Source organism: Gorilla gorilla, chromosome 1 (genome assembly GCF_029281585.2).
Source record: "Gorilla gorilla gorilla isolate KB3781 chromosome 1, NHGRI_mGorGor1-v2.1_pri, whole genome shotgun sequence".
Taxonomy (NCBI): Eukaryota; Metazoa; Chordata; class Mammalia; order Primates; family Hominidae; genus Gorilla; species Gorilla gorilla.
Genome location: NC_073224.2, coordinates 5,940,597 through 6,012,685, shown reverse-complemented (window position 1 = coordinate 6,012,685; position 72,089 = coordinate 5,940,597). Strand labels below are relative to the sequence as shown.

General features: G+C 37.5%; 2 protein-coding genes across 2 annotated transcripts; both read right to left on the bottom strand.

Annotated features, from left to right (window-relative positions):
- Positions 1–36,703: 36,703 nt before the first annotated feature.
- On the bottom strand, positions 36,704–37,719 carry LOC101140436 (olfactory receptor 2T10). The gene has a single exon (XM_004028743.4). The coding sequence runs from the start codon at positions 37,640–37,642 to the stop codon at positions 36,704–36,706; it is 939 nt and encodes a 312-aa protein (XP_004028792.2). The 5' UTR covers positions 37,643–37,719.
- A 32,881-nt stretch (positions 37,720–70,600) lies between these two features.
- Positions 70,601–71,551, bottom strand: LOC101140827 (olfactory receptor 2T11). The gene has a single exon (XM_019032973.4). It carries the CDS (start codon positions 71,549–71,551, stop codon positions 70,601–70,603), a length of 951 nt encoding a protein of 316 aa, XP_018888518.4.
- Positions 71,552–72,089: the final 538 nt, after the last annotated feature.

Below are 72,089 nucleotides of genomic sequence, written 5' to 3'. Positions count from 1 at the left end.
AGAAAACCTAAAGACTTCAACAAAACCTATTCCCTAATTCAGGAAAGTTTCAGGATATAAAATCAATGTACACAAATTGCAGTTTCTATACTCTAACAGCAAACTGTATTTTTAAAAAGTCAAGAAAGACTCAGAGGAGTTGCAGCAACAAGATAGATGAATAGAAGATCCTCCAGCATCATTCATCCACACCCACAAAAGTACAACTAGAAACTATTCAAAAACAAGAATAACATCCTGAATTTCCATGAATTCAGGAGAGAAAGAAGCTGTGTCTGGTCTTAGAGCAATTAGGTAAAAGAAAGAAACAAAAGCCTCCAAATTAGAAAGAAGGAAGTCAAATTTTCCCTGTTTACAGATGACATGGTCATATATAAAAAAATCCTAAAGACACCAGCAAAAACTGTTAGAATTGATAAATGAATTCAGTAAATTTGCAAGATACAAAGTCAACATACAAAATAAGTAGTATTTATATATGCCTATGTATTTATATATGCCAGTGTACAATCTGAAAGAGAAGTCAATCCCATTTACAAAACTAAAGTAAATATAAAATAATTAGGAATAAATTTAGCCAAAGAAGTGAAAGATCTCTACAAGAAAAACTGTAGAACTCTATTGAAAGAAATTGAAGAGATCGCAAACAAATGGAAAGATTCCCCATGTTCATAGATTAGAAGAACTGATATCTTTAAAATGTCCATCTACCAAAAGACAGCTACAGAATTCAAGCAATCACTATCCAAATACAAAAGACATTCTTCCCAGAAATAGAATAAAACAATCTTAAAGTTCATATGGAAGCAAAAAAGACTCCAAATATCCAAAGCAATTCTGAGAAAAATGAATGGATCTGTAGGCATCATACTACCTGATACACTACAAAGCTATTAAACATGGAAACAGGATGGTACTGGCATAAAACAAAAAAGTTCAGAGCTTGAAAACAAAGCAATTGAATTAACCCAATCAGTGGGGAATGGTGGCTCACGGCTGTAATCCCAACACTTTGGGAGGACATGGCAGGCAGATCACTTGAGGTCAGGAGTTCCACAACAGCCTGGCCAACATGGTGAAACCCTGTCTCTACTAAAAATACAAAAATTAACAGGGCGTGGAGGTGCGCATCTGTAGTCCCAGCTACTCGGGAGGCTGAGGCAGGAGAATCGCTTGAACCAGGGAGGTGGAGGTTGCAATGAGATCGTTCCACTGCACTCCAGCCTGGACGGCAGTGAGACTCAGTCTTAAAAAACAAAAACAAAAAAAAAGCCTTTAACTGTTTCCTTGTACTTTGGGTTTTTGTAGATTAGCGACTTGCCTTCATTCCTAAGTACCATCTGAGTAATTAATAATATGGTTATAAAGAATATTAAATGTCAGACTTAATTCTTTTCGAGCTTCCCTCAGCAACTTAAAGTTAAAATTTTTCATTTCTTCTATAATCTTGCGGGTTTGAAATGGGTATTCTCCCACTTGAACATTGGCAAAATCTAATTTCTCATCTCTACCATATGGAATCTTGTTTAGTAATTATTTCTGAATTTATCCTGATGCCATGCATCATTGGATTGTTATAAATATATCTAAAGAAGTACACACATTTTTGCATTTTTCTCAGCATGTTGTTGATTTCCAGAAGTTGTGATTGTGTTTTATTTATTTTATTTCTCTGGAGATTTTTCCATCCATGTCTTGTGACATTTTTTAAATTTTCTTTAAGTTGATATTCATCTTTCTCGGGTGCTTCTTTGAACAGTTTAATAACTGACCTTATGAATCCCTTCTCTGGCAATTCAGGGATTTCTCCTTGGTTTGAATCCATTGCTGGTGAGCTAGTGTGATCTTTTGGGGGTGTCAGAAAACCTTGTTTTGTCATATTTTCAGAATGGTTTTTCTGGGTCTTTCTCATTTGCGTAGACTATGTTAGAGGGAAGTTCTGGGGCTAAAGGGCTGCTGTTGAGATTCTTTTGTCCCATGGGGTGCTCCTTTGATGTGGTGCTCTACCCCTTCTTCCAGGGATGGAGCTTCCTGAGAACCAAAGTGCAGAGATTGTTATTTTTCTTCCGCATCTAACCATGCAGCAAAGCTATTGTGCTCTGGGCTGGTACTGGAGAGTGTCTGCAAAGAGCCTTATGGTGTTATCTGTCTTCCAGTCTCTCAGCCATGGATACCAGCACATGCTGTGGTGGAGGGAGCAGGGGAGTGAAGTGGACTCTGTGAGGGTCCTTGGCTGTATTTTTGATAAGTGTGCTGGTTGGTCTCCAGCCAGCAGTTGATTCTTTCAAGAGTGCATCAGCTGCAGTAGTGTAGGGAAGATACAAGCTTGCCTTAGGGTTACCTGGATAAGTGTCCAGATTTCTCAGGCAATGGGCCGGATCTCAGAGCTCCCATGAGATTACGTCCTTTGTCTTTGGCTCCCATGGTGGGTAGAGAAAGGCCAGGAGGTGGGGGCAGAGTTAGGCGTGTCTGAGTTCAGACTCTCCTTGGGCAGGGCTTGCTGTATGGCTGCTGTGCGGAATTGGGGTGTCTGAGCTGAGATTCTCATTGATCAGGGCTTGCTGTGGCTGCTGTGTGGATTTGGAGTGTGGTCCTCACACTGATGGAGTTATGTTTCCAGGGGGATTATGAGTGCTTCTGCTGTGTCATGCAGGTCACCAGGGAAGTGGGGGAAACCGGCAGTTACAGGCTTCACCCAGCTCCCACGCAGCCCAAAAAGCTGGTCTCACTCCCACCTTGCACCCCCAGTAGCACTGAGTTTATTTCCAGGCAGCTGGTGAGCAGGGCTGAAAACTTGCCCCAGGCTACAAGCCCTTTATGAAGAAAGCAAGCAGGGCTTTTCGGTTTCATGCCTCTCTGTCTGCCTCAGCTTCTGAGCTTGTATCTGCACTCCCAGTTTGCCCCCTCCCCTAGGTTCTGTCCAGGAAGCTTCACATTAGTCAAGATTATCACAAAATTGATCTGAAAGCTTCCTTCTCCTTGTGGTCTTTCCCCAATTCCACTGGCAGCCCTCCCAAAGGACCCCTGCAAGACAAAGTCAGAAATGGCTTCCCACAGGGCTCTTCTTGTTGCTTCCTCTACTTGTATATTTTGCTCAGCTCTCTAAATCCGTCTCAGCTCCACGTAAGATTAAATCGTTTTCCCACCATGTGGACCTTCAGGTTCCCCAGTGAGGATGTGTGTTTGGGGGTGGAGCATCCCCCTTTTACACTTTCACACATTTTGGCACTCAGTTTTTGGCACGGAGCCTACAGTGGCCGCCGCCTCCTTCAAAGGGTCTTTGGATTCTCTTGGCTTTCTTGGTACGTCCTATGGTAGTTCTTGGAGCAAAAGTTCAGTGTGAATCTCCACATGCTGCTCTGTCCATCCAAGTGGGAGCTGCAAGTTAGTCCTGCCTCCTATCTGCCATCTTCCTCTTCTGGAGTCCACAAGAGGGATTATAAACAAACTATTTTGTTGGGACTAATAATCTGGTCCTGGCTTAGTGTGAAGTGAAGCTCACTCCAGGCCACTTATGTCAAGCTGTGTTCATTTGTACCCTTCAGCAGTTTATGAGAGACTCATTTCCACAGGCCCCGAAATCTACAACTAGGGGATTTCATATATCTAATCTGAGCAGGGACACTGGTTCTACACGGAGACAGTGCGGAGCTGAGCTGTGCTGGAGGTCTCACCTGTAGGTAGGGTCTAGACTGGGAGACAGGCATTGGCCCACAGAAAGTAAAGGACACAAAGTGATGTCCTTCTCCACTCCAGCTTTTCTTCAACACTATTTCAGATGCTTCCTTCCTGGCTTAGCTCTTCATTCAGGGTGAGATATGGGAACAGGATTGTGGGGGCAGGTGACCCCAGGTGTGGAGACTAAGGGGAGGTGTACATGGCAAGAGAGAAGCCAGAATATGGGGATTAGAAAGGAACAAGTTGTCTGTGGTAGTCATCCATGATTGAGATGATGTGTGGACCCTGAGTCAGACTACCTGGTTCAAATGCAGGCTGCTACTTTTTACCCATTTGATCTTGGCCTCTGGCTCTCTACTTCTTATCCATTTCATCTTGGACTTGTGGCCTCTCATACCTCATCTTCCTTACAGTCCTTCATATGAAATCCCCCTAAAGTAGGAACAAAGCTTTGGCCAACTGCTCCTCCCATCTTTCCGTGGTCTTTATTTAGGAACTGTGTGTTTAATATACATGATGACACAGGGTTTCTCCCACATCCCTGAGCAGAAACAAGCTGTGTCTGTATTTTGCACTGTACTCACCCCCATGCTAAACCCCCTCATCTACATCCTGAGAAACAACAAGCATATGAAAATAATAAACTATAAAGGAATAAAGAAAATAGATGTAGAAAAAAAGAAAGTGTTCAAGGAAATTAAAAAGCATACTGAATCAGAATTTTATACTTTAAATTGTTTTATCTGTGAATAAAACATTTATTTCATCCAAGTACATAAAATGACTTTAGAAGTCCTTTTAAAGTCAGAATAAGTATGTATTTATGAAAGTATTTGTGCGTCTATTAATGTCATTATTTCTTTGAATAATGTAAACGATCATAGAGTCTTCTTTGAAAAGGGAGTGAACAATGATGCAGTTTTGGAGCCAGGGATTACTACAGATTAAGTCATCTAAGTGAGGACCTTCGATTTACACATGAGGAACTCGACCTTCAGAGGAGCTTCACAAATTACAAAATCTCATGGCAAACAGAGCAGCACCAGTGCCTACACTTCAACTCAGATATCGAAATTTGCATGTCTAGATACAGGGCCAAAGAGATACAAAGCTGAATAGCAAACAAAGAACGGTGCACAAATGAGTGGTACAATTATGACAGAAGATGCTTGAATGAAGGAATGATTGAGTTTAACTGAGAAGACACACATGGCTTTGTTAAATGAAAGAAAGATCAGTGGGAAGGATTGCCTTATTTATTGATATTATCCAAAATATATCTTCAGCTTATCTTTATAAATGTTCATTAACAAAAATGAATGCTTTAGTTCCACTGTTCTAGTTAAATAATATTACATAACTATCTTTGGGCATGGTTATAAAATGATGCATTATATTATTAGTAAATTGTTAAATTTAGTAAATGATCAATATTAAATATCATTGCAGCAGTACTTTCCAAATGTAAACACATTCATTGAAGTTTTTTTGAGCATTCACCATCTGCCAAGTTAAGATGAAATGCTCACAACACAGACAGACTCTGTTTCATAGAATTTACCATCTGATGTATATACCTGCATCAAAATGTCACATTACCTTAAAAATATATATATTTCCCATAATCATTAAAATTTAAATTTACAAAAAAAAATGTGGTACACACACAATGGAAAACTATTCATTTATAAAATATAGAATTTTATTATTTGTGGCAACACAGATGAACCTGGAAAATGTTCTGTTAAGTTACATAAGCCAAGCACTGATCTCATAGAGGTACAGAGTAAAATAGTGGTTACCAGAAGCTGGGGAGAGTAGGCATGAGAAGGAGATGAGAAGACATTGCTAGGAGGACAGAAAATTAGTTTGATGGAAGAATAGGTTCTGGAGTTCCATTTCACAGCAGGATGAGTATAGTTAACAATATTGTATTTTACCTTTCTAAATTAACTGGAAAAGGAGATTTGGGATGTTTTCATCACATGGAAATGATAAGTTTGAAGTGATGTATAGGCTAAATACACTTATTTATCATTATACATGTATGATCAATGTATACACCACATTGTATACCTTAAGTATGCACAATTATGCATCATTAATAAAATACAACTTTAAAAATATAACAGCTTTTCCTTCTGTTTAGGTAGAGACAAATAATTCTGGATAAGGTTGCAAATTTTGACAAATTTGTTACGTAGAGTTTTTTAGTAATACAATCTCTTACTATCTGGAATTAATAAATAAGTTCAGAAACATTTGGAGAGAGAACAATGACACACAGTTTCGGAGAATGGGTGAAAAACTCATAATCCAACTATATGTTATCTAAAAGAGACATTATTTTCAAAGAGAAATATAGGTAAAAAGTGAAAAGAAAAAAGATAAAAAGATACTTCATGCAGTTGATAACCGAAAGATAGCTAGAGTGGCTATGTTAATGTGAGACAAAGTGAGTTTATGACAAGAATTTTTATAAGTAAAAAAAAAATTGTATACCATTCAGGATCATTTGTGTATCTTCCTTGGAGAATGTAATATAGATCTTTAGATATAAAAACTGTAAATATAAATGAACGTAACAGAGACCCAAAATATATGAAGCAAAGATGGACAGAATTAAAGGAAGAAATAAACAGTTCTATACTTAGAGTTCAATACTTAAATGTCCATTTTCAATAATGCATAGTGCACTTAGAATGTTAATATAGTAGTAAGTGACTAGAACAGCACTATAAACCACCGTGACCTAATATATATGTGGAGAATACTGAAATAGCAGAATATAGACGCTTCTCAAGTACTAATAACACATTCTCCAGGATAAATTGCCACAAAACAAATGGGACTAAATTTTAAAAGATTTAATTCAAAGTATCTTTTCCAATCAATGAAATAAAACTGGAAATCTGAAATAGAGGGAGAACTACAAAAGTTACACGTATGTGGGGATGAAACACCACACTGTGAAGCACCGGTGGGTCAAAAAAGAAATTGTAAACGAAGTTAGAAAATATATTCAGATGACTTAAACACCACATACAGGATGCAGCTGAAGCAATTCTTAGAAGGAAAATTTTAGCTAGATTGCCTGTACTCAAAAAAAGAAGAAACCTCTAAAAACAATAATATATTTTTACACCTTAAGGAACCAGAAAAAGAAGAGCAGACTCAATACAAAGCAAACAGAAGAAAAAAAAGTATTGGAATAGAGATTAATAACATGCAGAATAGAAAAAACAATTTGACTATTTCAAGCTTTCAAAAGATCAACAAAATATACAAAACTTTAGGTAAACTTACCAAAGAAAAGAGAGAAAGAGAAGTCTTACATCATGAAAACATAAATATGAATATAACATGGGTACATAACAACTAGCCTTTCAGAAATACAAGCAATTATAAGAGAATATTACAAATAATTGAATACTAACTAGATACCTTCAATGAGATAAAACCAAATCCTGGAAACACAGAAACTACCAACACTTACTCAAGAAGAAACTTAAAGTAGTGTTAAACAACTAACACATTGAAAATTACAAAGCACTGCTAATGGCAAATAAAACATAAATTGATGAAACAACATTGCACGTTAATGGATTGGGAGACTTGTGGTTAAGATAATACAACCAAAATATATCCACAGGTTCAATACAACGCCTATAAAAATTCCATACCTTTTTTTTTTTGCAAGAGTAGAAAACACTAAAAATCATATGAAATTACGAGCGACTGCAAAAAGCCAAAACAACCTTGAATAGAAAAACAAAGTTGGAGGATTTACACTTCCTGAGCACAAAATGTGCCAAAAAGATACACTAATTTTAGAAGCCTGATAATAGAATAAGGATATATGCATAAATAAATAGAATACAATTGAGAATCTAATGAGAAATACACCCATGTGTCTATGGTCAATAATCATCTGACAAGTGTGCCACGTCCATTCAATGGGAAAAGAATACTCACGTTAACAAATTGTGCTCAGACAAGAAGATATCCACAAACAAAAGAATGAAGTGGGATTACAAATCATACTTAAACTCAAATTGATCAGGGACCTAAACATAAGTAAAATTACAAAAATATGAGAAAAGATAAGGTTAAATATTCAAGACCTTAAGTTTAGCATTTTTTTTAGCATGATACCAAAAGCATGAGCAACAAGAAAATAAATAATTGGAACTCATCTAACTTCAAAATTTTTGTGCTTCAAAAGTCTCAATCAAAAAAGTAAAAAGAGAGGAGAGTGGGAAAGCTGGCAGAACAGAACTCATTAACAATTGTATCCCCATAGAAACATCAATTTTAATAACTATTCTTACACAACATACCTTAACAAAAGCTAGTAAAGCCATGTGAGAGATCATTGTACCTGGTTATACTATTTTCTTCTTGTTATAAAATAATAAGAAACATTGAAGAGGGCAGGAAGGAGCGTTTTGATTACCTGCATTTCTTATCCCCAACCTCAGACAGCACAGTGCAGGGAGAGATACCAAACACCTGGGGAATAAAAAGGGAAGTAAGTGTGGGGCTTGGTCTTGGTGCCCAACACTAGGCCCACTACAGAAAAACTGAAAACCAGGCAGCCCCCACAACCACAGACTCCAGGCCAGTCCACAAAGACCGAGCCTCCAGATCTACACCAACACTAGGCAGAAACCATGCAAAGCAGAATTAATTTGCAGTCATCATCACTGCCACCCACCCAGAGTGGCCTTAAGCTCTGGAAAGTATCCACTGGCAGGCAGGCCTCAGTGAACATGGACTTCAGACATGCATCAGTGCTGCACCAGCCCCAGTGGCCACAGGATATCATCTGGGACCCACACCAGTTCCAGTGGCCATGGGATTACAGCACTGCACTGCACCAGTCGTGGCAGTCCCAGGCTTAGGGCACCACCTAGGGCTGCCCCCACCACAGCAAACTAGAGCTTAGGGACCACACCAGACAACCTGCTCAGAATCTCTAGACAGGCTTACTATTGAAGAATGTTTCAGGATAAAACAAGTCTGCAAAGACTGGAATAAGTACCTATTATATTAGATGCACGACTGCAGACGCAAGAAAAATCAAGAAAGCATACATCACCAAGCAAACAAATGGAGACGCAGAAACTACCTGACAAAGAATTTGAAATAACAGTTTTAGGGAAGCTCAGCAAACTTCAAGAAAATACACAGAAACTATTCAAACAAATGACGAAAACAATATGACCACAATGATAAACTTAGCAAATATTGGAATAACTTAAAAATCAAACAAATTGTAAAGCTGCAAAATATAATGAACAAAATGTAAACTGCAGTTGAGACCATCAACAGCAGAATGGATCAAGCCAATGAATCTGTGAACTCAAATACAGGTTATATGAAAATAGAGAAGAGAAAAGAATGAAAAATAATAAAGGAAACTTATGAGATTTATGGGATAACAACAAAACAGCAAATTTTTGAGTCATTGGAGATAAGCGAGATGAAATGATAAAGGAGTAGAAAGCTTATATAAAGAAATAAAAGAAAACTTTTCAAACCTGGACAAAGATATAAATAACCAGGTACAGTGAGGTAAAAAGTAACCAAGCAGATTCAATCCAAACAAAACTACCCCTAAGACATATTATAATCAAACCTCCAAAAATTTAAGGGAAGCTTCTCTGTATTGGTGGCAGGTAGGTAAGGCTTTTCTAGCCCCTACTTCCACTCTATCCCCTGAGTTCCACCTGCACTGACTCAAGGAAGAGTAAGCATCTAGAGCTACTGAGAATGGGAGGAGCTTACAAAGTCAAGAGAGAAGCCTATTGTTCCTTGCTCACCCACAGATTACGTACTATTACTCAAGTGTTGCTGTATTTATTACAGAAGAGAAAGTCTTCTTGTATTATAAATGAGCTGAGTTATTGCTTATCTGAGAATCACCAGAAGTTTCCACCAGAGACAGGATAAGAGAATAGAGCCAACATGTTGGGATTTCCAGAGCAATCAAGAGAAAAAATCTATTGTGTTATTATTGCCCCTGAGAAATCATACTTTTGTCTTTCCTAGGAAGCTGATGCTTACAACAATGGAGATTAGCAATACCTGGACAGAGTTGAGCTTCAAAGGATACTGAGAAATGGCTAAAGCAGGTAAAAAGAGAGAAGACTGGAACTTTGTCTATGCTTATCATCTAGCTTCAAGGAGAAACACAGTTGAGTTCAGCCATTTTGAAACAATGGTTAGAAACTAAATAAAAAGTTCTTAAGCTTTTCATTATTTATTTATTTATTTATTTATTTATTTATTTATTTATTTATTTATTTTTGAGACAGAGTTTGCTCTGTGTCCCAGGCTGGAGTGCAGTGGTGAGATCTCTGCTCACTGCAACCTCCGCCTCCTGGGCTCAAGTGATTCTCCCACATCAGCCTCCCAAGTAGCTGGGATTACAAGTACCTACCACCGTGCCTGGCTAAGTTTTGTATTTTTAGTAGAGAAAGGGCTTCACCATGTTGGCCAGGCTGGTTTCAAACTCCTGGCCTCAAATGATCCACCAGCCTAGGCCTCTCAAAGTGCTGGGATTACAGGCATGAGCCACCGCACCCAGCCCTTAAGCTTTTTATGAGCAAATTAATATTTCAAATTAAATGGAACCAAATGGTTTTCTCATACGATGGAGCAACATTCCTCATGCTGGAAAATGAGATGCTCCTGAAGTCTTTGCGTCTTAGCCCTCTACTGTTGTTTTCCACATTGATATTATGTGTTCTGTTTAGAGACTTGACGCGTTCCCAGAACTTTCTGAAGAGCCCCACCACATCCTTGTTTCTCAGGATGTAGATGAGGGGGTTTAGCATGGGGGTGAGTACGGTGCAAAATACAGACACAGCTTGTTTCTGCTCAGGGGTGTGGGAGAAACCCTGTTTCACGTATATTAAACACACAGTTCCTAAGTAAAGACCACTGAAAGATGGGAGGAGCAGTTGGCCAAAGCTTTGTTCCTACTTTAGGGGGATTTCATATGAAGGACTGTAAGGAAGATGAGGTATGAGAGGCCACAAGTCCAAGATGAAATGGATAAGAAGTAGAGAGCCAGAGGCCAAGATCAAATGGGTAAAAAGCAGAGAGCCTGCATTTGAACCAGGTAGTCTGACTCAGGGTCCACGCATCATCTCAATCATGGATGACTACCACAGACAGCTTGTTCCTTTCTTATCCCCATATTCTGGCTTCTCTCTTGCCATGTACACCTCCCCTTAGTCTCCACACCTGGGGTCACCTGCCCCCACAATCCTGTTCCCATATCTCACCCTGAATGAAGAGCTAAGCCAGGAAGAAAGCATCTGAAATAGTGTTGAAGAAAAGCTGGAGTGGAGAAGGACATCACTTTGTGTCCTTTACTTTCTGTGGGCCAATGCCTGTCTCCCAGTCTAGACCCTACCTACAGGTGAGACCTCCAGCACAGCTCAGCTCCGCACTGTCTCCGTGTAGAACCAGTGTCCCTGCTCAGATTAGATATATGAAATCCCCTAGTTGTAGATTTCGGGGCCTGTGGAAATGAGTCTCTCATAAACTGCTGAAGGGTACAAATGAACACAGCTTGACATAAGTGGCCTGGAGTGAGCTTCACTTCACACTAAGCCAGGACCAGATTATTAGTCCCAACAAAATAGTTTGTTTATAATCCCTCTTGTGGACTCCAGAAGAGGAAGATGGCAGATAGGAGGCAGGACTAACTTGCAGCTCCCACTTGGATGGACAGAGCAGCATGTGGAGATTCACACTGAACTTTTGCTCCAAGAACTACCATAGGACGTACCAAGAAAGCCAAGAGAATCCAAAGACCCTTTGAAGGAGGCGGCGGCCACTGTAGGCTCCGTGCCAAAAACTGAGTGCCAAAATGTGTGAAAGTGTAAAAGGGGGATGCTCCACCCCCAAACACAGATCCTCACTGGGGAACCTGAAGGTCCACATAGTGGGAAAAGGATTTAATCTTACGTGGAGCTGAGATGGATTTAGAGAGCTGAGCAAAATATACGAGTAGAGAAAGCAACAAGAAGAGCCCTGTGGGAAGCCATTTCTGACTTTGTCTTGCAGGGGTCCTTTGGGAGGGCTGCCAGTGGAATTGGGGAAAGACCACAAGGAGAAGCAAGCTTTCAGATCAATTTTGTAATAATCTTGACTAACGTGAAGCTTCCTGGACAGAACCTAGGGGAGGGGGCAAACTGGGAGTGCAGATACAAGCTCAGAAGCTGAGGCAGACAGAGAGGCATGGAACCTAAAAGCCCTGCTTGCTTTCTTCATAAAGGGCTTGTAGCCTGGGGCAATTTTCAGCCCTGCTCATCAGCTGCCTGGAAATAAATTCAGTGCTACTGGGGGTGCAAGGTGGGAGTGAGACCAGCTTTTTGGGCTGCGTGGGAGCTGGGTGAAGCCTGTAACTGCCGGTTTCCCCCACTTCCCTGGTGACCTGCATGACACAGCAGAAGCACTCATAATCTCCCTGGAAACATAACTCCATCAGTGTGAGGACCACACTCCAAATCCACACAGCAGCCACAGCAAGCCCTGATCAATGAGAATCTCAGCTCAGACACCCCAATTCCGCACAGCAGCCATACAGCAAGCCCTGCCCAAGGAGAGTCTGAACTCAGACACGCCTAACTCTGCCCCCACCTCCTGGCCTTTCTCTACCCACCCTGGGAGCCAAAGACAAAGGACATAATCTCATGGGAGCTCTGAGATCTGGCCCATTGCCTGAGAAATCTGGATACTTATCCAGGTAACCCTAAAGCAAGCTTGTATCTTCCCTACACTACTGCAGCTGATGCTGGCTGGAGACCAACCAGCACACTTATCAAAAATACAGCCAAGGACACTCAGAGTCCACTTTACTCCCCTGCTCCCTCCACCACAGCATGTGCTGGTATCCATGGCTGAGAGACTGGAAGACAGATAACACGATAAGGCTCTTTGCAGACACTCTCCAGTACCAGCCCAGAGCACAATGGCTTTGCTGCATGGTTAGATGCGGAAGAAAAATAACAATCTCTGCACTTTGGTTCTCAGGAAGCCCCATCCCTGGAAGAAGGGGTAGAGCACCACATCAAAGGAGCACCCCATGGGACAAAAGAATCTCAACAGCAGCCCTTTAGCCCCAGAACTTCCCTCTCACATAGTCTACCCAAATGAGAAAGACCCAGAAAAACCATTCTGAAAATATGACAAAACAAGGTTTTCTGACACCCCCAAAAGATCACACTAGCTCACCAGCAATGGATTCAAACCAAGGAGAAATCCCTGAATTGCCAGAGAAGGGATTCATAAGGTCAGTTATTAAACTGTTCAAAGAAGCACCCGAGAAAGATGAATATCAACTTAAAGAAAATTTAAAAAATGTCACAAGACATGGATGGAAAAATCTCCAGAGAAATAAAATAAATAAAACACAATCACAACTTCTGGAAATCAACAACATGCTGAGAAAAATGCAAAAATGTGTGTACTTCTTTAGATATATTTATAACAATCCAATGATGCATGGCATCAGGATAAATTCAGAAATAATTACTAAACAAGATTCCATATGGTAGAGATGAGAAATTAGATTTTGCCAATGTTCAAGTGGGAGAATACCCATTTCAAACCCGCAAGATTATAGAAGAAATGAAAAATTTTAACTTTAAGTTGCTGAGGGAAGCTCGAAAAGAATTAAGTCTGACATTTAATATTCTTTATAACCATATTATTAATTACTCAGATGGTACTTAGGAATGAAGGCAAGTCACTAATCTACAAAACCCGAAGTACAAGGAAACAGTTAAAGGCTTTTTTTTTGTTTTTGTTTTTTAAGACTGAGTCTCACTGTCGTCCAGGCTGGAGTGCAGTGGAACGATCTCATTGCAACCTCCACCTCCCTGGTTCAAGCGATTCTCCTGCCTCAGCCTCCCGAGTAGCTGGGACTACAGATGCGCCCCTCCACGCCCTGTTAATTTTTGTATTTTTAGTAGAGACAGGGTTTCACCATGTTGGCCAGGCTGGTGTGGAACTCCTGACCTCAAGTGATCTGCCTGCCATGTCCTCCCAAAGTGTTGGGATTACAGCCGTGAGCCACCGTTCCCCACTGATTGGGTTAATTCAATTGCTTTGTTTTCAAGCTCTGAACTTTTTTGTTTTATGCCAGTACCATCCTGTTTCCATGTTTAATAGCTTTGTAGTGTATCAGGTAGTATGATGCCTACAGATCCATTCATTTTTCTCAGAATTGCTTTGGATATTTGGAGTCTTTTTTGCTTCCATATGAACTTTAGGATTGTTTTATTCTATTTCTGGGAAGAATGTCTTTTGTATTTGGATAGTGATTGCTTGAATTCTGTAGCTGTCTTTTGGTAGATGGACATTTTAAAGATATCAGTTCTTCTAATCTATGAACATGGGGAATCTTTCCATTTGTTTGCGATCTCTTCAATTTCTTTCAATAGAGTTCTACAGTTTTTCTTGTAGAGATCTTTCACTTCTTTGGCTAAATTTATTCCTAATTTTATATTTACTTTAGTTTTGTAAATGGGATTGACTTCTCTTTCAGATTGTACACTGGCATATATAAATACATAGGCATATATAAATACTACTTATTTTGTATGTTGATTTTGTATCTTGCAAAGTTACTGAATTCATTTATCAATTCTAACAGTTTTTGCTGGTGTCTTTAGGATTTTTTTATATATGACCATGTCATCTGTAAACAGGGAAAATTTGACTTCCTTCTTTCTAATTTGGAGGCTTTTGTTTCTTTCTTTTACCTAATTGCTCTAAGACCAGACACAGCTTCTTTCTCTCCTGAATTCATGGGAATTCAGGATGTTATTCTTGTTTTTGAATAGTTTCTAGTTGTACTTTTGTGGGTGTGGATGAATGATGCTGGAGGATCTTCTATTCATCTATCTTGTTGCTGCAACTCCTCTGAGTCTTTCTTGACTTTTTAAAAATACAGTTTGCTGTTAGAGTATAGAAACTGCAATTTGTGTACATTGATTTTATATCCTGAAACTTTCCTGAATTAGGGAATAGGTTTTGTTGAAGTCTTTAGGTTTTCTATATGTAATATTACTTTATTAGCAAACAGAAACCATGTCACTTCTTCCTTTCCTATTTACATTTTTATTTATTTTTCTTCCCTAATTGCTTTAGCTGGGACTTTCGGTGCTATGTTACGTAAAAGTGGTGAGAGTGACCGTTCTGGTCTTTTGCTGGATCTTAGAGAAAAAGCTTTCAACCTTTCATCGTTAAGTATTATGTCAACTGTAGGTTTATCATATATGGCCTTTATTATGTTGAGATACATTTCTTGTATACCTAATTTGTTGAGAGTTTTGGAATTTTGTCAAATGCTTTTCTTCATCTACTTAAATAATCATACAATTGTATCATTCTGTTAATGTGCTATGTGATGTTTATTAATTTGCCTCTGTTGAAGCATCCTTGCATCCCTGGGGTGAATCCCATTTTATCATGGTGAATGCTTTTTGAAATGTGCTTTTAAATTCAGTTTGCTAGCATTTTTTAGGAATTTTAGATTCATGTTCCCAAAGGATATTGACCTGCAGTTCCTTTTTTGTTCCCATGTCCTTCTCTGGCTTTGGTATTAGGGTAATTCTAGCCTTGTAAAATGAATTTGGAAGTATTCCCACTTCGATTTTTTGGAAGTGTTTGAGGAGAATTGGTATTAGTTCTTTAAATTTTTAATAGAATTTTGCAGTGAGTCCATACTGTCCTGGGCTGCTTTTTATCTTTTTGGCGGGAGACTTTTATTACTACTTCATTGCATTATTCATTATTATTGGTTTGCTTATATTTACTATTTATAATTCAATCTTGATAGGTTTCACATATCAACGAATTTATATCTTCCAGTTTATCTAATTTTTGGCATGCAATTATTCATTATACTTTCATAATCTTTTGTATTTCTGTAGCGTCAGTTGTAATGTTTCCTTTTAAAATTTCTAATTTACTTGAAACTTCTCTTAGTCTAGTTAATTTTGTTTTTTCACAACACAACTCTTATCTGATGTTTCACATTGTTTTTATCATTTATTTTGTTTCTTCTCTGATCATTATTATCTGCTAATTTTGGGTTTATTCTTTTTTTCTAGTTAATTGAGGTACAATATTACACCTTTTCTTATTTGAGGTCTTTACTGATGTAGCCCTTCATTGCTATAAACTTCCTCTTTGAACTGCTTTTGCCGTGTCCTGTAGGTTTTTCTATGTTGAGTTTTCCATTTTCATTTGTCTCAAGCAACTTTTTATTTTCCCTTTTAATTTTTTCATTGACCCACCTATTGTTTAGGAGCATATTGTTTAATCACCGTTTATTTGTAAACTATCAGAGAATTCTTTCATTCATTTACAGCTTAAACTGCTGTGGTCAGAAAAGATGCTTGATATTTTGATCTTAAGTCTTTTCTACAGTCAAACATGTGATCTAACCTAGAAAATGTTTCATGTGCAATCGAGTATAATGTGTATTCTCCAGCTACTGAATAAAATGTTTTGCGTATGCTTTTTAGGTCCATTGCCCTAGAGTGCAATTTCAAGCTGTTATTTCATTGTTGACTTCCTGTCTGGATAATCTTTCCATTGCTGAAAGTGGGGTGTTGAAGTTTCTTAGTATTATTTTGTTGCTATCTCTCCCCTTAGATCTATTAATAGTTACTTTATATATTTAGGTGCTCTAATGTTTAGTGCATATATAGTCACAATTATTATACACTTTTGGTTGAATTTTTTTAAATCATTATATATGATCTTCTTTGTTTCTTTCTACAGTTCTGGACTTAAGTCTATTTTATCTGATACAAGCATAGCTACTCTTGCTCTTTTCTGGTTACGACTTGCATGGAATATCCTTTTCAACCACTTCACTTTGTCTGCATATGTCCTTGCAGGTTAAAGTAACCTGTTGTGGGTGGCATTTTTATTCATTCTGCCACCAGATGTCTCTTGACTGGATAATTTAATACATTCACATTCAAGATAATTTTTGATACATAGGGACTTAATACTACAATTTTGTTAATTGTATTCCAGTTGTTTTATAGAGTTCGTTCTTTTCTTCCATTCTTACTATCTTCTTTTATGGTTAAGTGATGTTTTTTCTAGTGGTATGTGTTGATTCTTTTTTAAAAATTTTGTATATCTACTATAGGTTTTTGCTTTGCAGTTACCATGAGACTTACCAAAAATATTATAACAAGTTATTTTAGGTGGCTAACAACTTAGAGCACAATAAAACTATATAAAAATCATTTTTCATGAAATTTTGCTATATTTTATTTCCTGTTACAAAGATGTTTTAAAGATAACCATCAAATATGTCTAATTATAATCCAGCAAACTGAGAGTTGACACATGCTTTTTAATTCATACAAAGTTAGAGTATGCATTTTATATTGTCTGAGTTCATAAAAAATATTAAAAACTAGTTATCTCATGTTTTTTTCCAAAACACTACAGAATCTTTATGTTAGAGTCATAAAATAATTGGGTGTGATGAGAGAAAAGAGAAATCTGGACTTTTGAAACCACCCGGTTATTCACAAGTTGGACATAGCCAATTAGGAAATTATAGGCAAGCAGCTACCACGTTTGTGCTTTTATGTAACAGGTTCAGCAGGCACCACCTCAAATGTCCTCCTAATCAGCCTATTCTGGGGTAAAGGCATGTTTGACTCCACTTAGATCAATATCATTTAGGCACCATTCTCATTTACCTGGTCTCTATGTTTTTGGTCTTGCACATCTCCAACTGCTTACCACACAAATAACATTTCTAAAATACAAATCTGATCATTTCACTATTGTTTGTAAAACCCTGGGCCACACAATTACAAGAAATAAGCCTAAGATGAAATAAGAAAGAAGGGTCTACTGGGCATTGATCTCTCTTGCTTGGTCAGCCTTGTCTTTGCTCATGCTGTGCCTTTTCTCTTGCAGCGTGTCTCTGAGCAAGTTCCCCTGGCTCCACTATCACACACTCATCTGAGGGTAACTTTTCATCACTATTCAGCACTGAGCCCCAGAGTCTCCTCTCAGCTCCTTGTTTGAACTCAGATGTCACAGATAGAATTAGTGTGTCCTTATGAGCTGTATCCTTCATACGTGAGTATCAAAACAATTTATTTTGTTACATTTGTTTGCATAAACAACTACATGTATTTTTCAAATTCCTTGGAAAAAGTAGCCATGTGCTATTCCAAATTTAATCTTATTCAGCTATTTTTAATATTACAATATAGCACAAAATGTTTGTTGAATAAATGAAGGATTGAATGATATCATCCCTCTGCTTGTTTGTTTAAGTTACATGTTTGAAATGTCAGCTCAGGAATCACCCTGGGCAGGTAACCTTCCTTAAAACTCCTTCCACTCAGGTGTAATATTTTTTCTGCAGTCCCTTATGTGGTCCGACATCCTCAATACACCACATGGCACTAATTATTTCAGAAAGGTAAATCCACTAGATGCCATCAGAATTGGCCCATGCAGAAAAAGGTATCCCTCAATAAAGAAGGGGCGATGACTGGATTTTCTCACTAATGATTAGACATAATGAAATAAGCATGATTTCTAAGATGTCACACTGCCACCAAGCAGAAAGGAGAACATTTTCAAAAAGGGAGAAAAGCCTGGTATTTAATTATTTGTAAATGATTTCAACTTCAGAAAAAAGTATCATTAAAAGAGAATAGTACAATTAATACCTATATACCCTTTGCCCATACTCACCTGTGGCAGCAACGTTGTACTCAGTTTGTTTCATTGCCCCTCTCTGTCTCTCCCTCCCTCTTTCCCTCTCATCATTTGAACACCTCATGACCTTTTTGTCTCTAATTATTATTTCCTAAGGTTAGGAATATTTTTCCACAAAATTAGAGAGCAGTTATCAACTTCCAAAAATGTTACATTAGTATGACACAATTGTATAAGAATTTTGGGTGGACAAGGACTGTAAAATAGAGTTTCCACACAGTGAAAGAATTCCTCAAAATGAGATGAATATGAGATGAGACATCATTGTATGAGAGTCTAAGGAATAACAGGGATAAAATCCTAAGTGTCTGATGGGCAGAGAAAAGGAAAATAAATCTTTATATCCAAATTTCCTACTTTATAATTTCCTAAAGGACGAATCTCACAGTTAACATTTTCTTCAGAGCCCCCATGACATCCTTATTCCTAAGACTATAGATTAAAGGGTTCAGCACTGGAGTGAGGATGGTATAGAAGACAGATACCATCATGTCCTTCTCAGGGGTGTGGTAGGAGCTGGGGAGCATGTAGGTGTAGACAGCAGCCCCATAGAAGAGGATGACCACAGTCAGGTGGGAGGAACAGGTGGCAAAGGCCTTTTTCCGGCCCTCTGCTGAGTTCATCCTGTGGATGGTGAGGAGGATGAGTAAGTAGGAGCTTGAAATGATCATCACAGGGATGAGCAGCATGAGGACACAGCATAGGTACATGAGGGTCTTATAGAGTGAGGTGTCTGAGCAGGACAGGATCGCTACAGCAGGGACTTCACAGAAGAAATGATGAATCTCCCAGGATCTGCAGAAGGGGAAGCTCATGGTGATGGGAGTGAGCATGAAGCCATCCACTGAGCCCAGGGTGCAGAACTAGTGCCGATCAGGAGAGCAGCAGTAGGAACAGTGAGCCCTCTCCCAGTCCCCAGTGAAATCTAAGGCATTTAATTTATTAACTGTCAGGCAGAGAAATATTTTTACAAGAAATCACAGCAATAAATGCTACAGATGCCCTAAATATCAAGTATTTAGTTGAAATATAAACAAAATATTTATTTTCATTTTGCTGATACCATTTATCCCCCAAAATCGTGCCTAAAATGTCCAAAATTCCATGCATGGTGATTGAAAAATGAAGTTAAAGCACATAAGGCAGTTGTGTTGAATCTTTCATAAAACCGCAGCCCTGCAACCAAGCCTAGGGATCCTCTTGTCCTGCATCTCCTTTGCATAATAATCTAATCACCACCCCCCTCCCATAAATTCATAGCTTTGCTCAGTGACTGCTTTGTCTGAATATTTCAGTTTTAATTTTCCAGTTGAATTGTTTCAATCATGCTTGATACAATTGTCTCAAAGTTAAAAAGCCCACTAACTTCTAGACTAATGAAGAGTCAGGAGCTCCATGACTGAGATTTGGTCATCCTCAGGGTTGCTGTACTGCAGGTTAGAGAAATAATGTTGAGGAAAAAACTAACAGTGACTGAGGCAGGTGGAAATGCAAAGTGAAATACAATGCACTGTTCCTAGGGCAAAAAAACAAAACAAAACAAAACAAAACAATAACAACAAAAACCAAACCACACACACAAAACAAGAGACCAGAAAAAAAAAAAAAAACCTGGGACTTCAGGAAACCTAAAGTCAGAATTACAAAGAGCTAGCAACAAGAGTCAGGTATCTTTGTTCCTTACTTATCCCCTTTATAAAGCACTGAAGAAACGGGTTATCAAGACACCTTTCCACAAAGAGACAAACACAGCACATAGAGCACAAACCATTTGCTCCACCTCTTCTGCTCCATCAGAGAATAAATCTAAGCCACGCCAGCTCAGTGAAGCTGCTTTCACCAATCTAACGCCAAAGCAAAGGGGTTTAAATTCAGAATGAAAATGAGAAAATTACATCATCAGTTTCTTCACATTAGGGAATTGAGGTGTTTATTGCTTAATCCTTTGCACTGTTTTCCCTTTTTTTTTTCTGCTTATTCATCTTCCCTGTACTTGGCATTGTCTCCTCCCTGGAGCTTCTACTTTCTTTAAGACCACCTCAGAATCCACCATTTTGGTATTTTTGTTTTGTTTTGCTATTTGTTTTTGATAGTTAGATTCTAACTTTCCACTTACAGTCCACGTGGTAATTAAACATGTTTTTCATTTATGCGATGCGTCTATCCAAAAGCAAATCCATCTTTTTCATGACATTGCACATTTTTAAACAACTTCATTTTTCTAGATTAAAATTATATTTTCGTATCGGACATTTAAAGTAAGCTCTTTGTAAAAGCAAATCTGAATTTCACAAAGGGAGGATCATGCAAAACCAGTGTCAGAAGTCTGTAAACTAAATTTAAAATCCTAAGACCCCTAATCAACTGAACAGACCCCCTTCTAGGACAAGAGGACCTCAGGAAAGCTGAAAAGCTTAATTGCAGGACATAACAAGAAGGGAGACACACTTCATTACACCCCTGTCTGTTGGAATTTAGGCACAACTGACCAGCAATAACATTGAAATAGAGTTCCTAAGACTGACAAAACAGACTCTGAGTGGCAATAAGATACCAAATTCCAACCTGACTCTGGTATAGCATCACATGACAGATAGCAGACCCTGAGGAAAATCAAAATATTCCACCCCAAAGTATGTCTTTGACATATTTTGAAATGGCCCTACAAAGCCATCTTTTGTGGGGAAAATTTGCATCTATAGAGACTTTCCATTAACACAGCTGGGGCTTTCCCAGATTCAGGAGAAAATATCGGAGTCTGACAACCTTTAAGGTTCTAAAAGAAACATTTACCATTTATTATATTTGCTTCCAATTAATTGTGTAATCTTAGTCAAGACACTAAAAGCTCTGAGTGTCACTTCCTCAGAAGCAAATAAAAGAAGGAGTGTTATGTACTTGCTATGCTTCTGTGACTCTTAAGACATCTATGAATCTGATGACCAAATGTGGTCTAAGATTTCTCCATGACAGGGTGACCTTCTCCCACATCGCCCCTCTCCTTAAAGGCTCAGAGACTTCCCTTGAAATATTATTCTCATCGAATTTAGATTATATAATCTGGGAATGAAAAAGAATGGGAAAAGGGAGCCACTTTTCTCAGTGCCTGCAAGGTTCTGAGACTGTGCTGAGTCCTTCTAGCATGACGAACGTACAAACACTGAGTACTGTATTCATCCCTGTGTACAGTCATCCTTCATTATCTGTCCTCAGTATCCAGGACATCCTGAAAATACCAAAATCCATGATGCTAAATCCCCTAATATAAAATGGCACAGTATTTCTATATAACCTGCACAAATCTTCCCATATGCTTGAAATCATGTCTAGATTACTTATAACAACTAATGCAATATGAATGCTATGTAAATAGCCATTATACTATTTTTTTTTAGGAAATAATGACAAGGAAAAAAAGTCTGGAGGATGGAGCAAGATGACAGAATAGAAGTTTCCACTGATCATCCCCTGCAAGAACACCAATTTAAAAACTACCTACACAAAAAACACCTTTACAAGAACCAAAAATCAGGTGAGCACTCACAGTAGGAGTTAAATTCATATTTCTGAATGAGGCATTGAAGAAGTTGGAAAAACAGTATTGCATCACTGACACTACCACTCCTTCATCCCCCAGCAGTGGAGGTGTGGTATGGAGAGCTTCTCTGTGCACTGGGGAGAGGGAGAGCCAGCAATTCTAAGACACTGAACTCAGCAATGCCCTTGTTATAGCAGAAAGAAGACCCAGACCAAATTCAGCTGACACCAACCATGAAGGGCGCATATAAACCAGCCATTGCTGGAAGGGAATTGGGAATTGCGAATCCCAGTGTTTGGAACTTCAGTTACCCAAGCCTCACCATGAAGGGCTAAAGTGCTCTGGAGCCACAGACAAACCTGAAGGGCAGTCTAGACCACAAGAGCTGCAAATCCTAATGCTAATCTGGGCCCAGAGCCAGTGGACTCGGGGGACACATGACCTATTAAAACACCAGCCAGGGCAGCTAAACTCATCCCCTAACCTCAGGCTCCACGGCTTGTGGCTCCAAAAGAGGCCTCTTTCCTCTGCTTTAGGAGAGGAGAGGGAAGAGTGAGGAGGACTTTGTCTTGCGTCTTGGATACCAGCTCAGCCACATCAGGGTTGGATACCACCCAGAGTCATGAGGGCCTTGGGTGAGACTCTCAGACATGCTAGCTTCAGGTGAGACTCAGCATATTACCAGCTATGGTGGCTATGGGGCAAGACTCCTTCTGCTTGAGGAAAGTGGACAGAAAATTAAAGAAAAGGAGATTTTGTCTTGCACTTTAGTGCAACTATTGTTACCATTGTTATTCAACATATTACTGGAAGTTCTAGCTAGAGCAATCAGACAAGAGAAACAAATATATATATATATATATACACACACATACATACGGCATCAAATGTCAAAGAAAAGTAAAATTATCTTTGTTCACAGATGATAGGACCTTATGCTTGGAAAAACTTAAAGTCTCCCCAAAAACCTATTAGAACTAATAAACAAATTCAGGAAAGTTGCAGGATACAAAATCAACATACAAAAGGCAGATTTCTATATGTCAATCGCAAATAGATTAAAACAAATTTAAAAAGTAATGGCATTTATGATAGCCACAAATAAAATTAAAGAGGAATTAACCAAAGAAGTGAAAGAGTTCTATAATGATAACTATAAAACAGTAATAATTGAAGAGGACACTAAAAAATGAAAAGATATTCCAGGTTCATGAACCAAAAGAATCAATATTGTTAAAATATCCATAGTACTCAAAGCAATCTATAGATTCAGTGTTATCCTTATCAAAATACCAATGACATTTCTTACAGATATAAAAGACACTATCCTTTGTATGAAGGCACAAAACACCCAGAGGAGCCAAAATTATTCTAAGCAAAACCGCCAACCAACCAACCCACCAAAACTGGAGGAATCCCATTGCCTGACTTCAAATTATACTACAGAGCTACCATAACCAAAACAGCATGGTGCTGGCATAAACGCAGATACATAGACCAATGAAACAGAATAGAGAACTCAGAAACAAATCCACACACCTACAGTGAACTCATTTTCTACAAAGGTGGAAGGAACATACACTGGGGAAAAGATCATCTCTTCAATAAGCAGCACTGGGAAAAGTGGATATCTATATGAAGAAAAATGAAACTAGTCCCGTCTCCCACCACATACAAAGATAAAGTCAAAATGGACTAAAGACTTTAAGACCTCAAACTATGAAACTACCAGAAGAAAACATTGGAGAAAATCTCCAGGATATTTGTCTGGGCAAATATTTCTTGAGTAATACTCCATAACACAGGCAACCAAAGCAAACATGGACAAATGAGAGCACATTATGTTAAAAAGCTTCTGCACAGTGAAGGAAATAAATCAACGAAGAGACATCCCACGAAATGGAAGAAAATGTTTTCCAACTACACACCTGACAAGGAATTAATAACCACAATACATAGGGAGCTCAAACAAATCTCTAGGAAAAAATCTAATAATCTGATTTATATATTGATAAGATTGAATAGACATTTCTCAAAAAAAGACATACAAATCAAAAACAGGCACATAAAATATGCTCAACATTGATCAGAGAAATACAGATGAAAGCTACAATGAGATACCATCTCATCCCAATTAAAATGGCTCTCATACAAAAGACATGCAAAAATAAATGCTGGCGAGGACATGGAGAAAAGGGAACCCTCAAACTCTTTGTGGGAATGTAAAGTTGCATTTAAAAGTTGTATTTAAAGGTGCAACAGAGAACAGTTTGGAGGTTCCTCAAAAAACTAAGAATAGAGCTAACGTATTATCCAGCAATCACACTGCTGGGTATATATACACAAAAGAAAAGAAATCAATATACTGAAGGGATATCTACACTTCCATGTTTGTTGCAGCTCTGTTCACAGTAGCTAAAATTTGGAAGCAACCTATGTGTCCATCAACAGATGAATGGGTAAAGAAAATGTGGTACTTATACATGATAGGTACTATATAGCCACAAAACATAATGAGATCCTGCCATTTGCAACAACATAGATGGAACTGGAGGCCATTATGCTAAGTCAGATAAGCCAGGCACAGAAAGACAAACATTGCATGTTGTCAGTTATTTGTGGCACCTAAAAATCGAAACAACTGGACTCATGGAGATATAAATTAGAGATATGCTTAGCAGATACTGGGAAGGGTACTGGGGGGTGAAGGGGTAGGTGGGGATGGTTAATGGATACAACAAAGTTGTTAGAATGAATAAGTACTAGCATAATAGACTGACATCGTCAATAACAATTGTATATTTAAAAATAACTAGAAGGGTATAGTAATATTGTAACACAAAAGATAAATGCTTGAGAGGATACTCCATTTTTCATCATGCATTTATTATGCATTGCATCCCTGTATCAAAACATCTCATGTACCCCGTAAATGTATACACCTACTATGTCACAACAAAAATAAAATTTAGAAAAGTCTGTACCAATGTGACCATGATAAGCCTAATTATAGTTTCAATCCATGATTGGTTAAGTCCATGATTGGTTGAATCTTCAGATGCAGAATCCAACTCATAAGCCCAACTGCAGAAGCAGATACTGACACCAGGAGACAGAATGAGCATATTCTCTCCTTGGCTGTTACCCACCCTGTCTTCCAACATTGCTTCTTCCAATATCTGAGTATCTTTAAACCACACACTTTCATATTCCTTCATAACTTCTTGTATGCTGCTTCCTTGCTGTGAATTTACCAAATGCATTTCTGTATAAACCCTACCAGTCATAAACGCTTAGATAATATGACAATTTCTTTATGAAGGCATGCTCTACTCAATAAATGAGAACTCTCACACCTCAGACATAACAATTCTTCTTTTATACCCTTCACACAAGCCTCAACTCACTCTTGTATTTTAATTATTTCTAAGTTTCAATGAAAATTCCACATGAATATGTATAATTAGAAATTACTTTAATGGGCTATCTAAATGCTGTATAGGTATGAAAGTTAAAAAACTAAATAAGTGTTTAAAAATTGCAGGTGGAGGGTTGATAATACGTAAAATTGCAAAATTCTAGATACATTTTAGGTACTGCTATGAAATCCTTAATGAGCTGTACACTTATGATTTTTTATGGATATACTTCAATAGTTGTACAAGCTTCATGTATAGCCACAAATATAAACATATTCAAGAACATAAAATGACAAAATGGTCAACAAATTTATCCATCATCTTAGGTCCTTGAGGAACTTTTGACGAGTGGACCCCGAGTACCATCTGACAGATTTACAATGTGAACATCACATAAACAATGTTTTTGTGCAGCTTGAGATGTTACTATGGCATTACCTTGTGCATTCTGACTGATCCGTAATTATATTTAAAATTTGCAACAGTGCTCCCTATTTTATGTTCATAACATATATCATCATCTGGCATGACCACATCATATGTTTTACCTATTCACTGTTTGGGGTTTTGTTATCGCACAAGGAGACCAAAATATATTTATTTTCTTCTCTGTTGTTTTCTAACATTAGCACTATACCTGGCATATATCACTTTCGCACCAACATAATAGTAAAAATTGATTATTTGTTAAATAAATGAAGAAGGGAAAATGATGGTTAGAGAGATTAGTGCAACTCCTTTAGAGATGAATTTAGTAATATCTCATAACATTGAAGATGTTCTTTCTTCACTACCTAAGACTTCCAAGGAGATTATACAAGGATAGACACTCCGTTACACTATAAAGCATGAAAAAAGTGGTAAACCTAAATATTCATATAAAGAAAATGCACACATGACCAATATTAATACCAATTTATTGTGAACATTTCAATAAGTAAAGTTGAAGGAAAATATATGTGGCAGAATGATCAGTGTGCTACCATTTAACAAATACATCCTGCTAAAATATTACATTTGGACACATATATCTGCAATAAAAACATTAAAAATTGATAGGGAAGATACACACCTACTGTTTAAAAAAATTGGTCTGAGGACGCTAAGAGAGGGAATTCAAGAGAGCACAGATAAGAATTTGATGTATCTGTAAAATGTATACCCCCGTTTTTGAATCAGGGTCTTGCTCTGTCACCCAGGCTGGAGTGCAGTGTCACAATTGTGGCTCACTGCAGCTTCAATCTCCCAGGCTCAAGTGATCCTCTCACCTCAGCCTCCTGAGTAGCTAGGACTATAGACACGTGCCACTATGCCTCCCTAACTTTTTTAAATTTAATTTATGGAGATATGAGGTCTCACTGTGTTACCCAGGCTGGTCTCAAATACTTAGGCTCAAGCAATCTTCCCACCTCAGCCTTCCAGAGTGTTGGGATTATAGGGCATAAGCCACTGCCCCTGGATCATGTACCTATGATATGTTTTTTTATTTCAATGGGTTTTTGGGGAACAGTTGGTGTTTGGTTACATTAATAAGTTCTTTAGTGGCAATTTGAGAATTTGGTGCACTCATCACCCAAGTAGTGTACACTGTACCCAATGTGTAGTCTTTTATCCCTCACCTGCTCCCACCCTTTCCCCCAAGTCCCCAAAGTCTATTGTATCATTCTTATCCCTTTGTATCCTCATAGCTTAGCTCCCACGTATGAGTGAGAACAATGTTTGGTTTTTCATTCCTGAGTTGCTTCACTTAGAATAATGGTCTCTAATTACATCTAGTTTGCTGCAAATGCCATTATTTCATTCCTTTTCATGGCTAAGTAGTATTCATGTATATATATATATCTATATATATATCTATATATATGCATATGTAGGAATATATGTATATATGTGTATATATGTATATATAAATATATGTATATGTGAATATATGTATGTGAATATATGAATATATATGAATATGAGAATATATGAATATATATGATTTTCTTTATCCACTCATTGATTGATGATCATTTGGGCTGCTTCCACATTTTTGCAATTGTGAAGTGTGGTGCTGTAAACGTGTGTAAGTATCTTTTGAATACAATGACTTATTTTCCTCTGGGTACACACCAAGTAGTGGGATTGCTGGATCAAATGGTAGACATACTTTGAGATCTTTAAGGAATCTCCACACTGTTTTCCATAGTGGTTGTACAAGTTTACATTTGCACCAACAGTGTAAAAGAGTTCCCTTTGCAGCACATCCACACCAATGTCTATTTTTAAAAATTTTTTTGATTATGGCCATTCTTGCAGGAGTGAGATGGTATTGCATTGTGGTTTTGAATTTCATTTCCCTGATAATTAGTGATGTTGAGTATTTTTTTCATGTTTGTTGACCATTTGTATATTTTCTCTTGAGAATTGTCTATTTTTGTCCTTAGCCCACTTTTTAACGGCTTTGTTTTGTTCGTGCTGATTTGAGTTTCTTGTAGATTCTGGATATTAGTCCTTTGTTGGATGTTGAGACTGAAGATTTTCTCCCACTCCATGGGTTGTCTGTTTACTCTGATGATTATGTCTTTTGCTGTGCAGAAGCTTTTTAGTTTAATTAAGTCCCATTTATTTCTGTTTTTATTGCATTTGCTTTTGGGTTCTTGGTCATGAAGTCTTTGCCTAAGCCAATGTCTACAAGATAACATTTTCTGACGTTATCTTCCAGATTTTTAATAATTTCAGGTCTTAGGTTGAAGTCTTTGATCCATCTTGAGTTGCTTTTTCTGTAAGGTTAGAGATGAGGTTCCAGTTTCATTCTTTACATGTGGCTTGCCATTTTCTCAGCACCATTTGTTGAATAGGGTGTCCTTTCCCCACTTTTATGTTTTTGTGTGCTTTGTTGAAGATCAGTTGGCTGTAGTATTTGGTTTTATTTCTGGGTTCTCTATACTGTTCCATTGGTCTATATACTGATTTTTATGCCAGTACCAAGCTATTTTGGTGACTATGGACTTATAGTATAGTTTGAAGTCGAGTAATGTGATGCCTCTGGTTTTGTTCTTTTTTCCTAGTCTTGCTTTGGCTATGTGGGCTTTTTGGTTCCATATGAATTTTAGGATTGTTTAGGATTGCTGTTCTGTGAAGAATGATGGTGGTGTTTTGATGGGAATTGCATTGAATTTGTCCATTGCTTTGGCAATATGGTCATTTTCAATTATCGATTCTACCTACCCATGAGCATGGGATGTGTTTCAATTTATTTGTGTCATCTATGATCTCTTTCAGCAGTGATTTGTAGTTTTCCTCATAGAGGTCTTTTACCTCCTTGGTTAGGTATTCCTAAGTATTTTATTTTGCAGCTATTGTAAATTGCGTTGAGCTCTTGATTTGAATCTCAGCTTGGTAGCTATTGCTGTATTAACAGAGCTACTGAGTTGTGTACATTAATTTTGTACTCTGAAACTTTGCTGACTTCATTTACCAATTCCAGGAGCTTTTTGGATGAGTCTTTAGGGTTTTCTTGGTATACGATCATATTATCAGCAAACCGACAGCATAACTTCCTCTTTACTGATTTGGATGCCCTTTACTTCTTTCTCTTGTCTGATTGCTCTGGCTAGGACTCCCAGAACTATATCGAATATAAGTGGCAAAAATGGGCCTCCTTGCCTTGTTCCAGTTCTCAGAGGGAATGCTTTCAACTTTTCCCCATTCAGAATAATGTTTGCTGTGGGTTTGTCATAAGTGGCTTTTATTAGCTTACAGTATGTCCCTTGTATGCTGATTTTGCTGAGGGTTTTAATCATAAAGGGATGGATTTTGTCAAATGCTTTTTCTGCAACTATTGAGATAAACAGAATTAAAAACAAAAGTCACATGGTTATGTGATGTATCACATGAGTTGACTCATAAATGTTAAACCAACCCTGCATCCCTGTTACGAAACCCACTTGATCATGATGATTTATCTTTTTGATATGTTGTTGGATTCTGTTAGACAGTATTTTGCTGAGAATTTTTGCATGTATGTTCATCAGGGATATTGGTCTATAGTTTTGTTATGTCCTTTCCTGGGTTTGGTATTAGGGCGATACTGGCTTCGTAGAATGATTTAGGAAGGTTTCCCTCTATCTCGTGGAATAGTGTCAGTAGGATTAATGCCAATTAATTCAGCTGTGAATCCATCTGGTCCCAGACTTTTTTTCTTGGCATTTTTTAATTACCATTCCAATCTTGCTGCTAGTTGCTGGTCTCTTCAGAGTTTCTATTTCTTCTTGGTTTAATCTAGGAGCATTGTATATTTCCAGAAATTAATTCATCTCCTGTAGGCTTTCTACTTTACATGCATAAAGCTGTTCATAGTAGCCACGAATAAGCTTTTGTGTTTCTGTGATATTGGTTGTAATATCACCTGTTTCATTTCTAATTGAGCTTATTTGGCTATTCTCTTGATTAATCTTGCTAACAGTCTATCAATTTTACTTATTTTTTCAAAGAACCTACATTGTTTCATATAGCTTTTGTATTTTTTGTTTCAATTTCATGTAGTTCTGCGCTGATGTTTGTTGTTTCTTTTCTTCTGCTGGGTTTGGGTTTGGTTTGTTCTTGTTTCTCTAATTCCTTGAGGTGTGACCTTAGATTGCCTATTTGTGCTCTTTCAGACTTTTTGATGTGGGCATTAATAGTATGAACCCCATGTGATTCAGGAATTCCATTACTAAGGATGTATCCAATTTAAATGGGCACGTCAAAGAGATATCTGCACTCCCATGTTCATTGCAACATTATTCACAATAGTCAAGATATGGAATCAACCTAAGTATCCATCAGTGGATGAATAGATATAGAAAACAAGACATATATCCACAGTGAAATGTAATTCAGCCTTTAAATAGAAGAAAATCTTGTTCATGTGTCAATGTTTTATATTGTGTTGTATATATCAAAATATTATAATTGTATATATAATACATATGTGTGTATAATGTATATTATATATAATACATAATTACAATTATATGTGTAATATATATGTGTTGTATATATCAAAAATTGCTAAGTGGGTACATTTTAAATGTCTCACCATGAAAATTGGTGATAATATGTTCATTAGGTTAATTTCATCATTACAATATTCATATATTAAAATATCACATTCTACCCCATAAAAATCTATATTTTAATATTTCAATTAAAAATATTTTAAAAAATAATGCAATAAGAACATGAAAGTAGAAAAATGATTATAGACCTTTGGTGTGGAACTGAAATCAGGAACACGAATATTAACCTATGATTTCTACATACATTTATAAATAATTGATGGTGTCTACTTCATTCTTTACTCATTTTCTTTCCACATTTTGTAGATATAATTTGAGATTTTTTTATTCTATCTTCTTGAAATAGGAGATTAGTCAATATTTAACCTTTCTTCTTAATGATCTACAGGGATAAATTTTTTCTGTAACCACTGGTTTAGCTGCATCCTACACGTTTTATGTCATGTTTATATTATTGTTCTGTCAAAGGCCCACCTGTGTTTGATTTTGGTGAGAATCCCACGTGAACTAGAAAAGAACGTGACTTTTCTTATTGTTGTGAGCATTGTTCCATATGTACAAAGTTTTGTTACCATTAAGTATGTTGTATAAATCTTCTATAACTTTAGTAATTTGGAGGTTTATGTGCTCTATCACATATTGGCGTGTTAACATATATACCATTAAATTGAGCAATGACTGGGCAAAAGGAAAAATCAAAAGAGAATTAAAATCTCAAGACAGACAAAAAATACACTATACTAAAACTTATGAGATGCACCAAACCCAGTACTAAGAGAAAAGCTGATTGCAATGAATAGCTACATGAAAAAAAAGAATTCAAATTAACCAACTAACTTTATATATCAAGAAACTAGAAATAGAGAGCCTAAGTCCAAAGTTATAATACAGAAGAAAATATTAAAGTAGAAATCGGACTAGAAAAACTAAAGAAAAATCAACAAAACTAAATTGTTTTTTAAAAATTTAAAGGTGATAAACCTTTAGACTAAGACTAGACTAAGAAAAAGAGTATCCTCAACTAAAATGAGAAATAGGAGTCATTAGAACAAATGCCTCAAAATGAAAAGGATTATAAAAGACTATTATGAAAATTGTGCACTTATAAATTAGATAATCTATAAGAAATCAAACTTGATTTATGAAACCTACCAAAACTAAATCAAGAGGAAATAGGAAGCCTGAACAGAGGAAGAAGAAGATCAAATTAGTAAACAAAAACTTCCCAAAGAAAAGACCAGAACCAAATGGCTTCGTGGATGAATTCTAAACATTCAAAGAAGAACTAATAGCAATCCTTCTTAAACTCTTTCAAAAACCAGGAGAATGCCCCAAACTCATTTTATGAGGCCATCAAACACTTATATCAAAGCCAGACAAAGATAATCAAAAGAAAATAAAACTACAGGTCAATATCACTGATAAACATAGGTGTAAAAATCTTCAACAAAATACTAACAAACCAAATTCAACAGCCCATTAAAGAGAGAATAAACCATAGCCAACTGAAATGTATCTCTGGGATGCAAGAATGCTTCAACATAGGCAAGTCAATCAGTGTGATATAACACATTAAGAGAATAAAAAAATTTGCAGCAAAAGCATTTGACAGTTCATGTCAAAACTCTGAAAAACAGGTATAGAAGGAACTTATTTCAACACAACATATTATACATGAGAAGCCCACAGTTAACATAATAAAAAATGAAAATGTTTCTCCTATGGTCTGGTACAAAGCAAGGATGTTCATTGTCACCACTTCTATTTAACATGGTACTGAAAGTCCTAGCCAAAGCAATTAGACAAAAAAGCATCAAAATTAGAAAAATATTAAAATAATCTCTATATGCAGGTGACATGGCCGTATATATAAAAACCCTAAGACTACTCCAAAAAAACTATTCGAATAAACAAATTCAGTAAAGTTGCAGAACATAAAATAGCACACAAAAATCAGTGACATTTCTGCACACAAACGATGAGCTATTTGAAGGAAAATAAGAAAGCAATCCCATTTAAAATAGCAAAAAATAATATATTTAGGAATACTTATCCAATGGGGCAGAAGACTCCTACACTAAAAATCATAATACCTTAGTCAAAGATATTGAAGGAGACACAAATAAATGGAAAGACACTGTATTCATTGATTTGAATAATTAACAAATCTTCAAATTTGTAGATTTGAATAATTAACATTGTTTAAAATGTCCTTATTAAGCAAAACAATCTATAAATTGCAATTTCTATAAAATATCACTGGTATTTCTTTACAGAAATAAAAAAAACAATAAGTAAATACATCTAGAACCATGAAAGATCTCAAATAGCCAAATCAACCTTGAGCAAAACTAGAGGCATCACATTGATTTCAAAATATATTACAAAGGTCTGGGAATTATCACTGTAAAGAATTGTCATAAAAAAGAAAAATGGACATATAGACTAATGAAACACAATAGGGAGAACAGAAAGCAACCCGAGCATATTTGGCCAACTGATCAACAAAGTGAAAAGGCAACCTACAGAATGGGAGAAAATATCTGCAAACCATATATCTGTAAAGAGGGTAATATCCAGAACTTATAAGGAGCTCAAACAACTCAATAGCAAAAACCAATTACCTTGATTAAAAATAAGCAAAGGGCCTGGGTAGGCATTTCTCCAAAGACGACATAAAAATGGCCACCACGTAAATAAAAAGAGCTGAACATCACTAAGCATCAGGCAAACGCAAACTAAAACCACAACGAGGTATCGCCTCCCACCGGTTAGAATAGCCATCATTACAGATGAAACGAGAGGGAAAGTGGAGAAAAAGAAACCTTTGAACATTGTTGGTGAGAATGGAAATTGGCACAGCAATTATAAGCAAAATGTATAGCGTTTCTTCAAAAAGTTAAAAATAGTGTATCATATGATCTAGCAGTCATGCTTCTAGGTAATGGTTCACCCAAAGAAGTGAAAGCGGGATCTCAAAGAGGTATCGGCACACCAGTGTTTATTGCAGCATTACTCACAATAGCAAAAATAGAAAAATAACTGTAAATGAATGAAAATGTAATGAATATAAATACACATATTTGAACAATGAAATATTCTTTATTTTGTAGCCCCAAACAAAGTAAATCCTGCCATTTGGCACAACATGAATGAACCTGAACTATATTATGCTAAGTGAAAAATACACAGAAAGATAAATACCATATATTCTCACTTATCTAAAATAGTAGACTAGCTCATAGAAACAGTAGCATGTTGGTCCCCCGTGATGAGTTTAGGGAAACGAATACAGATTGGTCAAATGGTACAAACAAAGTTCAGTCATGCAAAAGTGAATAATTTCTAGAGGGCTAAATACAGCATGGTGACTACAGTTAGCAATATTGTCTTGTATACTTGACATCTGTTAAGAGGATAAATCTTGTATACGTGACATTTGTTAAGAGGATATCTTAAGTGTTCTAACCACACCCAAAAAAAATAACTATGTGAGGTGATGGAAATGTTAACGAGCTTGATGGTGGGTCATGATTTCATAATGTATGAAATATATGTACATAATGTATGAAATAATGTCGGAAGACACCGACACGCCGCGCCGCCGGAGCCCCAGTGCATGCTGGTCGCGCTGAAGGCGACCCCGCCCCAAAACGCACGGAGCCTCCGCCCAGGCCCCGGAAGGACAATGTGCCCGACAACTGGCGATGGCTGTAGGAAGCCATGGTGAGGCGGAGGATGGACGGAACCACCCTGGGCCCAGCAGCTGTGATTGGCAGGAGGAGCCACATCTTTCATTCTTACAGCCTCAGTCTCTCTGCATCCTTATACTTAAGGTGTCTGTAATCATAATATTGTATAATCTGATAATCTCAGTATTTTACTTGGAACATTTAGTATATTACATTTTATTGCTACATAATATTTGTACATATTTATGGGGCACATGTGATATTTTGATACATGCATGCAATGTGTAATAATTACTGATATAATCGGGGTTCTATGTGAGCTATAACTTCTAACCATATTCTATTTGGCCCATCTGTTTCACGTCTCTTTTTCATTCTTTCATTGCTTCTTTTAGAAATATAAAATAATCTATCATTTTTTCATTTTATAAACTTGTTTTGGCGGTTACTATAAACATTACAGCATGTACTCTTGATTTACTAAAGTTTAACACAAATTACTACCTCTCTACTACATCAATATTGATATAACTATCTTCAACATGAGTTTTCATACATTTAAGTTTTGCACAAATCTAAACTGTATTACATTAAAATTATTGCTAAGTCAATATTGATTATGACTCATTTACATATTACTCTTTGGGGTTGATGTTTGTCATTTTTGCTTATATTTCTGAGTTTACTTTTGAGATAATTTTTCTATGGCTGAAGAATTTTATCCACTTTTGTTTGTTGGAAAAATTTATTTTGCTATCATTTTTTATAATTTGAGTTAGACTCAATCTACATCTAGTTCATCCCTATTACTGAGACGTGGTCCTGCTGGACTCTTGATTGACAGACTGGTAGATGTCCCTGTGCTCTGTCTTGAAAGCATTTCTCCCAATATCAATGTGGCTCATTAACTTGTAAACTCCACATCTTTGCTCAACTATAACCAGTGAGGATTAGCCTAAATCCCTATATGAAACGTGACCCCTACACTCCAAGACCCCTCTCCTGCTCAAGATTTTCCAACACTTTTCTTCTGATAATACTCCATGTCTTCTTCTCAATTACCAAATTTATTTTCTGTATACACCCTTTAAGTGCTAAAAAAGATGAAGATTTTTATTTGTTTTGCTCATTGATGTATCCTCAGTTTGTAGAACGGGGCCTGGCAAACTATAGGGGCTCAGTAGTTATTTGTTGAATGAATGAATGACTTGGGCCTAAAGGAAGATTATGTAGTCATGGAAAGTTATCTTCGTATCCTTGTACTTACAGATAAAAAAGAACATTCCGAAGAGAGGGAAAGCCACGTGAAAACATTGGGTATGGAAGGAACTATAGTGTTTCCAAGATTGGAGTATGGCCCTCCCAGATGGAGAGGCAATGCAGTGTGGAAAAGGCCACAGACTCCACAAGACGTAGGACATGCGGTGGTCAGGGGCAGGGACTCCAGCCTGCCTGCCTGGGCTTAAATCCCTGTTGAGCACTTTATAAGCTGCACACCCTTTTGTTCAGGTTACTCAAACCCATGGGTCTCAGTTAAATCAACTGTAGAATAAGGCTAATAATAGGCTGTGAAAATAAAAGTGTTCCATACATATCACGCACTACAAATGGTGCCAGATCATAATAATCACACAAGATGTTGTAATTATGTTATTTGTTAAATACAAATACAATCATGCACATACATAAAACTGTGATTTGAAATTATATTCTGGGTATGTGTCACCATTGGCTTGAACAGGGAGAAGTGTGAGAAACTTCCATATTTCTCTGCTTAAGTCTATGAATAAACCAATTATACTCCAAACATGTTGTAGCCCATGTCTCCTGGATAGCCCATGTCTCTGGTCTAATTTTGGGAGGTTTGACTTCTTATATGCTCACAGAAAATGAGAATTTGGTTGAGAACACATTCTAGAAATTCTGATGGAAGAAAAATCTCAACTGTACATCTAGCATCTCTGAGGTCTTGAATGTGTTTATCTCCAAATGCCTATGGATGCATGAACCGCCTGTCCCTGAGGATCCCCTGCTTGGGGCAAGTCAGGGGAAGCCTCAGAGGCTGTTTTGTCACTTGTGAAATGTGGATGACCTTAGCCTCAGCCACAGAGGGTGAGGGTCGAATGAGGTGGTGAATGAAAAGCGTTTAGCACAGAGTGGATGCTGAGGAACACTCTGAATATGGTGTTATTTCATACTCATCAATGGGCCCATAATAGCAAAACAAATTTTCTCAGTGGTGGAAGGTGCTCAAGGGTCATAAACACATTGATTTTCATATTTCTCCACTGTAAGCTAAAAAAAGGACCATTGGCCCCGAAGGACTGGACTAGAGATCAATGCTACGAGGGAAGGCGGGGATAAGTGAACATCATCTCAAGTGTGATTATAGGAGGGAAGAACACTGGACTGAACCCCCTGAAGGACAACTCAGGGAGTCAGACACCACCACAATATGCTGATTGTTTGGTGGAAGGACACCTAAAGTGAAGAGAGACTCTAAGAAGAGAGGACCAACTTAAGTTCTTTCACACTTTAATATGGAGGTTTCTGCACACTCAGCATTTTTTTCAAAGCCCTTGCGACATCCTTATTCCTGAAACTGTAAATGATAGGATTCAAGACAGGTGTAAGGATAGTGTAGAAAAAGGATGACATCATATCTTTCTCAGGAGTGTGGTAGGAGCTGGGGAGCATGTAGTTGTAAATAGCAGCTCCATAGAAGAGGCTGACCACTGTAACGTGGGAGGAGCAGGTGGTGAAGGCCTTTTTCCGACCCTCAACTGAGTTCATCTTATGGATGGTGAGGATGATAAAGTAGTAAGACACTGAAATGACCGTCACAGGGATCAGGAGCATGATGACACAGCACAAGTACATGAAAGTCTTGTAAAGTGAGATGTCTGAGCAAGAGAGCTTCAAAACAGCAGGGACCTCACAGAAGAAGTGCTGAATCTCATGGGATCTGCAGAAGGGGAAGCTCATGGTGATGGGAGTGAGCATGAAGCCATCCACTGAGCCCACAAACCAGCAGCCTGATGCCAGGAGGAGACATACCCTATGGCTCATGAGCACAGAGTAACGGAGAGGATGGCAGATGGCCACATAGCGGTCATAGGCCATGGCGGCTAGAAGGCAGCACTCTGCACCTCCCAACTGCAGGTAGAAGTACATCTGGGTGCCACACCCAAGGATCGAGATGGTCTTGTCTTTGGCCAGCTGGTTCACCAGCATTTTGGGGACGGTGACAGAAATATATGTCAAGTCTATGAGTGAGAGCTGGTTTATAAAGAAGTACATGGGAGTATGCAGAGAGGAATCAATGTGGATCAGAAGTATCAATGTAATATTCCAAGACACAGCCATCAAAAATATACTGAAGATAAGCAAGCAGAGGCGGCCAGGGTGTGAGATCTGGCTGAAGATTCCCAACAGGAAAAAGTCACCACCCAGGGTCTGGTTGGCCAGCCACATGCTGTATGATCGGCTGAAGTGGCTTTACCTGGAGGACAAAAGTAAACTTTATTTATAATCATGTGTGTACCATGTAAAAGTATGTTTGCTTCACTTTACCTTTTAAAAATCAATGTAAAACTCAGAGTGTATTTCCAACATGAACTGTGAATTTGCACTAAAAAGAGACAGCACATTAGATTGTGAATCTGATTCCCCATCTAGAATGGGAATGAAATATTTATATTCTCAATGAAGAGGTCCATACAACCGAAATTAAAATATTTCCTATAGATTATATAGTCACTAATAGTTATTTTTACTTATATATGTTCATATTTTGTGTGTGTTAGTATCTTATAGTTGCACGTTCCTGTATTGCCCAAATCCCATTCCCATGGGATTTTACAGAGCTAATAATCAATATAGATATTTCTATATATTTGACCCTCAAGAGTCATGTCTGCAAAAAAGGATTAGTAATACTTGTGTTTCTTAAATCTCTTGTTACAAATCTACGAACATACAATTTTTCAATACTTAAGAGCAATATATTAAGCAACCAGTAATTGTAAACATTTTAAACATAAAATTCCAAACCCTGATGTAAGTTACAAATTTAGTCAAATTTCTTTAAATGTATTAAAGACACTAGTACAACTTGTAAATTTCTCTAAAATGATTTACTTTTACACATATGTGATTTATAAAATGTAGTTTTATATTTCCACTTAACCTATTACAAAGACATTAATCTTGTGAGTTATTCATATTTTCATAATTTCCATAAAGATGTTCTAATCCGTTGTGTTTCTGCCAATCTTTCAAGATATCAAAAAAAATTATGGCTATCTCAGATCAATGATGCTTTAGGAATCAGCATTATCATCCCATCAGTTTATTCTGAGGTGATTGGTCTGAACCTCACTTGGAATTTCTTGATGTGAACCTTCTTTATAAAATTAAAGTAAAATGTAATTGGATTTTACAAGCCCACATCTTTTCTTCCAATCTCCCCATTTTGCCTGTAGAATTGTGGTGAGAGAAAGTTTGCCTCAATTTATACTTATCTTATCGTGACATCCAACATATTTATTGTATGCAAGTAGGTCATCCTAAGGTTCCTTCTCCCAGTGGTTCAAGCATGGGGGTCTCTGAAGTTGCATTTTTTTTTTTAAAGACTACTCAAGTGTACTAGTGAGAGGGGAGGAAAATGTAGAACAAGGAATTCTACCTGTAACTGGCTGTGAACAATCAATTGAGATAACTATCTTCAGATCATCCAAGTTCCAATTTCTTCTCAGAGCATCTAGTCAATTAATCACCTTGTAACAGGCTGTAGGACTCTTCTTCTACCTGGTTATTTTGGGGGATCAGTGGTGCGGGTCAGCCCTTTCCCGTTGATAGCACTATCTTTCTCTTGTTCAGAATTCTGTGATTTACATATGGATGCTATTATTATTCTCTAAAGAAAATGCATATCCTTTATAAAATGAATAGTTTCAGATATCATTAATGTTCAATATATTAATAACGTGTCAAATGTTTATTTAAATCAGACACATATTCATCCTTTTTATATTGCAGCTTTTCTTATGTAACCTTTTACATTGCAATGCACACTTTATATTCTTTATCATTAACTTAAAATTTATAAATAAGAATTCTTGCAATTGGTCATATTATTTCCTTTTTTATTTCAAATATCTTGCCCTGGCCAAGACTAATCTCGTGGGTTTTCATTTTGTTTTAGAAATACTTAGCAAAGGACACAGAAAGCATAAGAGTAAAGTAATGTCAGTTTTTAACAAATTGCTTTCTTATGTTAAGAGACTTAAAACCAAAGGGGACTGAATGTATTTTCAGTAAATAAACATGTCATTGGCCATAACAAATGGTAGATTTTAGTCAATTAATACATTACTAGACTAATAAACTATATTTTCCTGGAGCAGAAAGTAATTTTCTAAGTATAAAGGCAAAATAAAGAATTCCCAATAAACTTCAAAAATTCAGTGGAATTATTTAGTAGATTCCAAAAGACAATGAAGCAACATCATCTAGAAAAATTTGAAAAAAAAATTATGGTTCAAGAATGAAGCATATATCCAGCAGTGAAACAGCATAGAGGCCCTGTCTCTCAGATATCCAAGAACTCAGAAAGCAGAGAATCAAGTAAACCGTTTCAGAAATTCACTGTCAGCCCTGCTCCAGCCACTGTCAGTCAATGTCTGTCCCATCAAATAAAACAACTGCAAAATGTGAGTCATGGTACGCCTGGACCGAAGGCGAAACCTGAGACAAATAAAACACACGTGCCAAATTGAATGATCATCATCCATCTGTATCACATAATGTCTCAGAGAAAAATCAGGAAGTAGACGGAAAAGGGGTAAGGAAAAGTAGACTCAACGGAATTTCCACAATTTATAGGAGATAAGCATTCTCACTTGCTGCCCAGCTTCTCAGTGAAATAAGTGTATTTAATGTACGCTCCCAAAAATGGAGTCCATTTAGGGACAGTGTCCAGGATAAGACTGGTGCCTGTCAGAGCTAATTAACTCTAGGTCTATGTAAGGAGGCCCTTTCCCAAATTGAACAGGTGGTTTACAATGAGGATAATTATGCAAATCAGCAGTGAGATGGACATGAGCTAGTCAGGGTGAGCATATCTCAGGTTTATTCAGGAGAACAAAAGTGAGAGTGGATATTGCATTTCTTGGCCATGTAGTTCAATCTACTGTTCTTCCACAGACACTGAAACAAGGGGACTCAGTCCATAAGGCTGCAGAGCAAAACTCTCCTTAACCAAATCAATTAATTTATCCACTTCTAGGAAACAAATGACACCAGCACAGACGGCCATGCAAGGCGAAAGAACAGCAATTAGGTTCATTCAAAAGCAATAAAATATTTTAAAGATGAACTGCTATTTCCAAAATGAAACCTTCATGACAAAGCAAGCAAACCAGTTGTGACAGGCTTCACAGTAGTAACATCTGCACTGTAGGAAGGAGAGCACCCCTCCTTCTTGAGTGCGCACTTATACTCCAAAGTGATGTGTCATGCTTCACCCAGGAAGTAGAATTATGTTGCTCACCATGAGGCTGAAACCTCTATCAACCATCTCTCACTCATCCACATCTTCCTGTTTTGGAGTCTGGGAGATCAGTTATTTAAAAACAAGGGGAAAAAAGGAAGAAAGGAAGGGAGGGAGGAAGAAGAGAGAAAAAGAAAACTAATATTCAACATTGCTCCAATTTTCAGAGGAAAAGATGTTTATAATTTAAGTCAGATTTGCCTGGAAAAATATACCACCAGGAGGAAAAGGCTCAAGATCTGAAATCAGTTATTTTTTTAGTTTAGTTCTCTTCTTTTCTGAGGTACGTTGCAAGTCACCTAAAACTTTTGAGTATCTTTTTTTTCCATTTATACCTGTAGGGGTACACACTACTTATTTCTACAGCCTAATTAATAGGATTGCAGAGTTTCAGATATAATATGCACAGCAAGTACTCTCTAAACTATAGCTTTGTATTAGGTTAAATATGCTTATGAGTTATTTTATGTGATCTGTAATATATAACACAATGTTAGTATAATTTTATTATATTTGCTGTATTAAATATATATTAACTGTTACATTGGTGATTAATATCAATTGATACTAAATAATTCTATAATACGTATATTATTAAAAGTTAATAAGATAACAATAAATTATTCCTTTCTTACTGGAACAAAGGAAGAAATGTAATACCCTGAGGAATTTTATTTCCAATAAGATACTTCCAGTATAGTCATCTCGATGAATGACAGCCTTGTCATTTTCGTTGTGATCAATCTGCTCTGTGATCAGTGAAACACCAGCCTGCTTTTCTGCGAAAGGGTTTCAGATGATGAAACACTTATGAACTTGATGACTCTCCCTGAAGAGCAGCTGATGCTGCCGAGTCTAACACGTGCGGTCCTGGGACGACAAACTCGAAGAATGTTGCTGTCCGCAGGGACCCCTCACAGGGCTGTGGTGGCCTCCATGGGAGCAGTCCTGGGGGAGTCTCTCTGGCCTTTGTTGAATGGTAGGGCCTGATTCTATAGACTTTTCCAATTGCCTAACTCCTCTAACCCTCCAAATGAAAACAAGCATCTACTAATGGCAAACAGACTTCACCAGACTGTTTCCTCCAAGACAGCTTTGCTCACAGGTCAAACCATTGCATCATCTTGCCATGAGGGAAAAGAGTGAAAAAAACCCGAATTAGACAATTGATAACACATTGGATAGAGTATATTCTTCCATTTATTTATTGCTTTTCTTAGTAATAACTGTAGAAAATTTAAAAAGTATTATTATAAAAAGGAGAAATAACAACACATACTATAGAAAGCCAAAGATAACTAGTTTGAATTTTTCTTGCCTTTAGGCAGGCATTATCATATGATTTTCATTATAGAATTTTGTACCCATTTGTCTTTGAAAATATGACATTTTAAACCAAAGTGTATTTGAGTGTCCACAAAATGTAAAACTTAGATATTTATGTTATTTCTAATTTCTTATTTATCTCAAACAATTGTGCATAGGAGACTTTTTAATTATGAAAATGGACATTCGTGATAACGCTTTGTTAAATGTATAAACACTTTTAACTGAAATTTTCATCAGAAGATAGGGTTATTGCTGAAAATTTGAAAAGCATTGAATAATGTAAATAATACAAAATAACATTTTTTACTTTTAACCCTTAGAGGCACCAATTTAGGAATAATGTAACATTTCCCTCCAGGATGTGTTTGGAGACAACTGATATATCCAAAAATTTGGTTTTTGCATTTCAAACAGAAGATTATAGAATGGTCTTTACACTGTAGCATATGACTTTGAAATAATTAATGTAGAACATTGGCTGAGTAAACACATTATATGACCTCCCTGTATCTTAAGTCTTCAGGGTGTTTTTCACATTTTGTAACATGAGTGATATTTCAATAAACAGTTCTCTGTTCAATGTGTTTATTTCGGTGGAATTACAAATTTGAAATTCCAGGTGTGATGGTCAGAGGATCTATACCTCTTAGAACATTCCACTAAATGACTTTCCAAAATGTAACCACTATTAGAAGTTTTATAGTTATGGCCGGGAGCGGTAGCTCACGCCTGTAATCCCAGCACTTTGGGAGGCCAAGGCGGGCGGATCACGAGGTCAGGAGATCGAGACCATCCTGGGTAACACAGTGAAACACCGTCTCTACTAAAAATATGAAAAAATTAAAAATTAGCTAGGCGTAGTGGCAGGCGCCTGTAATCCCAACTACTCAGGAGGCTGAGGCAGGAGAATGGTGTGAACCTGGGAGGCGAGGCCTGCAGTGAGCCGAGATGGCACCACTGCACTCCAGCCTGGGCGACAGAGCGAGACTCTGTCTGGAAAAGAAAAAAATTTATAGTTATTTATGGTCCCAAAATAACACATTCGTTATAAAAAATTTCCAAATACAAACTTCAAGGAAGGAATAATCTACAGAAATTGAATGTGCCATTGAGTATTCTAGTGTTTTATACTAAAAAGTGTATCAAACATACTTTACCATGTGAGTGTTATTAACATCAATCCACCTCCAAAAAGTGTGTGCATGTCACATGCAGATACGTTCCAAGCACACGGAAAGTGTTCAGCGATTGATCCAATCAATAGTCATGCAGAGTAGGTGCTAATAAACACTACCCCGAGTGAGGATGCAGACACGGAGACGCAAAGGACATAGGGGAATTTCCCCAAGTCAGACAGATGAGTAACAGGGCAGCTGGACTCAAGAACGTGCTTCTAGAACCACAGTGCTGCACTAACTCCTAATTGCAATTCCTGGTAACAGCTGAAGGATCTTCTGATTATATTGTAGTCTGTATTTAGTAAACTTTTTAGAAAATAAACAGACAAGAAATGCAAAAGTCATTAGCGTACAGCTCAAGTAGTCTTTGGAAACTGAACTCACCACAGCCTGCCCACAGATGCACAATCAGAAGTGAGTTAGCCCCCACGTAGACCCCAGCCTGCATCCCAATACCCTCCCCCCAAAGAAACTGTGACTCTGCCTTCCTATGAAGTAGTTTTGCCTGGATTTGAAATTTATGTAAATAGAGTCACAAAACATGCACTCTTTCATGCCTACCTTCTTTAACTCAACATTATGTTAGATTCAAGCACATTTACAGGTAGTTATGTTAGTGGTTTTTTTCATTCTTACTCTGTATTGTATGCTCTAAGAACAAAGAACAATTTGTTTATTTTGTTGTTCATGGCAACTTGTTTTCTATCTATGGCTATTATAAATAATACCCTGTGATCATTTTTAAGTTGAAATTCACAACTTAAGAGATAATCAGCACACCTTTACATCCACTAATAACACACAGATTGCATAGTACAAACTAAAAGGATAACGCAAAAAAAAATACCGCAGCTAAATTGACCATTTTGACTTTTATTAATTGGAGAAATTTATTGTAATCATTTAAGTTTTATAAAACTATATACTTTAAAAAATACATATTAACCACTACAAAAAATTTATTCAGTAAAATATTTCACCTACATTTTAAAACATGTATTTTGGTAAACACACGTTTGCACTTCTGTTGCATATATAACCAGGAGTGGGATATCTGAGTCATAGATGGGCACATATTCAGCTCTATCAGATACTATCAAACTGTTTTCCAGAGGTTTTATCAATTTATAGTCTCATTAGCAGTTATTTTAATCATTATAACCACACTGACAGATGCTATTTCATTGTGGTTTTAAAGTGTCATTTTTTGACAACTAGCCAAGTTGAACACCTTTTCATACATTTATTGGAATGTACATTTTGTACATTTATTGGAATAATTTATTGCAATCATGGCTATCATATTCATAAATTCCCGTTCTAGTGTCTTGCCATTTTTAAGTGGATTTTCTGCTTCTTTATTTGTAGGAATTTCTTCTATATGTTCTATATGAATCCTTCATACATATATCTTTTATAAATATTTCCTTGTTTTCTATGGGCTTTTTTACAATTTTTTAAAATAAATTTTAATTTAATGAAGTCCAACTTACTATGTTTTCCTTTAGTGTTAGCACTTTTGTTTTCTGTTTAAGAAATACTTGCTTACCTCATCATTATAATGTGTTATTCTATATTTTCTTCTAAGAGATTATTTTACCTTTTATATTTCAATCTGTACAGCCCATCTGAAATATATTTTCTTATCCTGTAATGTAGGGATCAATATTCATTTTTTCCATGGGGATGTGCAGTGGAGTCAGAACTATTAAAAGCATACTGCATTTCCCACTCTGAGTGGTTGCCCTGGTCATAAATCCAATGTACATGTAGGTGTTGATCCATTTCTAGGCTTTATTTTCTGTTCCATCTGTTCATTTGACAATTTGCACAGATACCATGCCGTATAAATTGGTATAGTTTTAAAGTAAAGCACATGGAAATTGGCTGCCACCAGCAAGGAATGGTGGTATCTGTGAGAGGAGTTGACATTTGAAGAGTAACTCCCAGGGCTTTGTTTGAGAGTGCTAATTTAGAAGAGTACAAAGAATGGCTGGAAATAATGTGTTAATATCCACCACTGGGAGCACTAACTTGGCTGACTCTTCCATTTTCAATTCTAAAATTTACTGAAACCTCCAAGGAAAACTCATACTTCACATTTTGAAGAATAAATGCCTCAGATGGAAGAGAGTGATATTGATTCAAGAACCTGGAACACAAAAACTTATAAGAGGCATGCAGACTATTAATATAATGGAAGTCTTTGTTATGAAGATAAAGTTGTCTTGGAAAATCACATGAAACAATAAAAAGTGTTATTAATATGGAAATTAAAGTGTGCTTTGTGAAAGAGTCAGTGGATGAATTTGAAGGTTTGGATTCTCCAGAATTTGAAAATGTATTCATAGTCATGAACTTTAGGGTTTCGCTTTTAATGACGTGTGCAAGGCTGAGTGTAGAGTTAGTGTAGCACCAGTCGTATTCAATTGTTCACATAAAGGAGTGAACGTTCTAAAAGCAGTGACATCCCCGTAGCAATGAATGAGCACACGGAGTGCCTAGATCTTGGTTTCTAAATGCTAATGGTAGTTTGTATTTCTGTGGGATCAGTGGTGATATCCCGTTTATCATTTTTCATTGTGTCTATTTGACTCTTCTCTCTTCTTTATTGGTCTAGCTAGTGGTCCATCTATTTTGTTAATCTTTAAAAAAAAAAACCCAGTTCCTGGATTCGTTGATTTTCTGAAGGGATTTTCATGTTTCTATTTCATTCAGTCTTGCTCTCATCTTAGTCATTTCTTGTCTTCTGCTAGCTTTTGAGTTTACTCTTGCTCCTCTAGTTCTATTAATTGTGGTGTTAGGGTGTCAGTTTTAGATATTTCCAGCTTTCTGTTATGGGCCTTTAGTGTTACAAATTTCCCTCTTAACAGTGCTTGAGCTGTGTCCTAGAGATTCTGGTATGTTGTGTTTTGTGCTCATTTGGTTTCAAATAAATTATTTCTGCCTTAATTTTGTTACTCAGTCATTCAAGAGCAGGTTGTTCAGTTTCCATGTAGTTGTGCGGTTTTGAGTGAGTTTCTTAATCCTGAGTTCTAATTTGATAGTACTGTGATTTGAGAGACTGTTACGGTTTCCATTCTTTTGGAATTGCTGGGGAGTGTTGTACATCCAGTTATGTGGCCAATTTTAGCATACACGCTATGTGGCACTGAGAATGTATATTCTGTTCATTTGGGGTGGAGAGTCCTGTAGGTGTCTGTTCAGTCTGCTTGCTCCAGCCTCTCTCACCACTCCTATTCAACATAGTATTGGATGTTCTGGCCAGAGCAATCACGCAAGAGAAATAAAGGTATTCAAATAGGAAGAGAGAAAGTCAAATTTTCTGTTTGCAGAGGACATGATTGTATATTTAGAAAACCCCATTGACTCACCCCCAGAACTCCCTAAGCTGATAAGCAACTTCAGCAAAGTCTCAGGATACAAAATCAATGTGCAAAAATCACAAGCAATCCTGTACACCAACAATAGACAAGCCAAGAACAAAATCATGAGTGAACCCCATTCACAATTGCTACAAAGAATAAAATACCTAGCAATACAATTTACAAGGGATATGAAGGGCCTCTTCAAGGAGAACTACAAACCACTACTTAAGGAAATAAGAGACAACACAAACGGAAAAACATTCCATGCTCATGGATAAGAACAATCAATATCATGAAAATGGCCATACTGCCCAAAGTAATTTTAGATCCAATGCAATTCCCATCAAGCTACTAATGACTTTCTTCACAGAATTAGAAATCTATTTGAAATTTCATATAGAACCAAAAAAGAGCCAGTATAGCCAAAACAATCCTAAGCAAAAAGAAGCTGGAGGCATCACACTACCTAAATTCAAACTATACTACAAGGCTACAGTAACCAAAACAGCATGGTACCTGTACCAAAACAGATATATAGACCAATGGAACAGAACAGAGACCTCAGCAATACCACCACATATCTACTACCATCTGTTCTTTGATAAACCTGATACAAACAAGCAATGGGACAAGGATTCCCTATTGAGTAAGTGGTGCTGGGAAAACTGGCTAGCCATATGCAGAAAACTGAAACTGGACCCATTCCTTACACATTATACAAAAATTAACTCAAGATACATTTAAATCTTTAACTTAAAACCCCAAACCATAAAAACCCTAGAAGAAAACCTAGTAATACCATTCAGGACATAGGGATGGACAAGGACTTCATGACTAAAACACCAAAAGCAATTGCAACAAAGCCAAAATCAACAAATGGGATTTAACTAAACTAAAGAGCTTCTGCACAGCAAAAGAAACTATCACCAGAGTGAACAAGAGACCTACAGAATGGGAGAAAATTTTTGCAAGCTACCCATCTGACGAAGGTCTAATATCCAGAATCTACAAGAAAGTTAAACAGATTTACAAGAAAAAACAATCCCATCAAAAAGTGGGTGAAGGATATGAACAGACACTTCTCAAAAGACATTTATGTGGCTATTAAACATGAAAAAAAGCTCATCACTGGTCATTAGAGAAATGCAAATCAAAACCACGATGAGATACCATCTCACACCAGTTGGAATGGTGATTATTAAAAAGTCAGGAAACAACAGATGCTGGCGAGGCTATGGAAAAATAGAAATGCTTTTACACTGTTGGTGGAAGTGTAAATTAGTTCAGTCATTGTGGAAGATAGTGTGGAATTCCTCAAGGATCTAGAACCAGAAATACCATTTGACCCAGCAATCTAATTGCTAGGTATATACCCAAAGGATTAGAAATCATTCTACCATAAAGACACATTCACACATATGTTTATTGCAGCACTATTTACAATAGCAAAGACTTGGGACCAACCAAAATGCCCATCAGTGATGGACTGGATAAAGAAAATGTGGCACATACACACCCTGGAATACTATGCAGCCATGAGTTCATGTCCTTCGCAGGGACATGGATGAAGCTGGAAGCCATCATTCTCAGCAAACTAACACAGAAACAGAAAATCAACCACCACATGTTCTCACCCGTAAGTGGGAGTTGAACAGTGAGAACACATGGACACAGTGAGGGAAGCATCACACACTGGGGCCTGTTGGGTGGTGGTAGGGGGAAGGGGAGGGAGAGCATTAGGACAAATACCTAATGCATGTGGGGCTTGAAACCTGGATGATGGGTTAATGGGCACAGCAAATCACCATGGCACATTATACCTATATTATACCTGTGTAACAAACCTGCACATTCTACACATGTATCCCAGAACTTAAAGTAAAATTTAAAAAAGCTATAGAGTCTTTGTGTGGTGTTAAACCATATCTCTAAACAAAATGATACTAAACAAAATTTTAAAATACTAATATGTGTGATATGTTGTTTGCCACTTTCTCTAGTGTTCATACTCCCAACGTGGGTAAGTTCAGGTTGCTAATATGATGTCACTGACCACACAGTTGGGAAAGGATATGGATAATCATATCTCACCAGCTAGTGCAAGCTGGCCCCAGCACAACACTGCAGAAATGTTAGAACAGAGACTACTTCCAGGAGGAGAAAATAAGGAGGGTTAACAGGAAAAAATAATAGAAATAAATTTCTGAGGTGAGAAATGACACCTGTCTCAAATCCAAAAGGTATGGTATAGATACTAAACAGGGTAAATGAACCCAACATTTTTATTTTATTATTATTTTATATTTTTGAGACAGTCTTGCTCTGTCACTTAGGCTGGAGTGCAGTGGCACGATCTCACTGCAACCTCTGCCTCCTGGGTTTAAGCGATTATCCTTCCTCAGCCTCTGAAGTAGCTGGCATTACAGGCTGTGCCACCACGTCCAGCTGATTTTTGTATTTTAGTAGAAACTTGGTTTCACCATGTTGGCCAGGCTGTTCTTGAATTCCCGACCTCAAGTGATCCACCCCGCCTTGGCCTCCCAAAGTGCTGGGATTACAGGTGTGAGCCACTGTGCCTGACCAACAGTAGCTGTTTTTTTCTGCTTTTCTCTTTCCTCCCACCCTCCATCCTCTAGTGGGCTCCAGTGTCTGTTGTTCCCCTTTGTGTCCTCATCATTTAGCTCCCACTTACGAGTGAGAACATGCAATATTTGGTTTTCTGTTCCTGTGTTAGTTTGCTAAGAATGATAGCCTCCAACTTCGTCCATGTTTCTGCAAACAACATGATCTCATCCTTTTCATGACTGCATAGTATTGCATGATATATAGGTATCACATTTTCTTTATCCAGTCTACCATTGATGGGCATTTAGGTTGACTCTGTGTCTTTGCTATTATGAACAGTGTTGTTATGAACACATGCAAGTATGTGTCCTTATGATAGAACAATTTATGTTCTTTTGGGTATATACCAAGTAATGAGACTGCTGAGTCAAATGCTAGTTCTGTCTTTATATCTTCGAGGAATTGCCATAGTGTTATTCACAATGATTGAACTAATTTACACTCCCACCACCAGTGTATATGTTCCCTTTTCTCTGCCATCTCATCAACATGTTATTTTTTGACTTTTTGATAATAGTCATGCTGACTGGTGTAAGATGGCTTCTCATTGTGGGTTTTATTTTTCATTTCTCTAACGATCACAGATGTTGAGATTTTTCTCATATGCTTCTTGGCCACAAGAATGTCTTCTTTTGAAAAGTGTCTGTTCATGTCCTTTGCCTACTTTTTAATTTCTTTCTTGTAAATTTAAGTTTCCTATAGATACTGGACATTAGACCTTTGTCAGATGCATAGTTTGTAAATATTTTCTCCCATTCTGTAAGTTGTCTGTTTATTCTGTTGATAGTTTCTTTTGCTGTGCAGAAGCTCCTTAGATTCCATTTGTCAGTTTTTGCTTTTGGCATCTTCATCATGAAATCTTTGCCCATTCTTATATGCTGAAAGGTATTGCCTGGGTTGTCTTGCGGGGTTTCTATTGGTTTGGCTTTTGCATTTAAGTCTTTAATTCATCTTGAGTTGATTTTTGTAAATGGTGTGAGGAAGGGGTGCAGTTCTAATCTTTCGCATATGAGTAGCCAGTTTTCCCAGTACCATTTATTAAATAGGGAGTCCTCTCCCCACTGCTTATGTTTTAAGCTTTGTCAAAGATCAGATGGTTGTTGGTTTGTGGTCTTGCTTCTGAGTTCTCTATTCTGTTGCTCTATGTGTCTGTTTTTTGGACAAGTGCCATGCTGTTTGGTTACTGTATAATCTTGATGTGGTCCCAAAATGGGAGGAAGTGCAATATGCTCCACCTGGAGAGGGAGATGGAGAATGCCAAAGATTTCTGGAGAGGTGAACTAAGGCAGACCCTAGAGGGCTCGGTAGGGACAATAATCATTTCTACCACACAGTGTTGTTAAAAGATTCAGATGCAAAATCTCCCATAAATCATAGCAGGAACTACACAATCCATAAAAAGCAACCTAGTAAGATTTCAGTGAGTAGGCTACTAATTAATCAGTATGTTTCCCCTAAGCCAGGAAAAACCAGTTCTAAAACAGAGTGAGAAGAAACCTACTCCAGAAAGCGAGCATAGAAATACAGGTCTAGAATTAAAGGTTCACAACATGTGCAATATCTGTGGTGAAGCATTATCACACTCTTCAAATTGGACAAAGACAGCTGGATGGAAGTCTCTACATGGTACACATGTAGATTTCACTTAAAATAGTACAAAAATCCCAATATGACCTTTATCAAGCTTTGTTGATTTATTGTTCTTGTTATGCTGGTTCTATCGTTCATACCTCCCAATTCTGTGAGCTGCTGTACGAAAAATAAAGCGTCTCCGTGCTAAAAGAAAAAAGCCAAAGAACAAGGCGGCCTCCACACTTCTACCATCTAAATCTCCTCACGTGCACCTCATCAATAGAACCCAAATTACCGGTGAATCTCAGATACCACGGAGTTTGTATACATAGATTTTAGTTTTCCAGCTTTACCAGTCAAAAGACACATTTGAAGAAGTTGGGATGAAAACAAGCAAGCCAACTACAGTATCCTCGGCTTCTGCAACACACATTTAGGTTTTGCCTTTACTTCAATACCCTCTCTCTTTCAATAGGTCTGTCCGTTCAATTTATGCAAATTATGCAATTTCAATTTATGCAAATTAGAAATGGTTGGTCTCTTTTCTGACACCTTATTTTTGCTATCCTTTTTTAACTTTTTATTTCTCCCCATGTATAGTTAATTATGTGTTTGTGTTTGAGAGCTCGGTTTTTAAAATTAAAATTTTTTACTTTTTCATTTTATTCATTTTTTCCAACCTCAGAAGAGCACATTGTTCTTTTAGATCTTTGGATTACTCTTATATTTCAAATATGCTCAAATGTCAATTTCAAGTTTTTCCACAATCTAGTTACTATTTAAGTACATTTACACATTTGCCACTCTCTCCACCATGCACTCAATTTTAGTTTTTCAATTATTCCTCTTAAAACCTTTTAGCATATCCCTATACTTTAATCATATAATTATATCTGTATTAACTGATTCATCAAGTATAAATTGTAAAGAGGTTGGTCTGCCAAGGAAGGTATGGATTTTGTGAAGATATAAAATAACAGACATGTAAATACTGGTAGAAGGAGACATCTTTATTAGTCATTTCCACATCCATCTCCCCAATTTCTAGATGTTTTTATATTGTTATCACAGTCTATATTGTCTCAGTTTGTTACATTTCTATTTTAGTCATACCTTCATTTACTTATTCATATAGAGTCATTTTCTCATGTGTTTTTATTAAATGCTTTTACATATTATCAGGAACCTTTCCATTATAGTTTCTCCAGGCATCCTTTGGTGGGTTAAGGTTTGTCCTCAACCTGTTTTATTGTGATGTATATATGGCTATTCTACTTTTCCTTTCTCTTAAATCTTAAAGAATGGCTTTGCTTTTTAAAAGATATTCCACTAAAATATTGTTAGGTATTGCTCTGTTTTTTATCATTTAATATAAATAAAATTCAAAGATCAGCCTAATACCACTATATTGTGATATTTTGCCTGGATTTCCTAGTAATTCTAACTTAGACACACACAGTACCATATTTTTGTGGGACATATCTGGATATAGAAAATACTATATCACATTTTGAAAAAGTATCTGCATGTGTACCTTTTCATTCTAATCATTTACATGTATTTTTCAACCACACTATTTATGTTTGACCCTTTTTGTTGGTTTCCAAATCCAATGACACTTTTTAACCTCTCTCTTTTATTATTTTCCTCAGGATTTTTAAGCCTCTTTTTCTGGTCCTTCATTATTTTAAGCTGTTTCTCTTCATTTGTTAACATATTTTTATTTTACTTTTATCTTCTATGTATTCTCTAACATCTGTCACCTCAGTATTGATTTGTATTTTTGCTTTATACCGATTCCTTTGACCCTCATGTAGCATTTGATTTCTATTACAAAGAAATATCAGATTTCATTGCAACTTTATTTCAAGGGAACCAACTTTTCATAATTTTGGTAGATATTTTGTATGTTTTCTATTTTGCTTTAGCTTTCTTTTTACTTTTGATATATGATGTTGCCTAAAACGAAATATTTAAGTAAATGTGTTTCCATTCCTAGCTACCTATGTGTTTTAGGCAGATATGAGTTTTGAAATGTATTTGAAACCCTTTGGATCCTTTATGTATGCTACATAGCTTTCATAGGACAACAAGTGATGAAATGTTTTACAGCCTTGTCTTGTATATTCTGTCCTATCCATCGTTACATGTCTGAGACCAAATTTGGCCGTTTTTATCATTTCTCTTAAACGTCAGAACCTCATCTCCATAATTTTTCTGTAAACCTTGCTTTGAATTCTTCAGTCTCTCCTATGTTTAGTTATCTAATAACACACGCAATTTAATTCAGACTGATGAAGGATGTCGTCTTAAATCTTTCTGCCTCTCTTTTGTCCTTACTGTGCCTCCAGTGACCAGCATAGGAATGGGCACAAAGCAGGCACCTGACTGTGGAGTGAATAAACCAATGCCTGGCAACATTTACAATGTATAATCGGCAAATCCACTACTTAATTATATTGAGAGGATTAATTTAAAACGATCACGTGAAAACAGTTGAAATGGTAGCTCAGTTCATTTACTGAAAACAAAGGAAGCATTTTAGACAATTCTCTTGGTCTTCGTAACCTTTCGGGACTAGCCCCTAATTACCTGCAAGGATACAAGAGCCCAGGGACCTCCTGAGAAGCCCAGTTTCCTCCGTGTTCCTTACGCTTTTTCCCTTCGTGGAAAAAAGTCATTGCACCTTTCTTTCCATTTCCTAATTCTACATCATGCCTTGTATTTAGTGGAGACTCACTCGGAGTGGGAGAGCCTGAGAGAAGAGCTGGAGACAAGCAAGGTCTGCAGGGGAGATTCCAGGGCAGGCCGGCCCATGACCGGGCCAGCCCTGCCATGACCTGCTTTTCCCACCCAGGTAAGCTGCTTACACTTCCGAGGTGAAACTATTAGAAAATTAAGAAAAAAAAATTAGACGTGTGTAAATTTAGGAGGCACAACATTTCCCTGGAGTTGAAGGGAACGATACTAAGTTCTACAGAACTTGAGTATTTGAAGATGCTTAAATTATCATTGTGCTCTATTCAGCCACAAGGATCTTGTGCTATAAATTTATCATAGAATTTGCATGTTAAAACACACCCCCACTAAAGAAGCCACCACATTACTGTATTTGTGACTTTTGTTGCAGAAATATTACTATATACACTTATTTTTCATATTTCAGCTGTCAATTTTTAAAATCACATTCAAAGGCATGAACAGTTAGGTAGTGAATTGTTTACTAAAGTGTCATTTTAAAAGAAATTCAAAAGTTTATTTTACAAGTTTAAACATTTCATGTATACTAATCAGGGTCAGCCTTAATGAAGCTATGGTCTACTTAGAAGTGAAACCTGCATATTAAGCTATTAAATGTTACTCAACAAAGTCACTGAAAATTTCTAGTGCCATAATCTGATGAAAACAGAAAAGAGTTATTTCTCCTCAATAGATTGTCAATGGTTATGGTAAAAAATTAACCAATGAAATGTGTGGTTCCTTGGCACGACTGCAACACAATTCTGGGAAAATACTACAAGTCTCAAACTTTCCATTGTGATTCACTGAACTAAGGAAGCATTACTCAGTAAATTATTATGAAAATTTAGTAAAAAGTTAGGTGAAACTAGGTCCTGTTATCACATTAATTTAAAATATCAAATCGATTAAAGGTTTACATATGGAAAATGAAAATATAAAACAAGACACATGAATGGGTAAAGATTTAGCTAAATTATGAGCAAAGGCAATGAAGAAAACATGGAAAGTAAAATTAGTATTTGAAAAATGAAAACAATCTCTGAATAAAACAAAATTTTTCTAATTAGGAAATTTATGGTTCCTATGACGAATCAAAGGCTAAGGATCGGTAATGTGTAAGATTCTCTTGCATATTCATAAGACAGACATGGCAATTTTTAAAATGACACAAACATGTTAGTAAATTTGTGGAAGACTTGTACATACAAAATAAGACAATGACAAAAAGCACAAAAATGTCCAGTAGTTTGAATAACGGAGGCAAAAAGTGTGTGATTATCAGTGTTGCTATGAGTCCGTGAAAACACCAGTGCCGCCTTTTGTGGTATGCCAGGGTAGATCACTGATGGCAACAACCCGAGTATATGAACATGAAAGGGACACTAACTGTTTAATAAAAATGTAATAACCAACACAATAAAGGAATTCCTTATGCAGATATTCATTATAGTATTAAGATCAGTAAAAAATTGGAAGAAATCTACATTGGAAATAAGAAAACTCGGATTCTGTTATTAAGGTAAAATATTATGAAGTTATATTCAAAACAATATTTTTAAAAAGTAAACACTGAAAATATGTACACAAGAATATTTATGCAGATGTAGAGCTATATACAGCATGATTCTAATCTATAGTATTTTTATATATCTATGTATCTATATATTAAAAATATCATTTTCTCCCACAAAAAATAAGTATGTGAGATGGATATGTTAATTATCATGACATGGTCATTCCACAATGTGTACATGTATTGAAATATCTCACTGTACCCACCAAATATATACAATTATTTGTCAATTAAAAACAATTTTCAAAATCCTATTTTGAAAATTTTAATTATTCTGACTTGATCATTATACAATGTATATATGTGTCAAAACATCACCCCATACCCCATAAAAATATACAATTGTTATGAGTCGATTAAAAACAAAATAAAAAAACTAAAATTTTTACAAAGAAAAAATTTTATAGTAAATGCGGTAGGATTTATTTTATACCTTTATTTCTCCTTTTAGTTCCATCTATGTCTTAAATTATGTATAGCACTCACAGATGTATTTATAGAGTGAAAAAGATGTTTTAAAAAGATAATATGATTTTAAGCATAAGAAATATTATTGACATGAATTTTTTTTTTTTGTCACGTTGCAAGGCCCCCTGGTTTGGGCCCAAACACAGCTGCCCCACTCTGGGCTGACCACACCTATTGGTAGCAGCTCTGCATTTCTCTGGGATGGGGCCCAAGAAACAAGCGAAAGGCCCTCTTCCACAACACTGCCAGGTCCCTGCTCACACTGCCTCCAGGCTGAGGGAACATAAAGCCTGAGTCACCCCAGAGGTGTGGCCTGTAGCCCAGGAGTACCAAGCTGAGATCTACAGCCAGCACTAAAGGGGGAAGAGGAGCCCACACTTTCAGGGCACTGAGAGGGAGCAAGCCTGCAATTGTGAGAAAATAGAGGAGCCGTGGGGCTGAACAAGGGCCTATCTACCGGCCATTATGCTTAAGCACCATCTACTGGATCACAGCCCAAACTTCGACACCAAAAATACTCTAATATGCCTCCCCGTGAAACCAAGGCCAAGAACTCAGCTATGAGTAAAGACCCTGCACAAAGCCTTGGGCCCTCTGAAAACATCCAGAAGTCAACTGACTGTACTCAAGTTACACCACAGTGAAGGGGACATGAGCCCACACAGATGAGAAGGAACCAGTGCAAGAACTCTGGCAACTCAAAAAGCCAGAGCATCTTTTCTCCAAACAAATGCACTAGCTCCCCCAACTAGGGTTCTTAAGTAGTCTAAAATGGTTGAAATGACAGAAATAGGATTCAGAATATAAATAGGAATGAAGACCATCAAGATTCGGGAGAGAGTTGAAACCCAATCCAAAGAATCTAAGGATTACAATAAAATAATACAGGAGTGATCGATGAAATGGCCATTATAAGAACCAAACTGATCTGTGAGAGCTGAAAAACACACTACAAGAATTTCTTAATACAATTACAAATATTAATAGCAGATAGGACTAAGCTGAAGAAAGAATCTCAGAGCTTGAAGATGTACTCTAAACTCAGAAAAAATTAAAAATTAAAGAGTGAAGAAAACATCTGAGAAATATGGAATTATGTAAAGAGACCAAATCTATGATTTATATGGTATCTCTGAAACAGCAGGAGAAGAGAAGCAATTCAGGAGACACATTTCAGGAAATTGTCCATGAAAATTTCCCCAAGGTTGTTAGAGAGGCCAATATTCAAATTGAGAGCACTGAGAGAGAACACATTTGGTCTCCCCCCTGTGAGCCCTTTGTCCTCTTGCTCATCACCAGGAAGGGCCCCCCTGGTTTAGGCCCATGACACAGCTGTAACACTCTGGATCAATCACACCTATTGGTAGCAGCTCTGCATTTCTCCATATTCATGTGGGGTAAAGTGTGGTTGGTCGGAGGAAAGTAGACACTCTGGCTTTTTGAGTTGCCAGAGTTCTTGCACTGGTTTGTTCTCATCTGTGTGGGCTCATATCCCTTTAACTGTGGTGTAATTTGAGTACAACTAACTTCTTTTCTGCAAGACACAACACAAGAAGTCCATCACTAAGATACATAGTCATCAGATTCTCGAAGATGGAAAACAAGAAAAATGTTAAAGGCAGCTAGAGAAAAGGGGCAGGTCACCTAACAAAGGAAACCCCATAAGCTAACAGCAGATCCTTTAGCAGAAACCCTACAAACCAGAAGAGGTTGGGGGCCTATGTTCAGCATTCCTAAAGAAAAGAATTTTCAACCATGTATTTCATATCCAGCCAAAGGAAGCTTCATAAGCAAAGGAAAAATAAGATTCTTTTCAGACAATGCTAAGGGAGTTCCTTACAACCAGACCTGCCTTACAAGAGGTCCTGAAAGGAGTGTTAAATGTGGAAAGAAAAGACCATTACCAGTCACTACCAAAACACACTTAAATACATAGACCATTGACACTATAAAGCAACCACACAAACAAGCCTGCAAACAAACAAACAAGAAACACCTAGGGACAGGATGACAGGATCAAATCTACACATATCAATGGTAATCTTGAATGTAAACAAGCTAACTGCCTCAAAGGGCACAGAGTGGGAAGCTGGATAAAGAAGATTCAAAGGTATGCTGTCATCAAAAGACCCATTTAACACGCAATGACACCAATAGGCTCAAAGTAAAGGGATGGAAAAAAATCTACCAAGCAAATGGAAACAAAAAAGCAAGGGTTTCGATTCTAGTTTCAGGCAAAACAGACTTCAAATCAGCAAAGGTCACAAAAGACAAAGATGGCCATAATATAATGGTACAGGTTTCCATTCAACAAGATCTAACTATCCTAGATATCTATGCACACAACACAGAAGCACCCAGGTTCATGAAGCAAGTTCTTAAAGACCTACAAAGATACTCAGACTCCCATACAATAATAATGGGAGTTTTCAGCATCCCCGACAGTATTGAGGCAAAAAGCTAACAAAGAGACTTGAGACCTAAACTCAACAGTTGGCCAAATGGACCGAATAGACATCTTCAGAACTCTGAACCCCAAAACAGAATACACATTCTTCTCACCTGTACACAGAATACACATTCTTCTCACCTGTACACAGCATATACTCCAAAATTGACCAATCGGACACAGAACAATCCTCAGCAACTTAATTATACCAACCATATTCTTGGACCACAGTGCAATAAATATAGAGATCAATACTAAGAAAATCACTCAAAACAAAGTTATACGAAAATTAAATATGCTAATGGTGACTTTTTGTAGACAACAAAATTAAGGCAGAAATCAAGAAATTATTTGAAACTAATGAGAACAAAGGTAAAACATAGCAGAATCTCTAGGATGTAGCTAAAGAAGTGTTAAGGAGGAGTCTGCAACACTAAATATCCACATGAAAAAGTCAGAAAGACCTAAAATTAACAACCTAACATCACACTTAGAAGAACTAGAGAAACAAGAGCAAACCAACTCCAAAACTAGCAAAGAATTAATCAAAATCAGAGCTTTATGGGAGGAAATTGAGATGTGAAAAACCATATGAAAGATCAACGAATCCAGGAGTTCATATTTGAAAAACGTAAAGAGACAAATAGACCACTAGATAGACTAAGAAAAAAGAGAAGCTACAAATAAGTACAATCAGGATTGACAAAGAGTTCATTACCAGCAACCTGACAGAAACATCAACCAAAGAAAACCCTCGGAAACTACTATGAACAGCTTTATGCTAGAGAATCTAGAAGAAATCAATGAATTCCTGGACACATACAACCTCTCAACATTGAATCAGGATGAAACGGAATCCCTGAACAGACCAATAAAAAGTTCTGAAATTAAATTCATAATAAAAAGCCTGCCAACTACAAAAAGTCCAGGACCAGACAGATTCATAACTAAATTCTGCAAGAGGTACAAAGAAGAGCTCATATCGTTCCTACAGAAAGTATTCCAAATAATTGAGGAGAGACCCCTCCCTAACTTATTCTATAAGGCCAGCATCATCCTGATCCCCAAACCTGGCAGAGATACACACACAAAAAGAAAAACTTCAGGCCAGTATCCTTGATTAACATAGATGCAAAAATCTTCAACAGAATACAAATGGAATCTAACAGTACATCAAAAAGTTTATTCACCGTGACCAAAGTAGGATTCATCCCTGGGATGCAAGGTTGGTTCAACATCACATCACATAGAACTAAAAACAAAAACCACATGATTATCTCAATGATTCAGAAAAGGCTTTTGATAAATTTTAACTCCCATGTTAAAAACTCTCAATTAAACTAGTCATTGAAGAAATATACCTCAAAATAGCAAATGCCTCCTATGAAAACTCCACAGTGATCATACTGAATGTGCAAAAGCTGGAAGCATTTCCCTTAAAACCCAGCAAAAGATAAGGATGCCCTCTCTCACCACTCCTATTCAACATAGTATTGGAAGTTCTGGCCAGAGCAATCAGCAAGAGAAGGAAATAAAAGACATCCAAATAGGAAGAAAAAAAGCTCAAACTATCCCTGCTTGCAGACAACATGATACTATATCTAGTAAACCACATGGTCTCTGTCCCAAAGCTCCTTGATCTGATAAACAACTTCAGCAAAGTTTCAGGATATAAAATCAAGGTACAAAACTCAGTAGCCTTCCTATGCACCAACAACATTCACGCTGAGAGCCAAATCAAGAATGCAGTCTCCTTCATAATAGCCACGAAAATAAAATATCTAGGAATACAGTTAACCAGAGGTGAAAGATCTCTACAATGAAAGTTACAAAACACTGCTCAAATGAGAGATGAAACAAACAAATGGAAAAGCATTACATGCTCATGAATAGGAAGAATCAATACCATGAAAATGGTCATCCTGCCCAAGGCAATTTCCAGATTCAGTGCTATTCACATATAAAACTACCTATGGAATTCTTCACAGAATTAGAAAAAAATATTTTAAAATTCACATGGAACCAAAAAAGAGCCCGAATAGCCAAGGCAATTCTAAGCAAAAGAACAAAGCTGGAGGCATCACACTACCCAACTTTAAGTCATACAACAGGGCTACAGTAACCAAAACAGCATGGTACTGGTACAAAAACAGGTATATAGACCAATGGGACAAAGTAGAGAGCCCAGAAATAATGACACACACCTAAAACCATCTGATCTTCAACATGGTGAACAAAAACAAGCAATAGGGAAAGAACTCAATGTTCAGTAAATGTTGCTAAAATAACTGTGTAGCCATAATGCAAAAGATTGAAACTGGACCCCTTCCTTATACTACATAGAAAAGTCAACTCAAGATTGATTAAACCCTTAACTGTAAAACCTAAAACCATAAAACATCTGGAAAATAACCTAAGAAATATCATTCTAGACATAGGACCCAGAAAAGATTTTACGGTGAAGATGGCAATAGCAAGGTCAAGTAAGGTCATCAAAAGTGAAAACTGACAAACGGGATCTAATTAGACTAAAGAGCTTTTGCACAGTGGGCAAAGGATATTAACAGATACTTTTCCAAAAATGACTTACATTCAGGCAACAAGGATATAAAAAATGCTCAATATCACTAATCATTAGAGAAGTCCAAATGAAAACCACAATGAGATACCATCTCACACCTGTCAGTGTGGCTATTACTAAAAAGTAAAAAAATAACAGACACTGGTTAGGTTGCAGAGAATAGGGAATGCTTATACACTCCTGTTGGGAATGTAAATTAGTTCAGCCATTGTGAAAGTAGTTTGGCAATTTCTGAAAGAACGTAGAATTACCTTTTGACCCAAAGGAATATAAATCATTCTACCATGAAGCCACACACACACACGTTTGTTCTTCACAGCATTGTTCATAATAGCCAAGAAATGGAATCAACCTAAACGCACATCAGTGGTAGACTGAATCAAGAAAATACTGTACATATACATCATGGAATACATGCAGCCAGAAAAAACAAGATCTTGTTTTTGTGGCAATGTTGATGGAGGTAGAGGCCACTATGCTAAGTAAACTAACACAGAAACAGAAAACCAACACCACATATTTTCACTTCTGAGTGGGAGCTAAACAGAGGACCTACGGACACAAAGAATAACAGACCCCCCCCCCCACCGGGCCTACTCGAGGGTGTAGGGAGGAAAGTGAGGGCTGAAAACCTACCTATCAGGAAGTATGCTCATCCCTTGGGTGGTGAAATAATCAGTGACATGCAATTTACCTATATAACAAACCCGCACATGTACCCCTCAACCTGAAATAAAAGTTGGAAAAAAAACTTTAAAAAAGAGAGAACGTCTCAAGGACAAATGCTGTTAGAATAAAACTACCAATCCCGAACTGTAAACCCAGCTATACTATCATTCAAAAGTAAGGGTAGTTAGACAGGAGAAATAAGTTTAGATCTATTGTATAACATGATGATTACAGTTTATATCTATGTATTATATATTTATTTTCAAATTGCTAGATTTTAAATACTCCACCACTCAAAAATTATAGGATGTGAAGTAATTGATATGTTGATTAGCTCGATTTTGTCTTTCCAAAATGTGTATATATGTATAATACATATTAAAACATTGGGTTGTACACCATATATACAATTGTCAATTAAAATATAAATTTAAAAATTTGAAAGAAAATGGTAATAAAAAATAAAAGGATTAAATTAACAAAAGATATTTTCAGGCCTTTTTTGAAACATAAGTGTTTACCACTCAGTGAAGGGACTCATGTTTAAAGCATAAATACAGAAGAATCAAGATGTTGGGAGAAAAAATAGCAACGAAGTTTTGGAAGCTGGAAAGCCAAAGGAAACTGTTTTTGACTTACAAAAATCTCAAAGCAGAACACTGAGCTGGTGAGTGGAGAAGTTCGGAAGCAAGTTGATTCCTACTGGAAGAACTCCTAATCAGGTCTGTCTAAATATTACAGGTAACATTGAAATGGGAGGCTTGGCTAAAAGTTTGTGTAAAAACTGTTACACACGCACTTCAGTTAGACAATCCTTCCTCCCCGACCTGACGCGACACTAACTTGGGAGGTGTTGTACCCAAGGGGCTCTGGGATTGGAAAACAGACATTGCGTGGGTGTAAGTGGGAAGTCTGCACCCTGCATTGTGAAGCACACCAGCACGTTTCCCCAACGTGGGTTCTCAAAATGCTGGCAGCCCCCAGAAAGATTTGCAGAGGAAGCAGACCATACCAAAGAAAATACCCAGGAATACTGACATTTGAGGTTTCCAAAATAAGTCATTTACATCATAGTTTAGTGACTCCTACTCATTAAGTCTTGTCCTTATCCAGAGACTAACATTAGGAGAGAGACAGGGATTACAAAACTTGACGAAAGCTTCTAAAATAAACGCAGAAATCACGCAAATCAGTGAAAATAAGAGGAAATACAGTATGCAGTAAGTAGAGGAACTCTATAAAAGATAACTGACTAATCTGCTATGACAGATAAGAACATACGAACAGATATTAAACTAGAACAGAGTGTTTTAAACAGAGCATTGGAGAAATTTTTAAGAGTTCTTGAACATTTAGATTATGGCAGTGTAGATTGTAAAGTAGGACAAGACAGATGCAAAAGAAGGTAGAAGAAGAGATCCAGTTTGAGAGTCAGGAGGCAAATCAAGTAATAAAAATTCCAGAGGAAAAGAATGTTTTAGATGGAAGGAAAGCACATATTCCAGTCATGTTTCAGAGCAAAAATTCTAGAATTGAAAGACACGTTTCAAGATGAAAAGGTTCATCAATTGCCCAACATAATTGTTAAAAAGAGCCCTTATGAAGACATTATGAATGTTTAACACGACTGCCAAAGGAGAGCCTGAAGCCTCCAGGGGGCGACAACACATCTGAAATTGAGAGCATGGAACTCCCAGGAGAAATACTGAATGTTAGAAGACAATGGAGGAGGGACATCCTCATATTCATGAGGGAAAGCTTTTTTCAACCTACACATGGACACCTGGCCAGATCTACTGTCAAGTGGGAGGATTAAAAAAATCATTTTCAAACATGCAAGGCCTTTAAAAAATTTCCTCCCACGGACTTTGTTTATAAACCTGTTGAAAGACATGCTCCACAATGCGGAGGTTTTAAAGTAGAAGACGTGGTACACAGACAAGAATCCAGAGGGTCATGGTGAAGAGGCAGCATCTCAGGAGGAGCCCCGTGCAGCGCAGCCCATCTCTGGGGCAAGCAGCCTGGATGGAAGCAGCAGAGCAGGGGCTGCAGAAGAGGGAGGGCTGTGAAGACGCACCGAGAATTCCTGAGGGAGTCACAGTTTCAGCAGGATATTTATCAGAATATTGTGTATATATATATGTGTGTGTATATATATATATGTGTGTGTATATATATATATGTGTGTGTATATATATATGTGTGTGTATATATATATGTGTGTGTATATATATATGTGTGTGTATATATATATATGTGTGTGTATATATATATATGTGTGTGTATATATATATATGTGTGTGTATATATATGTGTGTGTATATATATATGTGTGTGTATATATATATGTGTGTGTATATATATATGTGTGTGTATATATGTGTGTGTATATATGTGTGTGTGTATATATATATGTGTGTGTATATATATATGTGTGTGTATATATATATGTGTGTGTATATATATATGTGTGTGTATATATATATGTGTGTGTATATATATGTGTGTGTATATATATGTGTGTGTATATATGTGTGTGTGTATATATGTGTGTGTGTATATATGTGTGTGTGTATATATGTGTGTGTATATATATGTGTGTGTATATATATGTGTGTGTGTATATGTGTATATATATACACACACACAGAGAAATTAGTCATCTTTTCTTTCATGTATACATATATATGTATATATACACACACCCCCATATATATGTATATACAAATACCTATATCTCCTAGCTACTGGGGAGGCTGAGGTGGGAGCATTGCTAGAGACCAGGAGTTCAATCTCTCTCTTGACCCAGCTGGTCAAGAATGATTACCAACCCTCAAAACCCATCCTGTCCCCACTCAGTCACCAAAGTGATTGTGACTCTGACTTCTGACACGGTATTCTATCAGTGTCAATCTTCCAATCTCTGCTCTTTAGACCTATCTGCCTCTCAGAGCATGCTCACAGGAGACGGCACCACACAACCTGCTTGTGCCCCTTAGAGACCTCTTGTAGCCCAGCTTGCCCTCTGCACTTGCTCTTCTGCACATCACTGATGGCAGCTAGTTTTGGGACCTTGTTCACCAAGTCAGGTTTTGTGAGGTGAAGTCAAATTTTGTTCATGACTACTCTATGCTCTTCATTAATGGCTGGGACTCTGGAAATAAGCTCATTCTGATGAAAAGGCTAATAAGTAATCTGTTTTGTTTTCTTTTTAAAAATGTTAATCTTCCCATTTTTATGTCTTTTCTCTTTACTGGTATTTGAAATGCACATCTTTGTAACCAGGTCACAAGAATGATTTTGCTTGGATTGCTTGGTGGCCTCAGACATAGGGTTCAGAAGCATCTTTCAATGTCATTATCTTTTTATCAGATCTTGAATTGCTTATTTGTTGTTTGTGTATGTTTATGTCCATGGGCACTCATATGGGTTCTTCTCACTACAAAAATCAGGGTCCCCCTTCCTAAAATTCCGGCTAAATACTAAAGGGTTTTAAACCAAAAGTAAAATTCTAAGGCTCCCTCAACCATCTGAATAGGACCCTCATCTCAGCAAGGGCATTCCAAAGGTAACCTGATAAACTAGTTCAGGCCATGATGGGAAGGAAGAGCTTGACAGGCCTCACGATACCCTCCCCTCCCCCTTTTGGAATTACTGATAAGTCTTAAAGATTAAAGAATCTGTCCTAAGTCTGATTAAAAAACATTTACAATCTTCTCTCTGAAGCCTGCTTGTTGGAGGCCTCATCTACAAGATCAAGTCTTGGTCTCCACAAACCCTTACCATAACCAGACATTTCTTTCTACTGATAAACAACTCTTTCAGCTAATTGCCAATCAGAAAATCTTTGAATCTGCCTCTGACTTAGAAACTCCTGCTTCCAATTGTTCTGTGTTTCCAGGTCAAATCGCTGTACATCTTATACATGTTGACTGATGTCTTATGTCTCCCTAAAATGCGTAACACCAAGTTGTCCAGCCACCTCAGACCCACGTTCTCAGGATCTTCTGAGGGTGGTTCCATGGGCCATTGGTCACTCATTTGGCTCAGAATAAATCTTAAAATACAGGGTTTGACTTTTCGTCGACAGGGTACACAATTTTATTTATATAATTTTAAATGAATAGTAAAAATTAAACTGTAGTATTTAGGAATATTTATCCAGTCATGCAAGAAAAAATCCAGGGAATAATTACTATGAAATTCATTTGGCAAAATAACTGATCAATATTCTTCGCTGTCAAGGCCCAACTAAAGAAATGTTAGAAACTTAACTGAGTGAGAATTGCTCAGTCAAGGTTTATTAAGCCAATATTAGAGTATGTCTAGAAAAATAAGCCACAGACACACCCGTGGCCATTTTTCCAAAGAGGTTTTTAGAACACTCAGTACATATACATTTTCTTAAGGTGGGGAAAGGCATATAGGAAGACGGGCGGGTTGGTGGTAAGGTCAATGGTTACGTTTCTGGAGACTTCAGTTAGTGCCCAGTAAATGTACATTTTACACAGGATAAGGTGAATGTCTGAAGAGAAAGAAGGAGCCAAGGAAGAGTCAATTATGCAGAAGTCCCTGGGTAGGTGGAAGAATGATTTGTCTCATCTGGACTTTGTTCTGCTCCTGGAAAGAAGCTTGTCATCAACATTATCAGTGTGGAATTGAGCAGACAGAAGAGTTCAAGACCAGCCTGGCCAATATGGTGAAACCCTGTCTCTACTAAAAATACAAAAAATTAGCCAGGCATGGTGGTGGGCGCCTGTAATCCCAGCTACTTGGGAGGCTGTGGCAGGAGAATCACTTGAACCCAGGAGGGGAGGTTACACTGAGCTGAGATCATGCCATTGCACTCCAGCATGGGCAGCAAGAGCAAAACTGTTTCAAAATAATGTCAGCATTAAGAGAAATTGAGTGACGGCCACATTGGAAGCTCATTGTGCTAATTTTGCACATTTTTGCATGTCTAAAAGTAGTTCAAATGAAAGTTAGAGACATTTAGAATAATGCCTGTCTTTGCCCTGGGGCATGTGCGGTGATCAAACCACAAGAGCGCCCTGGAGTGCTGGTTATGTTCCATTTCTTGATGGGGTGAGGGGTTATTTCATGAATGGTTTCACAACTGTTTTCTTGAGATGATTAATGATGAGTTTTGCATGGCATTTCTAGTGTTATATTTCATAGTATAAGAAGAGATTAACACTGATTTATAATGTGATTTTCTTAGAAGCCCTGCTGTTGCCTGCGTCATTAAGTGGTGATTCAATTCACTCCCTAAAATTACAAAGTGGCTGGAATTAAATATCCCCCAAAGACTTCTTTCCTCTATGTTGTAGCAAATTCAATAACTTTTCAAGTTTTACCAAATAAAGTGAGGGATATTAACTATAAAGCTATTAAATTCTATCTATAATTACAGAAATATATATGGAGAAACAAACTTTTTGGCAAATTATTTGGCAATTAATAATCAGATTCAAGGTTTTTATACAATTCATTGTATTTTTTCCAATTGATTGGGGAGGGATTACAGAGTAAAAATAACTGCTAAAATGCAGAAAATGTTTAATGGCAAACAAAAATGATGTCACCATCAGTCCAAAGGTACCGATAATACGTTATTCATTTTTGTTTTTTTATTCTCCTAATGATACATGCAGTTTTAAAGAATAAAGAACACATGGTGTTGTTTTAGGATAATGTCATATTACTAACTGGCCACAAGGTGTCAGGAGGAGGATGTCATGGTGTCCCATAGTAACACCTGCAGGATGTCTAATACAATCTACAGATAATCACTTGGGACTTTGTATTCATGTATAGATTTCTTCCTGTACGGATAGATCAGCAAGCCAAGAGAAAGTGGGGAGATATATAACCATCTTAGATGCAATCACAAATGTCTCAGTGCAGTACCTGAGGTAGAATCTATTCAACGAATCAAGGAACTCCTGATGAGAGCTTTGCCTAGGGAACCCACAGAAGACGGCTTGGCTAGATCACTCAGGCAGAGCCCCCATGGCCTGAAGGAGCAACAGTTGTAGGCTTAGAAAATATCTGCTCTAAGAAGCCTCTTCCTCATTCTTCAACTATGATAGACTCTGAGCAAGATAGTAAACTATGGCACAGAGAGGTTAGGTAACATGCTCAGGGCACACAGCCCAGAGAGAAATAGGCTAATATTCAGACTCCAGGGGGTTCAAGCTCCAAGCATATGGCCTTATCACCCTTAAATTGCCTTTGAAATTGGCAGATGGGGTGGAAATAATTAAAGAACAGTTAAATATTCATGGGGAAAAAACCTTATAAAAAGCTATTCAACACCTGAACAATCTGTTACTGGGCATATACGCTGGTATCACACAGTATTTTAGTGAAATCTGTGTGCGCATCTCCTCTTGGTGCCAACTACAACTAGGACACTCAGAGCAGGGACATTTTCCCATGCTAAACGGGAACCCATCACCAGAGAAGCCACCACAAAGCCAAGATTACAGAGAATGTTTTAGGAGTAGGGTGGAATTTAACTTCTAAACGTAAATAATTAACATTTTGAAATGAAGTGACAGTGTCACCTTATAATGCAAAATCATGCCATGTTATACAAGAAACTCCATACCATGAAGAATTCTGGCTATGCAACTTTTAATTGCCCAAAGAGACAAATTTATTGAAATAAACAGCTACTGAACATCTATTACATACTGCAAATTATATGCCTCGGAAAAGCATAAATATGACATACTTTATTCACAAAGGAATAAGTTTGTAGTAGTAACAGCAGCAGTTGCTGATGTTATTTTGTCCTTGTTTTTAACATAATTCTAGTTAACATATTGAGTGCCTACTATTTTCTGGCCACCATCCCGAACACACATCATGAATCGTCTGACAAATGTGCTGTGCTAAATTCATAAATTCAATGCAAAGGAGAAGTCCGAAGGTTGTCCTACAATCCAGATGTCTCTACTAGCTTATTAACTTATCTGTTCTCCAAGATGATTCTCTTCTCTCAAACTTTCGACAGGACCACCCTGATCTTTACTCGTAGACGCTCTCATTGATTCTAACTGCACTGAGAAGATACATACCATCGGAAGGGAACTTAGTTGTAACACACGCTCTGCCTGACCCCCTGCTATTGTCCATGAGTTGGCCATACCATCGGAAGGGAGCTTAGTTGTAACACACGCTCTGCCTGACCCCCTGCTATGGTCCATGAGTTGGCCATGCTCTTACAGAAGTTCAGACTCTCCACTTCTAAGCTGGTTTCTGTGCTTTCGGCCACTCTCAAAGGCCATCTTTCTGAAAGTTTCCTCCATTTCTCATATATCGATTTTCTTTTTGTACTGAATTATTCCTTTGAACTTCACACTCAATATCACATGACAGCACCATTAACATCAAACACATTGGTATCACATGTTTTCCTAGTTATACTCCATTTCCTTTACAAAAAAATCTGAAAATTCATACTCACCTTATCCACTTCCTCCCCCTTGATTTTACCCTGAATCATCTCTAAGCATATCTCCATTAAAAATGGTCACTAAGGTTACAAGTAACCTTTCACGTTGCTAAATACAGTAACCAAATCCCACTTATTTCAGCCATAGACTGCACTTGTTGCAGTTGCTTTTACTGTCTTTCTTTAAACACTTTGTCTTAGATTTCTTCTAACCTCATAAAACCCTATCTTTCTAATTTTTCATGTGACGCCAGCTGCCTCAGATCTCGTCTCAAACTTTCTCTTAAGAAAACCCTCAAAAAACCTGTTTTTAAATGCTCTTCGTACTCTGAAGATTATTAAATGTATGCTTTATGTTCAGAACTCTAATCTGAAGTACAATTCACTTTACATATACCTTCAATCTCTCTCTGTATTTATGTATTTTGAGACAAGGTCTCTCTGCCACTCAGGCTGGAGCACAGTGGTGCCATCACGGCTCACTGCAGCCTCAACTTCTCAGCCTCCAGTGATCCTCCCACCTCAGCCTCCCAAGTAGCTGGGACCACAGGCATGTGCCACCACATCCAACTAATATTTGTGTGTTTTTGGTAGAGATGGGGTTTTGCTATGTTGGCAGGCTGGTCTCAAAGTCCTGAGCTCAAGCAATCCACCCTCCTTGGTCTCCACTAAAGTGCTGGGAGTACAGGTATGAGCTACTGCACCCGGCCTAGCTTAAATACCTAATAGATATTTCCAAATTATCTTCAGTGAATTCTTGACTTCTGCTACCAACCAGTTTTCCAAATATCAATGAATATTCCATTTTTTTATTCACCTGGGCCCAAACCAATAAGTTATCCTTCACTCTACACCTGTTGCTAACACACGCCAAATCCATGAGCTAAATCCTTTGTGTCCACCCTACACAAGCCATCCTTGTTTCTCATCTCTGAAACCTCCTGAATTGTCTTCCTGTATCCATGTTTGCCCTTTGTTCTATTTTCCTACACTGTAGGCATAGTGATGCTTTAAAAATGTCTGTTATCATGTAACACCCGCATGGAAAACTCCAAGGACTTCCCACCCCACTCAGCCAATTTCAAAGTGCCTTAAGTGTTGCTGTTGAATCACAGAACTTGGAAAAGTGAAGTTTCTGGCTATGGATGTTAACGAACCTGGTATCCTGTTAATACACCCTCAAGGAAAGTGGCAGTCGTGTTCTTTGATGCTAAGTGTTAGAGTCTATTCCCTGTGAGTAGCTGTGTCATGCTGAACCTCCACCCATTCATACTCAGTTCTGTTCAATTCACCAGCATTTATTGTGGCCTAGTACTTGACAGCTGCTGTCTGTACTCAAGAGGGTCAGAGATTCAACGATAATATTAGAGCTTATAGTTACTTGGGGTTAATACTAAAAAAAGACAACTACAGTGTGTGCTTTTGTCTTCTTTGCCACTTGTGTATTGGCATTCTTTTACTCTATTGCTGCTAATCACAGAATTTGACTGTAAACATTTGATAGCTTTTGTAGGTCTCTTTCATTTTGTGTTGTTTAAACATGAACAAATGTTGTGAAGGAGATCTAGTCCAGAGTGAAAGGTTGCTGTGAACTCTAGTATTTGGGGTTTTTCTTCCCTAAATAAAAAGACTAGATAAATTATTTAACTTCATAATAAACCGTTTTTGATACTTCACTGAAATATCTCTGCATAACAGTAAAACATCTTTCCCTTGCTCCCCTGCGGAGCAAGAATCCAGACAGGGTGAATCATCTTAACTGCCAGTAGTAAGTATAGGTTGATAGCCGAGCAAATCATCTCTAGGGCAACAGGGCAAACGGAGGAAGTTCTTAGGAAGCCTTATCCTCTTGGCAGTGGCTCTCTAAGCATCACTTGTTGCTACTTTCCGAGCAGATGAGCAACATGCAAATACCTTTTTAAATGCCCCTATGACGTCCTTGTTTCTGAGGCTGTAGATGAGAGGATTAAGCATGGGCGTGACAATGGTATAGAAGGCTGACACTACTTTGTCCTGCTCGGGGGTGTGGAAGGACTGGGGCAGCACGTATGTGTAGAAGGCAGCCCCATAGAAGATGCTAACTACAGTCAAGTGGGAGGAACAAGTGGTGAAGGCCTTTTTGCGACCTTCAGCAGAGCGCATGTGGTGGACGGTTAACAAGATGAGGGAGTAGGAAGCGGAGATGAGAGAGATGGGGATGAGCAACATGAGGACACAGCAGGTGTACATCAGAGTTTCATACAAAGACGTGTCTGCACAGGCCAGTTTCAGAACTGCTGGGATCTCACAGAAAAAATGGTTGATACTTCGGGAGCCACAGTAAGGGATATTCATGGTGATGGGAGTGAGCAGAAAGCCATCGAGGGAGCCCCCAAACCAGGCACCAGCAGCCAGCAAAAGACACTTCTTGCGGTTCATCAGGACTGGGTATCTCAGAGGGTTACAGCCAGCCACGTAGCGGTCATAGGCCATGAGGCCCAGGAGGAAGAACTCAGAATCAATCATGGTCAGGTAGAGGAAGATCTGGATGCCACAGGCCACAAAGGAAATGGTCTTCTCTTTAGAAACCATGTCTGCCAGGAGCTTTGGGACAGTGGTACAGATGAAAAGGGTGTCCATGATGGACAGCTGACTGAGCAGAAAGTACATGGGGGTGTGGAGGTGAGAGTCCACCTGAATCAAGAATATCATGACCAAATTTGCAGTTACAGCCCCCACGAAAACAGCAAGGATCACTGTAAATACAATCCCGGCAGCCTCACTGTTCACCAGAAGCCCCAGGAGGGTGAAGTCAGAGGATGATGTGTTTGTCATTGATATGGCCCATGAGCGTCCCAGGGCAACAGGAAGACACAAGGACCAGGAAGGAGGCAAGAGAACACGTTCAAGATGGGAAAGGTCTGCTGCAGTAGAGGTGACACTTCTGAGCACTGTCAGGATGAAGCTTCCAGGCTAGAGGCTAGAGAAGAACAGGCAGACCAACATGCACATCATGAAGCAGAAACCATGGCTGCATTTCCCTGTCAGAGAACAGCTCCTTCTATATTGCGTCTATGGTTCATCATGCTGCTGGAGGTTATGGTAACTGCATGATACAATTGCTGTATGCTACACCAAGAATGGGGTTTTAACCATATCTGTTCTGTCCATGCTGCATTTCTTGTATCCAGAAAGTTATCTAGCCCATAGTAGGGTTAAGTAAATACTAGTTGGAAAAAAGGGTGATTCATTGATTGACCAAATGGATAAAGGGGAGTGAAGTAAATCACTGAAGAAATGAAGGGTTAGGATAACTATTAGGGAACGTTTTATTCACGAAGCCCCACGTTTCTGTTCTATTTCTTTTTAATTA

What these genes read in the sequence shown, in the direction of transcription:
- LOC101140436 (XM_004028743.4), bottom strand. Translation starts at nt 37,642, where the DNA reads ATGTGGCTGGCCAACCAGACCCTGGGTGGTGACTTTTTCCTGTTGGGA.
- LOC101140827 (XM_019032973.4), bottom strand. Translation starts at nt 71,551, where the DNA reads ATGACAAACACATCATCCTCTGACTTCACCCTCCTGGGGCTTCTGGTG.